General features: G+C 36.1%; 2 protein-coding genes and 1 non-coding gene across 4 annotated transcripts; 2 read left to right on the top strand and 1 right to left on the bottom strand.

Annotated features, from left to right (window-relative positions):
• The first annotated feature begins 21512 nt into the window (after window positions 1-21512).
• Window positions 21513-33734, top strand: LOC130974764 (uncharacterized). Its single transcript, XM_057899620.1, has 6 exons — window positions 21513-21568; window positions 30095-30294; window positions 31143-31332; window positions 32480-32605; window positions 32709-32836; window positions 33103-33734. The coding sequence occupies exons 1-6, from the start codon at window positions 21513-21515 to the stop codon at window positions 33732-33734; spliced, it is 1332 nt and encodes a 443-aa protein (XP_057755603.1).
• A 9882-nt stretch (window positions 33735-43616) lies between these two features.
• LOC130973976 (cullin-1-like) lies at window positions 43617-51846 on the bottom strand. 2 transcript variants are annotated; one of them, XR_009084346.1, is made up of 21 exons: window positions 51605-51846; window positions 51022-51203; window positions 50807-50906; window positions 48719-48904; window positions 48475-48522; window positions 48192-48395; window positions 48007-48084; window positions 47763-47852; window positions 47601-47681; window positions 47449-47511; window positions 46831-46866; window positions 46662-46748; window positions 46439-46588; window positions 46292-46347; window positions 45508-45628; window positions 45246-45407; window positions 44982-45125; window positions 44632-44850; window positions 44361-44528; window positions 44019-44278; window positions 43617-43907 (listed from the first exon to the last, which is right to left on the bottom strand). XR_009084346.1 is itself a non-coding variant. In XM_057898676.1 (20 exons), the coding sequence occupies exons 2-20, from the start codon at window positions 51159-51161 to the stop codon at window positions 44177-44179; spliced, it is 2235 nt and encodes a 744-aa protein (XP_057754659.1). In that variant the 5' UTR covers window positions 51162-51203; window positions 51605-51846; the 3' UTR covers window positions 43617-44176. The 2 variants fall into 2 exon arrangements, 1 of the variants encoding a protein (XP_057754659.1); XM_057898676.1 differs by having other exon boundaries at window positions 43617-44278.
• Window positions 51847-68919: 17073 nt separating this feature from the next.
• On the top strand, window positions 68920-69027 carry LOC130977410 (small nucleolar RNA R71). The gene has a single exon (XR_009085101.1). It is a non-coding gene; the product is annotated as a small nucleolar RNA R71 (small nucleolar RNA).
• The last annotated feature ends 3062 nt before the right edge of the window (window positions 69028-72089 follow it).

The raw sequence follows: 72089 nt of genomic DNA, 5'->3' as shown, positions 1-72089 counted from the left end.
TTCTCAGCAAGGTAAAAGGAGAACCTAAGGTTTCTGTCTCTAAGTTGTCGTAAAACAGAGAAAAAAACAAACACAGGATGCATGGCACAAATATACATACAACAAGTAAATAGTATAGACAATTAGGAAAAGGGCAATAAATAATTCAAAAGAAGTTTATATGCACAAACAAGATGATGCATGTCTGTTCCTAGCGCAGGCCATGAGCTCATGCTTCGGTTGTCTACCCGTAACCCGACGTTACTTGTGGTGAACCCCGAATATGATCTCTTTACCGTGTCAATTAGGCATAATTATCATCATGGACGAACCCATGTCAATTAGGATATCTTAGCATCACGGTAAGAGGCAGGCTATCAATTAGGCAAACATTCCCGCATTAGCAATCTCAGGCTATCAGTTACGCGAGCACTTTCGCATTAGCAATTTGGCACAATGCCCATTGAATATACAATTCTCAACTTTTGTTTCATTCATTGTTCCTCATTCTCTTTTCTTTTCTTTATGCCTCCACATCACCATTTACTTACACGCATTTCTGCATCACTGTTTTATTATACGTATCTCTCCATTACCATTTTATCATACGTACATCCGCATCACCTTTTAACTTTAAACTTTCCTAGGGACAACTTACATTGTTACATATTTTTGACTTGTTTAACCTGATACCTTCTTGGCGATCAGTTTTCTATTTAATAATTAATATAACAAACGAACTCAAATTTGCTCAAACTTTATGTCCACGCATTCGTATTAAACTCAAGTCTCTAAAAAACTAAAAATCATATTTTTCTGGGCAGTCTAATGCTAGATATTGGAGAAAAACTGATATTGTTGTTCTAGATTTTTGGAACAGCACTTTGCTATCTTGTTATGTGGTTTTTATGTTGTGAAAGCTTATACACAGACTATCTCTCTTAGTAAGGTCATTCTAGGGACTCTAATATTTAATTTGAATTAGGTTTTACTACATTTATATTAGAATTGAATTTTAATCTAAGTTTTAAAATTCTGCTACTACACTTATAAGGATTCAAAAAAACAGCAAACATCAGTGTTTTTCTAAAATCCATAATAATTTCAATTCTAATCTATTGCTTCTAAATTTTGATGAGATTACACTCAACTCCCCTAAATTTCAAAATCCACAAGTTTCAGGTTCATATCACTTTATTTGATTTTTTAATTGTCAATTAGAAATGGTGCTCTGTTTTCATAAAGCAGTTCAGAATTTTCAGCATGCAATTCAGATTCCAAGTGACTTAATTAAGTCTAAAATATAGATATGGACATGAAATTTGTACTCACTTAAAATAGACTGATAGATCTTTAAAATTCTTTTAGAAGTAACTCAAAATTCTATGTAAATCAAAAGTTATAACGTCTGGAAGTTGGTACTACAGAACCAGAAAACCAGAAAATTCTGCAGCAACCACTAAACTTCAAAAAATCATATCTTTCAAACCACTTGGGCAACTTCCCTGAAAGTTTTATGGAGCAATGTAACACCCTAATATTTAAATTCTTATGCTCAAGTCATAAGTCAATGATATTACGGTGGTACGACTCTCAAGTGGATTTTTTTATTACATAGTTTATAAGTATAATTGGAAGGAGTATTAATCGAGAAGGCTGAAAAGGAGTAAAAATAAAATTGTGAATTCGTAGCCCTCACATATCGACATAAAGAAGGTAAAGTGGGAATTGAGACGATATAAAGGTAATGCCATCGAGAAGAATAAGATAAAACAAAATATAGATAGTTAACATAAATAATTAGCCACTAGTCGCGACCCGCGAAGTTTAGGCCGGCTAGGGTACATCACAGGCATTTATCCATTTGTATTAATCTGCTAAACTTATCAGGTATTCAAAGCCCAAAGCATTTTTGTTTAAAGTAAAACCCTACTCGGACCATCCGGTTTGGTTCTAAGTCTAATACTAAGCTTGACATTCCCAATTTTATTGTAAAGGTGGTATTATAAAATCATGCACTATCCTTTAAACCTGATTATTGCAAGTACCTCAATCTTACTGTCACAATTGACTCGCATCCTGACTCCGTCCTTGTTGGCAATTTCTTGATACATGCCCTGGTAACCCGCACTTGTAACCCCAATCGGCACGGCCTATTTGGGTGATGACTTTCACATCTCTAACAACTAAAAACATCTAAAGTAGATGCTATCTATTTTTCCTTACCATTCCCTTGGGACTCCTCATTCGTTGCAAAGTTATTCCGTCCTTAAAAAAAGTGTTGTGTGTATCCTCTCTTCTTAAACTCTCGACCCCTTGGTGTGAATTCTTGGTTGTGCTCTCTATGACTTTGTTTCTCTGCAGCCACCTTTTTCACACACTTTTTAGCAACTCTGATCTTAAAACTCAATCACAACCTTTTAATAGTCCTTGATCCCTATACTCACATTACCTAATCATTCAAACCTATAACATCAATTTTCTAACAATAGTCATTATCCCATTCCTACACATTTGCTCGAATCCAAAATATATCAACGCTATTTATAAGTCTTCTCTCTTCTCAATCACCAAGATCCAATCGATTAAAGCCTAATTAAACCAATCATTTTCAACCATTCGCCTCTAAGTATGTCACTCAGCAATTCCAAAACCAACACATATCACTCATACCACTGTCAAAATTCCTATCTTGGTGTGCTTTCACCGGTTTGTTCTTGGGAATTCCTCCCCTGATTACTTCATTCATGTCCATGAGATACCATTCGGGTCTTGTCCACACTAGCCAAGCGATATCGAGGTGATCAAACTCAATATCTCAAGTTAAGTGCTTCAAATTACCAAAGGTACACTCATGGACTTCATGCTAGACGTATCAGTTAGATACCCTAACTAGCATAGGCACAGACTCAGAGTATGCATTGAAGCATAAGCAATTCCATCCCTCAGGCTCATGAGAACAAACTGCTCTGATACTATAATGTAACACGCTAATATTCAAATCCTTATGATCGAGTCATATGTCAATGATATTACGGTGGTATAACTCTCAGGAGGATTTTTTTATTACACAGTTTATAAGTATAATTGGAAGGAGTATTAATCGAGAAGCCTGAAAAGGAGTAAAAATAAAATCACGAATTCGTAGCGCTCACGTATCGACAAAAATAAGGTAAAGCAGGAACTGAGACGATATAAAGGTAATGGCATCGAGAAGAATAAGATAAAACAAAATATAGATAGTGTTTCGAGGGTTACCTGAAACCGAAGGTCGATCTCGGACGAGATCTTCGGGTGTGATCGGAGCTGTTGGGTCCGACTTGCTGGATCTTGAGGTGCTGCTGATCCTTGGTCACCGGAGGGCGGTGGTACCTGCATTAGCACAGATTTTAGGTAGGTTTTTGTGTAGAATCAGAATATCAGTTATACATGGGTGCTCCAGTGTATTTATAGTAGTGTGGAGTGACCTTCCTTGAGATAAGTTTAATTATCTTATCTTATCTTTTTGTGGGTGAGATCACTTATCTTTCAGCTAGCCGCCTTCAGGTGGGCTGTGTCATTCTGCTTTGGGTCTGTTTTGGGTCTCTGGTGATTTGGCCGAGCTTTTTTGAGAAGAGGTCGGTGAAGACCAACCTTGCAAGAGGTCGGTCGCTTTTGTCTTCGTCCAGTCCGGACTTTGTAGCTCGGACCAGTGTATGAACAGTGCCCCTACTTGAGTTTCGATCTTTCCCTTGAGGTCGTGTTTTTTAAACTTCAACTCCTTTGAGGAAGTCGTGCTCAAGCATCTTTGTCCAATCTGTTCCTGAGTTTTGTTTTTAAATACGAAGTGTTTTTTGCCTTCGCTCTTTTATTACTTCGTTTGTTCTTCGAGGGGGTTACCTCTTTGGGAATGTGCACGCGCTTTTAATGCCTATTGATTTGGATTTCATTTTGTTTTGCCATTTCTTTTCCTTCCTGTTTCATTTCGTCCTTCGATCTTGCCCCTAAGCTCGTTTCTTTCCTGAAGTTTGCTCTTGGATTGTTCGTGCATTTCTTTTGCTCTGCGAAAGAAGCTTCCTTTCCTTCATCCTCAAGATTGTTCCTTTTTTGGATTTTTGGAGCTTCTATTTTCTTTGGTGAAGATTGTTTGTGGCTTGATGCTTGCTTGTTTAGCTTCTTAGTCAAATTCCAAACAACTTTTTAGGTAGAGTTCTTGTGTGGAACCTTTTTAGTTTGTTTGGATGACTTTTTTAGCCTTGTTTTGGGATTATGCTTTTGCCTTTTTGAGTAGTATCTCTTTTATGAGTTGTACCCTTTTAGCTAAGCACTTTTGAGCCTAAGTTGTTTCTCAACCTTTTTGGCTCTTAGTTGTTCTCTTTTCGAGGTTGTCTTTGTCTCTTTGGGTCGCGCCTCTTCTTATCTCACGTCGACCTGTATGGCTTCGTTATCCAAGCTTTTAGTCATTTTTCAACAACTTTTTAGGTAATGTTCCGATGGGAAACCTTTTCTTTATAGTTTGTTTGGATGAATTTTTAGCTCCGTTTTGAGATTGTGCTCTTGCTTTTAAGTAAAATCCTTTTTAGGACTTTGTACCTTTTTAGCTAGGCGCTTCGACCCTTAGGCTTTTTGACATTTTGGACTCTTACCTATTCTATTTTTCGAGGTTGTATTTGTCTCTTTAGGTCGCCCCCTTTTGGTGTCGACCTGTATGCCTTTACTATCTTGGCTTTTAGTCGTATTCCAATCAACTTTTTAGGTAGTGTTCCAATAGGAAACCTTTTCTTTATAGTTTGTTTGGACGACTTTTTAGCCTTCTTCTGACTTGTGCTTTTGCTTTTTAAGTAATGTCTTTTTTCGAGACTTTGTACCTTTCAGCTAAGTACTTCTGCCTTGGCTTTTTAACCTTCCTTTGGTCTTTGCGAGATGTTTTTGTTCCTTTTTAGTGATCCTTTCATTGGTCCGACTTCTCTATCGGGCCTTCTTAAGTTACTTTTAGTAATCCCATTTTTAGTTAGACCTCATCAGGTCACTTTTTCTAGGTTACTTTTTATAACTTCTTGCATTAACTTGCTTCTATCACTTCACCTTGCCGACCTCTTTGTAATCAGGCGAAGAATTTTTGCGTCTTATAAGCGTAGATTAATGCGTCTTGGTAGGAAACTTTTTAAGGAATTGATAACTTTCATTCAAATAATAATGAGATAAAAACATAAATAAAAGTGTGTAAATATGAGTGCTTACCCTTCTAGGTCAGACACTTTTTTAGATCTCGGCCTGGCACCTCATTAAAAAACCTTTTTAGAAAAAAGAGTGCGCCTTGACCTAAGATCTTTACTATTTTCTAGCTATAGTACCTTCTTAGGTTATAAGCATACCATGACCTTGGTAGCTCTTGCCCTTCGAGGTCGGACACCTTATAATAGCTGTTCCGAGGGTTACCTGAAACTGTAGGTTGATCTCGGACGAGATCTTCTGTACTGATCGGAGATGACGGGTCCGACTTGTGCGTGGCAGCCGGAGCTGTCGTGTCCGACTTGTTGGACTGGCAATGCTACTGATTCTTTGTCACCGGAGGGTGGTGGTACATGCAAGGGACTCCGATGCTTAAGTTAGCAAGGGTATTAAGCAGGTTTTATGTAGAATCAGAGTATGAGTTATACCTGGGTGCTCCAGTGTATTTATAATGGTGTAGAGTGACCTTTCTGGGGATAAGATAGTTATCTTATCTTATCTTTGAGTGCAGTCATCTTATCTTTAAGGGAACTGCCCTTATCTTTCTAGGCTTGGGCTGCCTTTGGACTTGGGTCGTGTTCCTCTGTTTGGGCCATTTTTGGGCTCTCTTGGTGATTTGGCCGAACTCTTTGAGAAGAGGTCGGTAATGGGCCAACCTTCTAAGAGGTCGGTGATGAGCGGATAATTTATACGCTTTTTGGCATTATTTTTAGGTAGTTTTTAGTAGGATCTAGCTACTTTTAGGGATGTTTTCATTAGTTTTTATGCAAAACTCACATTTCTGGACTTTACTATGAGTTTGTGTATTTTCTGTGATTTCAGGTATTTTCTGGCTGAAATTGAGGGACCTGAGCAAAAATCTAATTTAGGCTGAAAAAGGCCTGCTGATGTTGTTGGATTCTAACCTCCCTGCATTCGAAATGGATATTCTGGAGCTGCAGAACTCCAAATGGCTCGTTCTCAACGGAGTTGGAAAGTAGACATCCAGAGCTTTCCAGCAATATATAATAGTCCATACTTTGTTTGAGCTTAGATGACGTAAACTGGCGTTCAACGCCAGTTATATGCTGCATTCTGGAGTAAAACGCCAGAAACACGTCACAAACCAGAGTTAAACGCCAAAAACACGTTACAAGTTGGCGTTTAACTCCAGAAGAAGCCTCTACACGTGTAAAGCTCAAGCTCAGCCCAAGCACACACCAAAGTGGGCCCCGAAAGTGGATTTTTGCATTTAGACTTATTTCTGTAAACCCTAGTAACTAGTCTAGTATAAATAGGACATTTTACTATTGTATTAGATATCTTTGGATTATTTTTGTTCACCTTATGATCCTTTGATCACGTTTATGGGGGCTGGCCATTCAGCCATGCCTGGACCATCACTTATGTATTTTCAACGGTGGAGTTTCTACACACCATAGATTAAGGGTGTGGAGCTCTGCTGTACCTCGAGTTTCAATGCAATTACTACTATTTTCTATTCAATTCAGCTTATTCTTGTTCTAAGATATTCGTTGCACTTCAACATGATGAATGTGATGATCCGAGACACTCATCATCATTCTCACCTATGAACACGTGATTGACAACCACTTCCGTTCTACCCCAGAACAAACGAATATCTCTTGGATTCCTTAATCAGAATCTTCGTGGTATAAGCTAGAACCCTTTAGCGGCCATTCTTGAGAATCCAGAAAGTCTAAACCTTGTCTGTGGTATTCCGAGTAGGATTCAAAGATTGAATGACTGTGACGAGCTTCAAACTCGCGATTGTTGGGCATAGTGACAGACGCAAAAGAATCAATAGATTCTATTCCGACATGATCGAGAACCGATAGATGATTAGCTATGCTGTGACAAGAGCATTTGGACCTTTTTCACTGAGAGGATGGGAAGTAGCCATTGACAACGGTGATGCCCTACATACAGCTTGCCATGGAAAGGAGTAAGAAGGATTGAAGGAAGGCAGTAGGAAAGCAGAGATCCAGAAGGAACACAACATCTTCATACACTTATTTGAAATTCCCACCAATGATTTACATAAGTATCTCTATCTTTATTTTATGCTTTATTTATTATTAATTTCGAAAACCTTTATAACCATTATAATCTTCCTAACTGAGATTTACAAAATGACCATAGATTGCTTCATACTAATAATCTCCGGGGATCGACCCTTACTCACGTAAGGTATTACTTGGACGACCCAGTGCACTTGCTGGTTAGTTGTGCGCAGTTGTGACAAAGTGTGATTCACGTTTGAGAGCGCTACTAAGTTTTTGGCGCCATTGTTGATGATGACAATTTCGTGCACCAAGTTTTTAGCGCCGTTGCCGGGGATTGTTCGAGTTTGGACAACTGACGGTTCATCTTATTGCTCAGATTAGGTAATTTTATTTTCAAAAAGTTTTCAAAAATCATTCAAAATTTTTTTTTCTCTTTTTCATTTTTCTAAAGATTATTTTCGAAAAAAAATACAAAAAATTATAAAATCATAAAAATAAAAAATATTTTGTGTTTCTTGTTTGAGTCTTGAGTCAATTTTTAAGTTTGGTATCAATTGCATGCTTTAAAAACTTTTGCATTTTTCGAAAATTCATGCATGGTGTTCTTCATGATCTTCAAGTTGTTCTTGGTAAGTCTTCTTGTTTGATCTTTATATTTTCTTGTTTTGTGTTTTTTGTTATTTTTCATATGCATTTTTGCATTCATAGTGTCTAAAGCGTTAAAAATTTCTAAGTTTGGTGTCTTGCATGTCTTTCTTTTCTTGAAAATCTTTCAAAAATAAGTCTTGATGTTCATCTTGATCTTCAAAGTGTTCTTGGTGTTAATCTTGACATTCATAGTGTTCTTGCATGCATCATGTGTTTTGATTTATAATTTTCATGTTGTGAGTCATATTTGTGTTTTTCTCTCTCCTCATTAAAAATCAAAAAATAAAAAATATCTTTTCCTTATTTTGCTCATAATTTTCAAAAATTTGAGTTGACTTAGTCAAAAATTTTTAAAACTTAGCTATTTCTTATAAGTCAAGTCAAATTTTCAATTTTAAAAAATCTTATCTTTTCAAAATCTTTTTTAAAAATCAAATCTTTTTTCAAAAATCAAAATATATGGTCTGATATGCTTAAGACCTTCTTTTCCTTCGAGGTTGACGAATTTTGTAGTGTTTCCTGGATGAGGCTTCTATTATTGCACCCTGGTTTGGTGCTGGCTAGTTTTGAAAGGGCATCTGCTCGGGCATTTTGTTCCCGAGGTATATGTCGGACCTCATATCCCCTAAATTGTTCGAGTTGTTCTCTGGTTTTGTCTAGGTATTTCTTCATAATGGGATCCTTAGCCTGGTAGCTTCCTTCTATTTGCGAGGTGACTACCTGTGAATCGCTGAAAATGGTAAGCTTCTGAGCTCCTACCTCCCTAGCCAGCTTCAAACGAGCCAGTAGGGACTCGTATTCAGCTTGGTTATTTGAGGCGGGGAACTCGAACTTTAATGATAGCTCGATTTGGGTTCCCTGATCACTCTCTAAAATGAGGCCTGCGCCACTCCCGGTTTTGTTCGATGAGCCATCAACATAAAGCCTCCACTCTGTGGGGGTGCCCGGGGTGTTAGTGTACTCTACGATGAAGTCGGCCAGGTACTAAGACTTGATAGCTGTCCGAGCTTCATATTTGAGGTCGAATTCGGATAACTCGACTGCCCATTGTAGGATTCTTCCAGCTAAGTCTATTTTCTGTAAGATACCTTTTATGGGTTGGTTGGTCCGTACTCTGATGGTGTGAGCTTGAAAGTGTTGTAGGAGTCGTCGGGAAGTAAGTATAAGGGCGTAGGCAAACTTTTCTATCTTTTGATAGTTCAGTTCAACCCCTTGCAAAGCCTTACTGATGAAGTAGATAGGTTGCCATTTTTGTCTTCTCTGACTAGTGCTGAGGCTATCACCCGACTTCCTACAGTGAGGTATAGGATTAGTTCTTCACCTTCCCTAGATCGGGTTAAGATGGGTGGTTGCCCCAAAAATATCTTGAAGTCTTGAAAAACTTGTTCACATTTTGGGATCCATGCAAATCTTCTTTCCTTTCCTTAGTGTTGCGTAGAAAGGGAGAGATCTCAAGGCCGATCCAGCTAGGAATCTAGACAGAGCCGCTAATATTCCATTGAGCTGCTGGACCTCTTTGACACAGCTCGGACATTTCATGCGAAGTATGGCCTGGCATTTATCTGGGTTTGCTTCGATTCCCCTTTGAGCGAGCATGAAGCTCAAGAATTTGCCAGCTTCTACCGCAAAAGTGCATTTTGTGAGGTTAAGTCTCATCCCATGCTTTCTTATGGTGTTAAACACTTCAGTGAGGTCGGATAACAACGTTTCTTCCCTTTGTGTCTTTACCAGCATGTCATCTACATAAACCTCCATCAGCTTCCCAATATGATTGGAGAAAACTTTGTTCATCAGTCTCTGGTATGTAGCCCCTGCGTTCTTGAGTCCGAAGGGTATGACTATGTAACAGTAGTTTGCTATTGGGGTTAAGAATGAGGTTTTCTCCTGGTCGGGTTGATACATTGGGATTTGATTGTATCCCGAGTAAGCGTCCATGAAGGAAAAGTACTTATACCCTGATGAACCGTCGACTAGTGTGTCTATATTTGGGAGTGGGTAGGGATCTTTTGGGCAAGTTTTGTTGAAGTCGGTGTAATCAGTGCACATTCGTCATTTCCCATTTGACTTCTTAACCAATACTACGTTGGCTAGCCATAATGGGTACTTTACCTCCCTTATGAACCCTGCTTCCAGCAAAGCCTGTACCTATTCCTCTACTGCTTGTGATCTCTTTGGGCCGAGCTTCCTGCGCTTTTGTTGTACTGGCCAAGATTTGGGATATACTGTTAGTTTATGGCACATTAGTCCGGGATTAATGCTTGGCATGTCCGCGGCCTTCCATACAAAGAGGTCGAAATTATCCTTTAGGAGCTTTTTTAGCAGCTCCTTTAGGTCTCTTTTTAAATTTGCCCCAATGTTTGTTGTTTTGTCTTGAGTGTCTCCTATTTGGACCTCTTCGGTCTCACCTTCCAGTTGAGCGCAAAGTTCCTCGCGAGCTCGGATTCTCCCGAGTTCTATAATATTGGTTTCCTTTCCTTTGGGGTCGCCTTTAAGGTTCAGACTTTCGTTGTAACAGCGTCGCGCGAGTTTTTGGTCCCCCTTTATGGTAGCAATCCCTTCTATAGTTGGGAACTTCATGCACAAGTATGGAGTGGAGACTACTACAGCGAGTTGATTTAACGTTGTCCAACCTATGAGGGAATTGTACGCGGAGCTCACGTCGACTACGATGTAGTCTATGCTCAATGTTCTTGACCGTTTTCCTTTTCCAAATGTTGTGTGCAGTGGGATGTACCCAAGTGGTTGGATTGGGGCATCTCCGTACCCGAATAAGCTATTAGGATATGCTTTGAGCTCTTTCTCTTGTAGGCCAAGCTTGTCGAAGGCGGATTTGAACATGATATCTGCGGAGCATGCTTGGTCTACCAACATTCGGTGGAGATTGGCGTTGGCGAGTATGATGGTAATGACCAAAGGGTCATCATGCCTCGGGATGATGCCTGTGGCGTCTTTTTGAGTGAAGGTAATAGTGGGGAGGCCAGGTGACCTGTCCCCTTCTCCAACATGATACACCTCTTTAAGGTGTCTTTTGCGGGATGACTTAGAGATCCCTCCTCCTGTGAATCCTCTATTTATCATATGAACATGTCTCTCAGGGGTGTGAGGAGGACGTTCAACTCGGCCGACCTCTTCATCCCTTCTTCTCTTTTTTGGTTCATCTGCTCTATTGGCTAAGAGCTGATCTAATCATTTTTTTTTGTGCCAATTTTTCTATGACATTCTTTAGGTCGTAGCACTCGTTGGTAGAATGCCCATAGATTCGGTGGTATTCGCAATACTCTGTCCGACTTCTTCATCTCTTATGTTTAACTGAGCGAGCCGGTGGGATCTTCTTAGTGTTGCATATCTCTCGATAGACATCCATAAGGGACACCCGGAGAGGGGTGTAGTTGTGGTACTTTCTAGGTTTCTCACTAGGCTGGTCTTCTTTTTTCCTGGATTCTTTATCCTTATCTTGAGGTGGGTAGGAGAATCCAGATTTTGAGGCTTCTCCTAATCTAGAGTTCTTCTCCATATTGATGTACTTTTCTACCCGCTCTTGTACCTCGTTCAAAGATGTTGGGTGTTTTTTGGATATGGAGTGGCTAAAGGGTCCTTCCCACAGACTATTGGTAAGTTCCATAATTGCTGCTTCTGTAGGGAGATTCTGTATGTCGAGGCATGCTTTATTGAATCTTTCCATATAGCTGCGGAGGCTCTCCCGATCTCCTTGTTTAATCCCTGCTTGGAGCATGCTTGGTTTTGTCCTTCTGGATGGAGAACCTAGCTTGGAACTTTTTGGCGAGGTCATCGAAGCTTGCAATCGACCTTGGTGGCAAGCTGTCGAACCACTTTATTGTTGTTTTAGTCAAGGTGGTCGGGAAAGCTTTACAACGGGTTGTATCCGAGGCATCCGTGAGGTACATCCGGCATCTGATGTTGCTGAGATTATGACGGGTCGGACGTAATATCGTAGGGAGTAATGTCAGGGGCTTTGAAGTTTTTTGGGACTTTAGCTTTCATGATTTCATTTGTGAATGGGTCTTGATCCTTGTGGGGGCTATCTTCACGACTGGACCAAGTAGTTTTAGTTTTGATATCGGCTTCGAGTTTAAGGAGCTTGTCTTCTAGCTCTCGATGCCATCTTGTTTCTCTTCGGAGGTCTCTCTTGGCCTCTCGATGCCGTTCAGCTTCATGTTCGAGCTGTTTAAGGCGATCCTGCTGTTCACGAATTGCATCTAAGATATCTGGGTTTGGGGTTTGCTTGTCTCCCTTAGGTTGAGGTGTGTCTTTTGATGCAGCATTCGTGTTCTTAAGCGGCGTTCTTTCTTCTAGACCAGAGTCATGATCATTGTTAGGGTTGTCTACTATGATGATGGGATGACTTCCAGATTTCCTGGCAATGGCGCCAATGTTTCGAGGGTTACCTGAAACTGAAGGTCGGTTTCGGACAAGATCTTCGGGTGTGATCGGAGCTGTTGGGTCCGACTTGCTGGATCTTGAGGTGCTGCTGATCCTTGGTCACCGGAGGGTGGTGGTACCTACAAGAGACTCCAATGTTTAAGTTAGCACGGGCTTTAGGCAGGTTTTTTGTGTAGAATCAGAGTATCAGTTATACATAGGTGCTCCAGTGTATTTATAGTAGTGTGGAGTGACCTTTCTTGAGATAAGTTTAGTTATCTTATCTTATCTTTTTGTGGGTGAGATCACTTATCTTTCGGCCAGCCGGCTTCAGGTGCACCGTGTCCTTCTACTTTGGGCCTGTTTTGGGCCTCTGGTGATTTGGCCGAGCTCTTTTGAGAAGAGGTCGGTGAAGACCAACCTTGCAAGAGGTCGGTCACTTTTGTCTTCGTCCAGTCCAGACTTTGTAGCTCGGACCGGTGTATGAACAGATAGGTAACATAAATAATTTGCCATTAGTCGCGACCCGAGAAGTTTATGCCGGCTAGTGTACAGTATGAAAGAAGTTGACAACAGAATCTCCTAATCTCTCCCAAAAGAAACATAAGAGCCTCTATAGGCAAAGTTCAAAAGAGTTTAATACATAATATAAGCTTTTCAAAGTAAAGATGGAGAGATTCTAAGCAAAATAATAAGTAAAGAATATAAAGATATTTGCCGTCTCTCAGATGAACCACTGCTCACTTCTGAGCACTTGGACCTGTATCTGAAAAACAAGAGATATATACAGAATGAGAACCTCCGACCCATGGGTTTCCAGTACGGTAAAAGTGCCAAATAAATACAATGCATTGTAATAAAAACTCATTAAGCATCCTAAACTTTCTTTCACCAAATATTCATCATATGTTCTCGCTAATCCATGAATAGGCAACTGTCATAAGGGAATGCTAAATCTAAGTCATGTTCCTCATGCTACCCAACTTTCTAACTCTCCAATGAATCAGAATCAGAATCATAAACAAAATCATCACCAGTTATTCAGTCTCAACAATTCTATATCAATACTTCATATCATCACCTGAAGCAAGTGAAATCACTTCAATGCGCACACCCAGGGAGCTCAAATTATCTCATTTAATAATCATCATTTTAAATTAATCATATCATTACTCTATCTCAACAAGAACAACCCTCAGCGTCAACCGACTCCTGCATGAGGGACCTTTCAGTTGTACAAACACAGGTAATACAGGCAAGTAATACACAATAAGGTACAAGTAGAACAAGTAGCACATAATCAAGTAACATAGCATATATGATGTAGCAGTCCAAAACAAATAGGAAAACCCTAACAATTCAAACATATGCAAATGATGTATGCCTACCTTATGGCTGATGATATCATCTGTCGGTTATATAGCCAACCCGACACGTCCTGGTAGCTAACCATGGACTGAAATACACATCACAGAGCAAGTATGTTTGAGCTACAACCCCTTTGCTACTACCCGCTCAACCCAGAGCCAGTAGAATAGCCACTACTGCGGCTACTACCCAGGCGGGTGTTTAAAAGCTTAACTTGGAGCGAGTGGAATCACCACTACTATCGCTACTACCCAGGTGTCACAATCTCTGATCTGGGACAAGTGGGATGAACCACAACCCTTGCTACTACCCAAGTATCACAAACTCTGATTTGGAGCAAGTGGGATGAACCACAACCCTTGCTACTGCCCAGGATCTCAAAACATACATTCATTCAGTTTAAAATCAATCATCATTGTTATCAAATCTCAAACATTAACCTGGAGCAAGCGGGACAAACCACCATCCTTGCTACTACACAGGTATCACAAACACACATTCATTCATAATCACCCTTCATTATTACCAATTCTCAGACAATGACCCAAAGCAAGCGGGATGATCCACGACCCTTGCTACTACACGAGCACAGTCTCTCTCTGTTGCGCCTTATTACCATTAGAGGAAATTCGTGCCCTATCACCATTAGAGGGTATCTGTGCCCTGTAGCCATTAGAGGGTATCTGTGCCCTGTCACCCTTACAACCAGAGAGAAAACACAAGCATATTAACATTTAACATTTTCCATCATTATTCATTTACCACACTCATTCATTAATCATATATGCAATCTCCGGCATACTCGCCACATGTTCAAGCTTCCTCAATCAATCATAATCATTTAATCATTAATCATATACATATATATACTTAGCCATAATTCAATGCTTATCATAGCCATCCGGCTCATAACATACACAGCACTTGCACCATCATCCTCAGTAACTCATACAATCATCATTACTCATCATTCATCCTTGATTCTCACTTTACTTCATCCACAAGTTACCACATGTCCTAGCTTCTTTTCATTACTAGGCATACTATAAAGATTTAGGACTTAGAGGATGAAAATGGAGGCTTAGAAGTCTGAAATTCGGCTTTAAAAATTCAAAAATCAACTTCTGCTAAAAACAGGGTCACGCGTGTGCGTCGCCCACGCGCACGCATGGAAAATGGAGAAAAGCGGGCGACGCTTAAGCGTCACCCATGTGCACCCGTGGGAAGTAGAGAGATAGGGTGAGGCGTGCGCGTCAACCACGCGTACGCGTGGATGCGTTTTGTGCTCCTCGCACAAAACCGGCACACTACCATCACAACTCTCTAGAATTTATACCACGAACCTCCATCAATATAGCGACATGTATGCGTCGACCAGGCACACATGTGAGAGATTAAAAATCGTGAGTGACGCGTGCGCGTCGGCCATGCGTGCGCGTCGGAGTACATTTTACCAAAAATTTTACTAAGTTTAAAAAGCTGCAGAATTTCATTTTCAATCCTCAAACTTCCGCCACACATAACTTCTTCTACGAAAATTCTTTTTCAACCATTTCTGAACCGTTGGAAAGGTCCTTGAGTGAACTTTCATAAAAATCCACTTTTGAAGAATTCCTAACTCCGAGGACCGAGTTACGGACCACCGAAGTTAGTCAAAAATCAGTTTTTACCGAAAAATAGAAATCACCAATTTTTCCAAATATCATATTTAAATTACCAAATTCCGATTGCTAAATTTTCTAACCATATTCGCTCCTATTTAATTTATTATTTAATTAATTACGGTTTGACCGGGTTTTACAACGAACCTTGACTTCTTCAAATTTGATAGAAAAACAGGTTGGTTCGAAAATCATTTTTAGATTGCTCCCAGTTTTTATTTTAAGTTGCTGTCTAGTCTATTTCAAAATGTCTGTAGTAAAGCTTCTTAATTTTCAATAACCAAATCCGACCCCGTAAGTTCCTAACTGATGTCAATCAACAATTCTCATTATTTATTACAATTTCTACATGAATTATGCCATAAATTCCCCCAAGAGCTTCAGATTCATAAACATCAAGAATTTATATGGTAAACATAACATGATCACACTTTTACAATATTAAGAGTCTGCACTACATTCAGCATTAATAATTCAACCACTTAACAGAATTTTCAGCAACATCAATCACGTTAACTCGTCATCATCAATCAAGGTTACATCTAGCAATTACCCATAACTAATTTACATTCCTAACCTTTACCCTTTTTTAAGGATTCATAAACCAAACTTTATTCCTTGCTACCTTAACTCAAGAAACCCTAACAAATGTAATTAGGAAATTTTTTCAGTTCACAAGGCTAGTGACCGAGCTGCATGTGGAGCAAGGAAAAGAGTCTCATTCTTGCGGTGAGATGAATTTGATTGGGTTGGTTCTCATTTGCAAAAATTGGAGCTCAACAGGGCTAAAATCTTTAAATTAGGAAGAACAACAAAGGGTAGAGTTACTAATTTCTTACCTAATCAGAAAAATACCAAGAGAATCAGAAAGAAAAAGAGTAGGGTTTTCTTCTTTAGCTTCAGATTGCAGCTCCTTTAATGGGCCTCTCCCTCCTTCTTGGTGATGATGTTCCTATTGTCGTCTTCCTTCTCTTTTGCCGTGAGCAATCACCACTCTTGTTTCCTTCCTTCTCTTCGTACAGTTTCCAGAGGGAATTAAAAGGTTTAGTTCTGCTATATATATCAATAGAAGATGGAGAAGGATAAGCTGGTGGTAAGGCCTTGTGGCTCCTTCTCCTTGCAACACCAATTCACAGCAGTCCTTGTGTGAAGCGGTGACCATGGTTTCTCCTAAAGTAGCATTCGGTGGTGAGAGGGGAAGAGAGAATAAACTTAACCAGAGTTTCCTTGGATTTTAATTTAATTAGAAGAAACTTGGTTCGGTTGGACCGAGTGAAGGAAGAGAAGAAAAAAACTGTAGCTTTGAAAGGGAGGAAGGAAATACCAAATAATTAGTTGGTAACGCTTTTAGGATAATTTCTCAACTAATTCATTATTTATGAGTTAGTGAGAGGAAGTTAATTTTAAAGGAAGTAAATTAACTATAACGGTAGTCATCTAATTACCAAGATTCATCACTCGGAAGCACTAAAAAAATATTTTAGCGCTACGTGTTTTAATTTTAACTCGTTATCTATGCTATATATATATAATCCTATGCATATTTTTACCCTTCGTAATTCTTCCTCAGCCTCAGAAATCACAGGCCTCGTGGGGGGTAGGGTGGTTACATTCTAGCCCCCTAAAAAAACTTTTGTCCTCAAAATTTCATTACCACAAGTGAGGGGATTGGTAGACTTTCGTCGTATGCATTCTTTAGCTACATGTCCGAGCTTTCTACAATTATAGCTAACCCTAGATTTCAACAAACAGGGTTTGCCTCCATGATTCTTTCCACACACAGTGCATATCAATTTTGGTTGGGTTAGTTACAGCTGTTTGCCTAAGTCCAGCTGCTAGGTTACTTTGAAGTTTCTTCCTTGATGAGCTAGGTTACGATTGAAATCCCTTGTTGGAAGGTTCCTGTGGTTAGTTTGTGCTGCCACCAGCTTCATGACACATTTCTTCGTCAGTTGGCTCTTGTTAACTAATTTCGTAAAATTATGTATTTCCATCGGGCCCACATGAGCTAACAATTCTTCTCTAAGTCCTCCTTCGAACTTGATGCACTTTCATTTCTCGAATGCAGATGGTGCTCCTTGACAAACATTTGAGAACTGACATAACTCTTTAAACTTGCGAGTATACTCAGTGACTGTCATGTTTCCCTCAACTGAAGCAACTCGAGTTCCTTAGCGGTACATAAACATTGAGAAAAATATTTCCTATAGAATTCAGTTGAAAATTCTTCCCAAGTGATGTTATTAGCTTCTCTTCCCAGTAGTTGAAGCACCTCCTGCTACCAATATTGTGCATTGTTCCTTAGCATATAGGCAGCAAACTCTACACGTTGTGCTCGTAGTGATCGTGCTATTTACTTAAATCAGTCCTTAGCTCGCGTCGCACTAGTGTTCCCATTGAACTGTGGCAGATTGATTTTTAAGAAAGTGGCTAAGGTCATTGGCCGATTATCATTACGTAGTTCACCTTCACCTTCGTTGCCATTTCCATTTCTATGTCTAGGCTCATGGTTATTTTCAGCTACTCGGTTAGTAGCAGCTACCGAGTCACGTATAGCAGCGGCTATAGCGTTTACAGATTTGAGAATAGCCGTCGTATCAAGGGAAGTTCCCTCACTTGTTCTCTCAAGTCGAGGGTGTCTTCGCAGCCATTTGAGTCCTATTAATAGCCAACAATCAATATTAAGGTGATCAGTCTTAATATATCAAAATTAAGTATTAATATTACTACAATAGATGTTCACAAACCTTCATGCAGAATATATTACAAAATATCCTAACTGCATGGTATAAAAAGATTCTGAGTATGCAAAGAAGCATAGACAGTCCATCCCAATGCTCAAAGGACAACCTGCTCTGATACCAACTTGTAACACCCCAACTTTTGACACGTCATGACCAATGTCAATCGTTTGGGTGTTACTTGTCATAAGGACCTACTTGACTCTAGACTCAGATTTTATAAGCTAATATGAATAAAAGCCTTTATCGGTTTAGCATGACTAAACTATTAATTGTGAAATATCATTTAATTGCTCGCAAGGTTAGTTCTTAAAGCTATGTCACATATAAACACATGGTAGCAGAGAATATCATATATACATATATGCAAATATATACAGGAGTTAAGTTTAGGAATACATGTCATCTATCCAAAAGTCGAGTACTACACCAAGTTATATATACAGATACAAAAGAGGAAGTCATTCCCAACACTTACACGGGTTTCTTAAATTGGAACTGAACTACTAAGAGGTTCTACCCCTCTAAAAGTACTACAAAAGCATGGAAAAAGTAATACTACTGATCATAAAATGAGTAAAAGGTCAGTTAGGTCAATCTTCAGAATGGTCTGTAGCTAGAGCGAACATGTACGACATGCAAGGATCGAAAGGTGTGCGATGTACCGAAACCCAAAACTCAATGAGCTCCTCTGCCAATCCCATCTGGAGAGGGGGAGAAAGAAAAAGAAGAAGGGTGAGAACCTAGAGTTCTCAGCAAGGTAAAAGGGGAACCTAAAGTCTCTGTCTCTAAGTTGTCGTGAAACAGAAAAAAAAACAAACACAGGATGCATGGCACAAACATACATACAACAAGTAAATAGTATAGACAATTAAGAAAAGGGCAATAAATAATTCACAAGTTTATATGCACAAACAAGATGATGCATGCTTGTTCCTAGCACAAGCCATGAACTCATGCGTCGGTTGTCTACCCGCAACCTGACGTTACTTAGGGCGAACCCTGAATATGGTCTCTTTACCGTGTCAATTAGGCACAATTATCATCATGGGCAAATCCATGTTAATTAGGATATCTTGGCATCACGGTAGGTAAGAGGTAGGCGATCAATTAGGCGAACATTCCCGCATTAGCAATCTCAGGCTATCAGTTAGGCGGGCACTTTCGCATTAGCGATTTCGCACAAGGCCTATTCAATATACAATTCTCAACTTTATTACCATTTCTACAAGAATTATACCCTAATTTCGCCCAAGAGCTTCAGATTCCTAAACATCAAGAATTTATACGATAAACATAACATGATCACACTTTCACAACATTAAGAGTCTACACTACATTCAGCAATAATAATTCAACCACTTAATAGAATTTTCAGCAACATCAATCTTGTTAACTCATCATCATCAATCAAGGTTACATCTAGCAATTACCCATAACAAATTTACATTCCAAACCCTTATCGTTTTTTTTTTAGGATTCACAAACCAAACTCTATTCCCTGGTACCTTAACTCAAGAAACCCTAACAAACGTGATTATGAAATTTTGTCAGTTCACAAGGCTAGTGATTGAGTTGCATGTGGTGCAAGGGAAAGAGTCTCATTCTTGTGGTGAGATGAATTTGATTGGGTTGGTCCTTATTTGCAAAAATTGGAGCTCAACAGGGGCTAAAATCTTTAAATTAGGAAGAACAACAGAGAGTAGAGTTACTAATTTCTTACCTATTCAGAAAAATACGAATGGAATCAAAAAGAAAAAGAGTGGCGTTTTCTTCTTTAGCTTCATATTGCAGGTCCTTTAATGGGCCTCTCCCTCCTTCTTGGTGATGATGTTCGTAGTTGATGATGTTCCTATTGCCGTCTTCCTTTCCCTCTGCCTTGAGGAATCTCCACTATTGACTTCTTCCTTCTCTTCGTACAGTTTCCAGAGGGAATTGAAAGGTTTAGCTCTGCTATATATATCAATAGAAGATGGAGAAGGATGAGCTGGTATGGCAAGGCTTCGTGGCTCCTTCTCCTTGCAACACCATTCACAATAGTCCTTGTGTGAAGCGGTGACCATGGTTTCTCCTGAAGTAGCGTTCGGTGGTGAGAGGGGAAAAGAGAATGAACTTAACCAGAGTTTCCTTGGGTTTTAATTTAATTATAAGAAACTTGGTTCAGATGGACCGGGTGAAGGAAGGGAAGAAAAAAAATTGTGGCTTTGAAAGGGAGGAAGGAAAAACCAGATAATTAGTTAGTAACACTTTTAGGATAATTTCTCAACTAATTCACTATTTATGAGTTAGTGAGAAGAAGTTAATTTTAAAGGAAGTAAATTAACTATAATGGTAATTATCTAACTACCAAGATTCATCACTCGGAAGCACTAAAAAAATGTTTTAGCGCTACGTGTTATATATATATATATATATATAATCCTATGCGTGTCAGCGAATGCCGTAAAGAATCAGAAATCACAGGCCTCGTGGGGTAGGGTGGTTACATATGCCACTGACAAAATGGTACCTGACTTTTGCTATTGACAAAATAGTCCCTAAAAGATTTTAAAATTTGGTAATCGTGTTTCCGAGCTCGCCGGAGCAAATCTTCGACAAGCATAATGCTGACATGGCCACCGTATTTTGGTGACTTGGCAAACCACCCTCAAACCCTAATCCCTTCCTCCCCAAAGCAGATTCTCCCTCCATCTCTCTCCCCATCGCAGCCCTCCCTCTTCCCTCTCCCTCCCCACCGTAGCCCCCTCCCCAACACACTCCTCCTTCCTCTTCCTTCCATGACGCACACTCCCCCCTCCCTCCCTCAACACCACCACAACTTTCACAAGTACCTAAAATCTGGTGCCTTAGCCCTCTCCATCACACTTTTCCTCCTTCCTTCCCGTTGCATACGTTGCAGGACACCGCTGCCGCTCAGCCTCAGGCCAACGCTGCCGCTTCCGCTGATGGTTTCCTATTCTTCGTTTCTAGGATCTACGGATCTCGCTGTCCAATTGAAAACGTTGCTTCATTTCTAATTTTCTTATTTCAGAGGTTGTTATATGTGCAGAAGAGTGGCGCAATTGAGGTGCTGAGGGGATATGGATATTTCAGACCTTGTTGTGTCTCCGATGGTGGTGGCGATGGTCCTTGATGGTGCTCTTGCTTTTGAGATTGTTGTTGCTATTGCTGCGAGTGGTGGAGGTTGCTATTGCTGTTGCTGTTGATGTTGAGGTTGTTGTTGCTGCGAGGGGGAGTATGCGCTGGGGAGGGAGAGAGAAAGAGGGAGTGTGTGTTGGGGTTGCGATGGGAGGGAGAGGAAAGGGGGATGCGATGGGAAGGGAAAGCGAAGGGGGGAGTGTGCATTGAGGGGCTGCAATGAGGAGGGAGAGGAAAGGGGGCTGCGATGAGAAGGGAGAGGGAGAGGGTTGCATTGGGTAGGGGGAGGACTGCGATGGGGAGGGAGATGGAGGAGGAGTCTGCGTTGGGGAGGGAGGGATTAGGGTGTGCGGAGTAGTTTGTCAGGTCATCGAAATACGATGGCCATGTCAGCATTGTGTTTGTCAGAGATTTGTTCCGACGAGTTCGGAGACATGTTTGTCAAATTTAAAATCTTTTAGGGATCATTTTATCAATAACAAAAGTCAGATAATATTTTGTCAATATCAGAATCTTTTAGATACCAATTTAATATTTACTTCTCTTTTAAATATTAATTTTGACCTTTCTTAAATAAATAGACACTACTTTTTAGCACCATAATATTCACTATACAATTATACATTTATTGCCTCACATTCAAACTCATAAGACATTGCTCACCCACCACGCAGCACTATGTCTCTGACGTTTACCTTATTTTCTTCTTGACTTTTATCATCTAATAACATTTAGTCTCATAAGTTTTGCTAATCTCCAGAAATTTTGTATGGATTAATTGTTAAAATAGTTTTTGAAAAATTAAGTATGCGTCAATTTGGTCATCAAAAAAAAATATTTTAAATTGTTGATTCATGAAAGATATAATATTGTGAACAAAAAAATAAAACAAAACAAAAATAAAAAAACGCTTAATTTATAATTATTTATAATATTGTCATTAATAATTATAAAGATCAATACTATTTCATTTTTGGTAACTCTCATCGACCTATTAATAATTTCTATTATTCATGTTTTTTTATTTTAAAATTTTTTTCACTTCTTTCCAACCAAATATTTTAAATGACAACGAAAAATCTAATCGATTCAATCAATCTAAATTGAGGAATACATAATTTTTTAGACTTATTTTAACTATTAATCCAAATTCATACTAGCACAAATCTAAAAAATTTTAACAGTAAAAACAAAAATAGATATAACATAATAATTTTTATAATAAAAATATTATATATACATAGAATTTAGTTATCAAATTATCCATTAACTATTATGTATTTATAGGAAGAGATCTAGATGAGAAGGACGGGAGACATTTTCCCTCCCCCACTAGAAGTTTGAAAACAAATTAATAAGTACATATAAATCAATTTGTTCTCATTATTATATTATCTTTTTCCCATTGAAATTTATATTAAAGAAACTACTTTACATTATTAAATTTAACATGAAATAATATTCATCTTATTATAAGTATTAAAACCAAAAATAAATAAATAAATTCAACATTAATAAATATTGATAACATATTTTTTAAAACTAACTAAGTAATTAATTATTAAGCTGAAACTTAATTTTCAAATTATTAGTTTTTTTTTTCAAATTTGATTAAGATACGATAGAATGTTATCTATATATCTATTAATTAATATTCTTTAAATTGATAATATACTAAAATTAAATTTAAAAATATATAAAATATAATATTTAATTATTTTAAAATAAAGAGAAGAAACTATTTCAATAATTTTTTATTATTTTAAATTAATATACTGTTAGTTTTTATATAGATCTAGTTTTTTTTGGGTACTTATATATATGATTTTAGTTTTAAAATATAAATATATCAATATTTAGCAAAATTTATTTTTGTTTCCATAACTAAAAATTTTTGGATTCCTCACTATGTATTTGTGTATAAATATATGTATTGTTTAACTCATTTTTAATGTGTATTTTATATTTCAATATATATTCTTCATAAATGGTTAATTTTTATGTACATATGACATGATTATTGTTATAATTATATTTTGTTATTGTAAAACATAATTAATCTTCAAAATATCTAATTCACAAATTAAAACACTAAAATAGTAATTTAAATAATAACATATAATTTAGAATTCTATTTTTTAGGTTTCATATTTTAAAATAATTGAGTAATCATTTTTTATAAATACAATCAAAATGTATTTCTTTATTTATATCACTAAACAATTATTTAAAAATTCACTTTTCATACAACTAAAAGCCAACTCTCACTGGTATTTATAATTGAAAAAGTTCTTTCAATCAAACGAAATTGACTGACATGATTGTAATGGTGTCCGGTACGATGTTATGCTGGAAGAAGACTAAAATTTATAGGACAAAAAAGTCTCTAGTGGCAACAAATGACGTCGTTTCTCAAATTTTAAATTTTTATTAAAAATCCTTCCGAAAGACAGATATTACCATAAATTGCCCTAACTCCTTCACAAAAATCTGAGTTTTCTTTCCTCCAAAACGTAACTAAAGCATCGTTGAGGAAGGTGGAGTAGGAGAAACAAAGATGATTTGCTGAAATAGTTCAGTTATCAAGCAAGGTAAGCAAATTTCTAACTTTTTTTATTTCTTCGCATTAGGTTCCATATAGTGTAGGATGTGATGAATGGAAATGCCATGAACCATGGTTGCTTTGAGTTTGAGTTTTGTTGAGAAAAGTTATTGTATCTTCAATTTAAAAGTTTTTAGAATTTTAAAACTTTTTATTTGATTTTGTTTTTGTGAAAAAATTTTAGATGGCTGAAAAATTTGTGATTCATATCTTCCACTTTGACCACCAGCTTTGAATTCTTTAATACGTATCTATCCATCTCTCTTATTTTGGGTAATAAAACTAAAATATTTATTTTTCTAATATATTATACACACACTCATAATTTTGTCTGTAATGATATTACAGAATTATAAGTGTTTTTAAATAAATTATATGTCTATATTTAATTATTATTCTAAAATAAAAAATTTTATTAATATCTAATATTCTTGTAATGAATGTTAAAAATTTTATCGAATACGAAAAAGAAAAAGATATATAATGTTATCAATAACATCAACTATTTTATACTAAATTAGTAATAATCTTGTAGTATGTTGTAAAATACTCACAGGACCAAAGGAACGCACAAAAAAAACCATAGAGACAAAATCCCAAGTGAACCTAATAAAACCAGGGCAAAAAACTCTTGTGGCCTAAGGAGTCATTTATAATCAAATGACAGACGTCTAAGGATGGGTGATGGAGTCAACTACCATAGTTCGAGGTTATCCAGCACCCTATCAGGGTTTTAGCAGGTTAGGTCACCAAGTGTTGTTCGACGATTGACCAAGTTGTTCCACCATCGTCGACCAATGGTAAATCAGTTGTCTATGTTGGCCGAGGCCAATTAGTAGTAGGTCGACATAGGCTAACCGTAGGGCAATAGGTCAGGTAGTTTGCCAGTGTGTTGATAGGTCGAAGTAGGTCAATAAGCGATAGGTCAAAGAGCAGCCAATCAATTGGGGGTAGGTAGTCAATCGGTAGGATATTAGTTGAATAAGTCAATGGGTGGTCATTGGTCCACATGCATGGTCGGTAGGTAGGCAAACGGTAATTAATTCAATATTAGAAGAATGGTGGCAGATCAATCAAAGTTTTTCTACAAGTCTGTTGGTAAAATTCTGTCGATAGGTGGTCATTCGCCGCTATTGTTATATTTTTCTACAAGACTATTGTTTTCATTTTATTTTCATATCCTTTTTCAAAATTCTTTTTAAAATATTTCTTTTTATATTAATATATAAACGAAAAATTATTTATTTTATTTGAAAATATAAAATAAGAAAAAATATATTGAGTGAGTGGTAGAAGGAGATAGAGAACCAAAAAAGAAAAAAGAAAGAATTCTTTAATTTTGGAGAAAAATATTTCATTTTAATTACAATGAGAAAATATTATTTGATATATTTTGGTTTTCAAATTAGTAATTATTAATAATTAATAATAATACATAGAGTAAATAACCATTTTCGATGACGAAAGATTTGAATGCTGATAAAACTCACTACGAAAAAACTAAATAAAGTTATACCCACGAAAGACGAGTTTCGTCTGACAAAAATACCCAATCATTACTTAGAGTTTATTCAGTTAAAATTTTTCTAAAATATCCAAATCACCATATTATCATCTTCCTCGCAACGCTTTTTCTCTTTGCCATCCTAAAGAGAAAAAAGATAAAACACAGACATGTAATTCCAGATGCAACTACACAGACATGTAATTCCAGATGCAACTTTTTAAGAATTTTCAAATTCAATCTTTTATTTTTAACAATACTTAGTAACAAATTTTTTTCAAGATTAATAACATCAAGGATATCAAGGATTTGGATAATCATTTTTCTTTTCTTAGAAAAAACAAAAATATGATTTTAGAGAGGGATAAATATAAGCAACTCCAATATTGCACTTAGAGAAATGGTAGGTACAGCCTCAACCACTAGCCACCGTTGCCCAGCCCTCACATTTGCATTCTTCCTCTCCCTTCTCTCCTTCACCTTCCTCTTCGTTGTTGCCACCTTCGCCCTCCACCACAGCTCCCACACCTCCATGGTAGAATTAAGATTAAAGTGAAAAAAGAAACATTAATTTTTTTTGTGACAAAATGACATTATAAAACACAACAATGATTCAAAAAAAGAAAAATAAAATTCAAAAATCTAAATAAGATACTAACAAAAAAACAACCATTAATTAAAAGGAAAAAAAATGAAATTATGAGAAACTAGAAAATCATATGATTGCAAGTTCTTTCCTGACTTGAAGAGAAGTAAGGTTAAGGAAGCAGTTATTAGGATTAAGAGGATTGTCAACATGTCCAAAAATAGTGAAGGTTTTGATGTAGTTTGCCTTCAGCAGTCTTATGTTCTGCATGTGTTTGGGTCGGGCTTTGAGGGATTCTCTTGTGATGGTGATAAAAGAAAAGAAGAAGGAGAAAAAAAGGACACTGTGCAAAGAAGGAGAGAGCATGGTGGAAGGTTTGGGTCTTTGGAAGAGACCAAAGGACATGAAGGGTGAATTGTTCATAGGTTGGAAGAAGAACTTTTTGATTTCTTAGCAAAGAGTTTGGTAAGAATAGTGAAAAAAGTTGAAGAGTTGGGAGGAAAGAGATAATAAAAGAGGTAATTTGGGTATTTTAAAATTTTTTTAACGGAGTAAACTCTAAATGTAATAATTGGGTATTTTTATCAAACAAAATCTATTTTTATGGATATAACTTTATTTTCATTTTTTGTGGTTAATTTTATCATCTTTTAAATCTTTTATTGTTGAAAATAATTATTTATTCTAATACATAGAAAGATATAGTGGGTGAAAGGAAGAAGAGAGATACGGAAGAGGAGATGGGGTAGGTGAGAATTTAATTTTGGAGGTAAGAATTTATTTTAGTTATAATGAATGTATTGTGATACATTTGATTGTAAAATTAGTGTTGAGTCAAGATTTGATTTGGTACTTTATGACGGCAAATATAATTAACTATTTTCTATTATAACTAACCATTATGATGAACAATGTAGGAATCAATCAAGGATAACTAAACAAAGAAGCTCAAATTACGCAATATAAATATATTAATGAGAATATCATTAAAGATGATATCAAGCCATATTTAAAAAGATTCTACACAATCAAGATAGCAAGTAGTGCTCTCCAAAATCATATCACATTCACAAGGAGCTGCTGCATTCGACGAATGAACAAAGAAGAAAAATTTTCCTCTTCAATGTCAATGGAATCAACTCATAAATGGTGCAACGACTAGTTGATGAATTAGGAATGATTTCAAAATTAAAGAAAGTAATCAAGTTCTATAAAAGAAGATTTCATCCAAGGAAGAGGCAACCATTTTCGTTCATATTGCAGGTCACACAAACAGCTTTTTATTTTCTTGTTAATTGAGTGTATTCTTATCCCTTTTTTTTTGTCTAGATTCAAGCTTACTTTGAAAGATACAAAAGACAAAGAGAATAATACATATAAAAATAATTTTAACAGTTGTTTTAGTGTTTAATTTTGAAAGTGTGCTAGGTTAGAATACACTTTGTTCTCCTTAACTAGGTTTAGTTAGTACCTAGGTGATTTACTAAACTTGGAATAACTTAGGTGGTTTACAAAAGTGTGACTCTCTTGAAATTGGTGTTTGTAATCAATATTGATTATAGTGAAAATTCTACCATTCTTGTGGTGAAAATTGAATGTAGGACATATTGTATTCAGTGGCCGAACTAGGATATATCGTGGTCTCACTCTTCTTTTTCTTTCGCTGTCATTTCAATTCTGCTCTGCTATGATGATACAAAATTAAAAATAATGTCTTAAAACCAAAATTCTGCATAACTTATTTATTCAAGTCCAAAAAGTAGTTCCTTAATTCAATCTCCTCTTCTCGATTCACTTGGGAACGTTCGATTAGTAATATATATTTTGATTTCAAATATATTTCAATTTCAACATTTAATTCTAATTTTAATTATAATTAAATAATGTCATGTATACTTTGGCTGGTAAATAAATAATTAGTCATTAGCAATAATATATAAGAGAGATAGAGTGAGTGAAGAAAAAAAAAGTTAAAACACAAAAAAAGAGAGAGGGAAGGAGAGAATTTCTAAGTTTTGGAGGGAAACAAATTTATTTCAATTGCAATGGGAGAGTGGTATGTGACACATTTTGGTTCTAAAATTAGTAATATATAATAAGTATATTTCAATCTCAATTTTAATATTTTAAATAATTAAAAAATGTCATGTTGTACACTTGGGTTGTCAAATTAATAATTAGACATTAGTAATAATCAAGGATATCAAAACGGGTCGAATCCGCCAAAAAGGATGAATCGGGCTAGAATTTGAAATCACCAAATAAAAAATCCATCAAACTGCAGATTTTGGCAGAACCAAGGCGGGGCAGGCTGTCCGGCCAAAAGTTATTTTATTTTATTTATTAAACAAAAGAGTAATTAGTGTTACAAAAATTAACAATTATATAATTTTTAAATATACATTTTTTTATTTTTTTTTAGTTATTAACTTTATTTTTTTATTTTACACTTTCATATATATGCTCAAATAATGTGACTTATTTTTAAAAATAAAAATAATTTTATTGACGGATATTATTTTGAGTAATTCTACTGAAGTTAAAATTTTAGAAAAAAATAGTGAAAAATTGTATTGTAATTTGACTGTTTTTTATTTGTATTTAATTTTTTAATTATTATTTTTTAGTAATTTTAATTAATTTATTAACTGTTTTAAAAAGAGTTAAGCAGGCTAACCCGTCAGTCCGTTAACCCGTTATAAAGTGAGACAGGCTAGCACTTTGAGCCTGCTTTGCTTGGCGCGGCGCGGCAGGACCTGACCCGTTTTTGGGGTGGGCCTTGGAGGGATGAGGTAGGCTACCCACTAGGGGTGGTAGACAGAGAAGCCTGTCCCGCCTAGTGAGGCGGTCCTAAAATTTTTTCCCACCCCGGCTAACGGTAATTTAGCGGGTTGACGGGTCAAGTCCGCCAAATCTCTCTTTCTATTTTTTACAAACCATTAAATATTAAATAATATATATAATTTCACAACTATTTCAATAAATTTATAATTTCTAAAGACATAAAAAAATTATAATTTCTAAATTCACAAACATTAAATTCTTTATAATTATAAATATGTAATAAATATAATCATAAACCAAGTCTTTTGAAACAAAATAATAAAATTAACGTTATCCAAAGTAAAACAAACATGGTCCAAAACATATAATTAAACATCTTCAACTTTATAATCAATCAAACATAAAACATAATCCAAAATATTACTTAGGATATCTTTAATAATCATCTATTTATCTTTATCTTCTTGTAGATCAATAACATCATTAGAACTAACTACTGAAAAATAACCTTTTTCTCTTGCAATATCTTTCTCATTTAAATCTTACTCTAAATACATGATAATACATGATAATGAACAAAATCATTTAAGTAGGTATGTTATAAATATTATTATACCATAATCAGCATATCCACATATCCAATTTTGAGAGCAAATCATAACTTTAACATTATCTGGTAATAAACGACTTCTATACTTGTTTAAAACATGAGAACCAATGCTAAATGCAGATTCTAAAGCCACAGACCTACAGTGGTAATAGGAATGCTCAACAAATCTTGTGCCATTAGTGATAGTATTGAAAAGTGATTATGGTTGTCTTTCCACTATTGCAAAACATCTATGATTACATCTATTAGAGTATAATTAGGATTAATTAGCATCAATTATAATTATTTAGCATATTTGTATATTTATTATAGGATATTATGCTTTTATTACTTTAATTCTTCTAGCATCTATATATAGTCTTGTATATTGTATCATTCTTTAACTTACTGAGTAATAGGCAACCCTTTCTTCAGATTACTCTCTTGTTTCTAACATAATATCAGAGTCATGGTATTCTTCTTGAAGATGGTAGGTTATTTTTCTTCCGGTGAAATTATCGTATTTTTCACACTTTTTCTCTATGCCATTTTTCCTTGTCTTTTGTCACTGTTATGATGCTTTTCACCTCATCGATTAGCCTATCCTCTCCATCATGTATCTTTTCGAGTCTAATGAATCAAACACCACTGACATTCGTTGTTTACCTATTCACATGGAGAAATCATGTATTTTTTGTCACCTTCCGACAGTTCGTCATTCTTTGATATTTTACCATCTCTTCGTAGTTTGCCATCTTTTCGGTAGTTTTCAGGTAGTTCACCATCTTTTTGACAGTTCGTTATGGTTTCGGAAGTTTTTCAGCAGTTTGCCACTCTTGTGGCAGCTTAGTCTGCGTTTTCCTTGCGGTAATTTTTTCTGCACTTTTCTTGTGACAGTTTCGTCTACACTTTTCTTGCAGCAGTTCTGTCTTCGCTTCCTTGTGAAAGTTCCGTTTATGTTTCCTTGAGGCAGTTCTGTCTACGCTTTCTTGTGGCAGTTCCGTCTGTGCTCCCTTTCAGCAGTTCCACATGCACTTTCTTCCGGCAATTCCGTCTATTCTTCTTTCCGATAGTTCCATTTGTGCTTTCTTCTGGCAGTTTGTGTAGTTTGTTTCCCTTTGTTTCCTTGTTTTAAATAAGTCATGGTATTAAGATCATAGGTTTTTTTCCATGGAAATTAGTTCATAGCCCATTTGTTTTTTTTTTCCCTTCCGGCAGTGTTTTAGCCCTTGATTTTCAATCCCTTCTTAATGCCTTGGTTCGTCACCACCATTATTATCGTCTTCGTCTCTTCATCACGAGTTCAACGAGTCTAAAATCATCGCCAGTAACCACCAGATGCGGCCTCATGCGCCGCCTGAAGCTCACTATTTGCTTTAGGTTCTTCCTCCCTCCAAACGCCTCCAACACCATTGGATCCACACCCAGGATCAACGGCCCCAAAACGTCCCACATGTTACGCAACGGCACGCCAGATAAACCCGTTTTCAACCCGTGTCCCACCCGGCCCAACCCGACCCGACTCCTAACTTTTGTGCCACATCCTCACCGTGTCAGCGTTCACATGTTTTCTTCCTTCAATCTGGTGTCGCCATGTGTCCTCTTCTGCTAACGTGGCTACTGACACGACTGCTAACGTGGTTGCTAACGTGGCAGATAGTGGGACCCTTTCTAAGGTTTTTTGTTGAGCTCTTTCTGATTCTGTCCTTTGTTATCTCAATTTTTGCCCTGATTTTGCAATTTTTTTCTCTCTTTCGTCTTTGTCTCTACTATTATGGAAAAATCGAATGTTTTTTACCCTACACACAAGAAGAAAAAATTTTGCTAAAACTATCATCGTTTTGGTCACCTATTCCCAGACTTTTCCTCTATTGAATGTCGAAAATACAAGCAAAAAGGACACATTGACACCAATTGCCCAATATTGTTTTGCCATTATTGCAAGCTCTCGGGACATCTGATACTACGTGTCCTACTCGCCTATCACGTCCTGATCAAATCAAGTATCATGACCCACCCAACTTCTCCAAGAATGTGCCTGCTTCTTCTGCTACTATTGCTGCTACTGAATCTACCAGCTCTGCATCTCTCAACCCGTCTCCTGTCTCTCTATCTGATATTGCGTCTCTCCTTAAGTATCTTCTCTTCTTTTCTGGTAATACTTCTATTGTTTTTTCTACTCCTTCAGGCAATTCTAAATATTATTTTGATTCCGGTTACTTTCATTACATATCTCCTTTGTGACATCTTTTCTTGTCTTTGTCTACCACTACAAATGTAACTTTAACACTACTGATAGTTCCCTCTTGTATATGACACATAAGGATTTTATTTCAGAGTCAAATCTTAATCTCCCGAATAGTTATTTTATTCCAAAATTAAACTTTAATCTTATTTCTATTGGCCAACTTGTTGATATCAGTTTTGATGTCAATTTTTCCATTTTAGGTTGTCGTGTGCAGGATCATCGGACGGGATAAATCATCGGGGCTGGATGTTTGGTCGAAAGGTTATTTGAGCTGGAGAATCTTCATATTCTTCCTACCTCAAATCTCTATGCAATTTCTTCTCCATCTACCATTCACTTGTGGCATCACCATCTTTCCTACAGCTCCTTAGGAAAATTGTGTTCTCTTGTATTTAAAGGTGTTTTAGGTCAGGTTAATAATGAGTCTTTCTTGTCAAACTTCAAAACAACCAACTTTATCTTTTCAAAATAATTCATCTCTTACCTGCTCTCCTTTTGATCTCATCCACTCTAATGTTTGGGGCTCCGCTCGCACCGCTTCTATAGAAGGGGCTCGATACTTTGTAGTTTTCATTGATGATTCTTCACGCTTTACTTGGGTTTATTTGATAACTAATCGCCATGTACTACCTTAGATTTATATTAACTTATCCATTATGATTAAAACTCAGTTTTTCAAGGTCATTAAAGTTTTTCGATGCGATAATGCTATGGGTTACCATGAATCCAAAATTTTAAATTTTCTTATTGAACATGGTACTTTGTCTAAGTTTTCTTGTTCTAGTACATCTCAACAAAATGGAGGAGCTCAATGCAAGCACTGTCACATTCTTGACTCTGTTTGTGCAATGCTTATTTCTTCTTCGTGTCCTGAGCATACTCAGGGTGAAGCTGTTCTCATTGCTATACATGTTATCATTAGACTTCCTTCTTCCATCCTTAGTAACATTACTCCCTTTGAGCATCTTTATCATACCTTTCTATATTACAATTCTCTTTGAGTCTTTAGTTGTGTTTGCTTTGCTCTTCTTCAGCCACATGAACATAGTAAACTTGAACCTCGGGCTCACAAGTGGTGTTTCCTTGGTTACGGTACTGAACACAAAGGTTATCGTTGTTGGAATCCTCTCTCTAGATGTATTTGTATATCTCGTCATGTTGTATTCTGGGAGCATCACATGTTTTTTAGGTTCTCCTTATTTGAGTCCATTCTTCCTACTCAGTCACTATTTTTTACTAATCCCAATGTTGATATTTTCCTAGTGATGATTTTACAAGTTCTATCTCAATTCAATCTCTCGAGCCTCCTACTCTTTCGCCTTCTCCATCTCCCGATGATTCTAGACCGGACGATGCTTCTGCTCTTGCTGTCATGCTTCCTCCCTCCAATCGTTCTTCTAGGGTACAAAATCTACCTCATCATCCTCTTGATTATTATTATTTTTCTACTATTTTTCATCACGATAAACTTAGGTCATTTCAAGAAATTTCCACAAATCCAAATTGGCACCAAGCAATGCAAAAAAAAAAATCCAGGCACTTAAAAAAGCACACACTTGGAACTTGGTTGATCCTTCTTCTGATCACGAAGTTGTTGATAGTAGATGAGTATACAAGATCAAGATTCACTCTGATGGTTTAATTGACTGTTATAAAGCACAATTGGTTGCTCAAGGATGTATGCAAGAGTATGGTATTGATTATGAAGAGACTTTTGCACGTGTTTCTCGTATCACATCTATTTGCGCTCTCCTTGCGATTAATGAGGTCAGAAAATGGTCTTTCAGTCAGATGGATGTGAAAAATGCATTTCTTAATGGAGATTTGAAAAATAAAGTCTATATGAAACCATCCTCGGATATCCTTGTCCTTTTAGCAAAGTCTGTCTCCGTCATAAGGCACTTTGTGGTCTTAAACAAGATACTCGTGAATGGTTTGACAAGTTCAGCACCACGATATGCAATCTCAGTTTCACTTACAACACTCATGAGAATGCTCTCTTTATTCGTAAAAGTGAATGTGGGATTGTTCCTTCTACTTTTGTATGTTGATGACGTGATCATTACTAGAGACGATATTGATGGTATCTCTGATCTTAAAGCATCCCTTCACCATGCTTTTGATATGAAAGATCTTAGTTCTCTCAGTTATTTTCTTGGCCTTGAAGTCATTTTCTCAGATGACGGCATCTATCTCTCTCAAGCTAAGTATGCTTCTGATTTTCTTGCTCGATTCGGTGTTACAAATAGTCGCACTGAGTCTACTCCTCTTGAGCCTAATGTTCGGTAATAATCCTAGTCTTTATCAACAATTAGTTGGAGGTCTTGTCTAATTGACTGTCACACGACTAGACATCGTCTATCCAGTTCATGTTCTTAGTCAGTTCTTGTCAGCTCCTCGTACTACTCACTATGCTCCAGTTCTTCGCTACATCAAAGGTACTCTGTTTTATGGTCTTCACTTTGTTCCCACTCATCTTTAACCCTTCAGGCGTACTCAGATGCTTATTGGGCTAATGATCCTACTGATCTTCGTTCTACTACTAGTTATTTTTTGTTTCTTGATGACTCTCTTATTTTCTGACGAGCCAAAAAACAAACGTTCACTACTCAATCAAGTACTAAAGCTGAATATCGTGCTCTCGCTGATACCACTACTGAGGTTGTCTCGATTCGTTAGCTTTTCAAAGACTTAGGTGCCCTTTAGTCGTCCCCAACTGATGTTTATTATGACAACCGCAGTGCTATTCAGATTGGTCATAATGATATTTTTTATGAACGCACCAAACACATTGAGATTGATTGTCATTTTGTTCGAAAATATCTCCTTATTGATGTTATTCGTTTCGTAACTATTGGGACTTTGGATCAAACTACTGATATCTTCACGAATGTTCATCATCCTACTCGTTTTTGGACTCTAGTGTCCAAACTCAAGATGGTATCTTTAACTCCCACTTGAGTTTGAGGAGGAATGTTAGAGTATAATTAGGATTAATTAATATCAATTATAATTATTTAGCATATCTGTATATTTATTATAGGATATTACACTTTTATCACTTTTATTCTTCTAACATTTAAATATAGTCTTGTATATTGTATCATTCTTTAACTTATTGAAGAATACACAACCCTTTCTTCAAATTACTCTCTTGTTTCTAACAGCATCATTGCAAAATAATGTCGCCTCACTCAAATAAAATCAAGTTGGTTCTTTTCACTTTTTACTTCAGCTTCTTAATTACGAAATATCAAATCCTTTGAAATACAAACAATATATAAATAAAAAATACATATAACCAACAAATAAAAATACATGTAACCAATTAGAGTAAATATAAGAAAAAATACTTACACCAACAATTTTAATAAGCTGATTTCCTATTGCAGAAGATGTCGCTTGAGAAATCATACTTGGAGTTTGAGAAGCACTTTCTACAATTGTAGAGGAATTGTGGGTATAAACCTCATAGAGCTTGTATAACTTACTCTTCACATGCTCCATCTTGTCTTTAGCACTAATAGGATCAATCTCATTATAGCAATGAGCTAAAGTGTTGTGTTTAAATTTAGGATCAAGAATTGCTCCAAATGTAAGAACACTATATTCATCTCAATATTTCTTAAACTTGATTATCATTTATTCTCCCATGGTCCTTATAAGCACTTCATCATTCTTTAGATTATTCATCAAAACAAGCTGAATTTGCCAAACTTGTAAAAAATACAAGTTGGATATTGGGTAAGAAGTTCCAGACATCAAGTTAGTAGTTTCGTAAAATGGTAACAAGAAATCACATATCTTTTCATTTCTTTTTCACTCATCTGATGAAGGACAAATATTCTTAAATCCAGCTTCTTTCACTTTATACATTTCAAAAGCTTTCTTATATGAGCATAGCAACGAACATGAAAGAATTTATTACCACATAACAATGAATGATGCACAAATACTTTTCAAGTGATCAATACAAGTATCAATAGAAGAAGCATTATCCAAAGTAATGAAAAAACTCTTTTAGTCAATTTTCACTCATTCAAAAGCATAAAAATTTTAGAAAACAACTCAAATCCCGTGTGAGGAGGAGGCATGTGATAAAAATTGAGAATTTTACTCTGTATTTTCTAATTCTCATCAACAAAATGTGCAGTCAAATTATAAACCCCTCATTGTTCATGGATGTCCAAAGATCAAAGTTAAGCAAATCCTATTTGGAATGGAAACTAATTTTTTTTAAGCTCGCACATTCTCTCTTGTGAACTTTCACTATGTCAACCTTAACTTTATTCCTAGGAGAAAATTTTAAAGTTGGACTTATATATTTCACCCAATTTCTAAACGTTCTATCATCAATCATATTGAATAGCTTGTCCCTAGCAACTACAAAAGAAACAAACATATCTCTAGAAACTCCTGAATCAATCTTAAGCGAACCCATTTTATTTTGCATTTTGGCTATAGTTTGACCAATATCTTCATGTTTAATTTGAGTATAGTTATCAAGATGTCGTTTTAGAGAAGATGTGTTTTATCGCTTACCACCAGCTTTAAACACCTTCTTGCATCGTTTACATTCAGAACATTCTACTCCATCCTTATCTGGACCAATTTTTTTGAAGAAGTTTCATACATCAGATGTTGCTAGTCTGGTCCTTTTCGAACTAGGTGCATCAACCTCAACCTGAGACTCAAAACCAACTCCAGCAGCAGCAACGTTACTCACAGTTTTAGAATTCATCTTTTCTGAAATAACTACAAATGTTAAAACAAGTATTATACAATCTGACTTAGTCGAACCATAATCAAGCAAAACAAAACACCGCAAACAAAAAAATTTGCATCAGATTTTAGATTTGTCAAAACAGTAAAATTCAATCAAAGCAAACAAACCAAACTTATCTAAATCTCTTATATGATACAAACCTAAACTTATGCTAATATTTAATTTAGTCATGCACATTATTTTGTAAATATAAGTGAGATAGAAAAGGATAAAAAATTTAAAATATTAAGAAGCTCAACCAACATTCCAAATTAACAACGGTGACGACCAAGACTGAAGAGGCGAGGAGCAGCAGCTTTGGCCAGACGGCAGACCCAGAGAGGACAGAGGAGCAGCGCTGATGGCCAAGAGCCTAAAACCGACGAGCAGTAGCAACGATGGCTAGACGAAGTAGCGGCAGTGGCAAATACCCAGGAGGACCGATCAAGGTGCAATGGCGAGTCAGCAAAACAACGATGTTAGGAGTAGCCTGTGACGAGGAGCGGTGGGACGGTGGTGCCAGGTGCGAGACTACGAACTCAGAGCCTGACGATGAAATGGCAGCGAGACAGCGTGACTCGTGAGCGTGAATGTGAGTGGACAGCAACGGGCCAACAGTGCCGGTGATAGCTATGACAACGGTGCCGAATAGGGATGCCAAATGCAGCAGGGTTGGGAGCGGCTGAAATCTAGGGCCTAGGGGCTGTGTGTGGATAGTGTGGTCACTAGTGGTATACTGCATTGGTGTGAGTGTGTTGTATTGTGTCCGAGTCTGAGAGAGTGAGCGGAATTAGGGTAGGGTTTCTTTTGGGTCGGGTTGTGCTTTTGTTTTTTTTTTAGGAATTTGAAAAAGAAAATGCCCCTGATAAAAAAATGTTAGGCTCACCGGAAAAACCCGCTCCACCTGCCGAAACCCACCAAAGTCCATGGTTTAGGCAATGCGGGTTAGATGAGCTTTTTAGGTATGGTGATTTTAAATTTTCAGTATGACCAACTTTTTTGGTAAGTTACACGGGTTGGGCTGGCGGATTTTAACATGTTTGCCACCTTTGTTGCCTACTTTATTATCCCTGATAATAATATATTAGAGAGATAGAGTAAGTGGAAAAAAAAGAAAGAGATAGAAGAAGAGAAAGAGTGAAAAAGAAAAAATTTTTAGTTTTAAAAAAAAATTCTTTTAATTATAATCAAAAAATGACATATGACATATTTTAATTGTAAAATTAATAATACATAAAAAAATAATTAAGCATGCATCATGATCCTTGAGAGCTACACCAATTCTCTACTTGAAGAGGAGGAAGAAATAAGGCAAATCATGTGGACTGTGGAACACTTCCACACAAACATTTTATATTTTTTCTTAAAAAAAATTATCAAACAAAAAGTGGACAAAATCATTGGTTGGCTTGTCCTATAGGTCCAAATACTAAGATGAAGAGGGGAGAGCTTTTCCTTTATCATCACTCATCACTCATCACTCATCAGTCCCACATATCTCATTTATGAGTGTTTTGGTTTGTTGATTTGGTGCTGCCAATTCGCAATCACTCCCTCTCAGTCCTAAATAATTGTTTATTTAAATAAACTAGTATGTTAAAAAGATAATATATTAGTTTTGTACTATTTTGTCTGAATATATAATTATTTGGGACCAAAAGATAATAATTAAAGAAAAAACTTGTAGATCATGCTCACTATTGTATGCAAAAAATATACTCTTTCTGTTTTTTAGATTAGTACCGACTTGTGACTTTTCATTTGGACTTGAGAATTTTTTTTTAAAAGATATTAGAATTATAAAGATTATAAAATTATCTTTGAAAAATAGGAGTCTTACTAAAAAGAAAAATAGTAATATTACATTAATTTGTTAAGTAAATACTTATTTGTAAAAGAATAAAATTTCAGAAATTAGACATTTATTCGAAATCGGAATGATTCCTTTAATTGGTGATACAACATTGTAGTCGATCAAGTAATTCAAGATGACAAAGAAGCACAACGAAAGGAGGTTATAAACTTATATATAATGTGTGCACTATTGTAGATCAGAGGTTTGATTTGATCTATAAAGTTCGAATACTTTGTAAAATTGTCGTGTTTATATGTCGAATATATTTTGAATATGATATTTGTTCAACATACATATATCTTCTGTGTCTAATTATGTTTTAATAAAAAAAATTAAACATATTTAAATATTATTATTTGTCAATGTATCTAATTTTATTTTTAATATATATTTTTAAAATAAATTTAAAAATAATATATGTTATTATTTATCAAAAAATATTTTAGAATTTTTATATCATTAAAAATAATTAAAAATTAATTTATATTATAAATTATTCAAAAAATAATTTATATTTTATAATATATTTTTATGTCTTATCAAAATTTAAAATTGGTCGGTTGATATAAGTTCCATGTCCATGTTAGTCTCTGTGCATTATAGGGTCTGATGCATGAATGATGAATGTAGTAAAAAGGTGCAACAATCAAATCCAATGAGCTCATGCTCATCAGTGGAAAGAATAAAAAATTAAAAATAAACAAAAGGTACAGCCTTTAGTGTTGTTGGAATATGACACATTGACTAACTGCCCCACTATCAGACAAGGATGTGGGGGTATAGCTCTGTGGGTCCATGCTGGGAAACCAAAATCTTGCTTCCAGACTTCTACAATTTAAAATTAACAAAGAAAAAAACTTAAATTAGAGGAATAATTAACTCATCCGAACTGTTAAACAAGTATCGGTTTAAATCTTATCTTATATTTACTTATTTGCAAACAAATATGTTGTACCTAACTTGTTTATCAAATGTGAAGGAAACTAATATATATGAAAACCAAATAATTAATTTGGAAGGAATTTCGTCCTCTCTTGGTTTGTAGGAGAGTTAATCCAAAATTTGTTTGAAACATTGGGATTTTTTAGTGCATTTTCATTAAACTACTTCTTTTAAAAATTTAAAATAATTCTTAAAAATACATAAATAATTATATCTTTTAACACGTATATATTAACATGCACAGTAATTACATTTAGCAATTTAGTTTGTCATTCTCTAAACGTGACGGGACAAATAACCAAGGAACCTTCGGAGTTTATTCTCGAAACCAAATTTTCCATTCTCAGCTACCATAGTGGATCATGCCCAACTTCCTTTCTCAATCTTACGAAACGTGGAATCTAACACCTAGATCTAATTTTTTAGCCCCTTAAGTTATAATTCACAATTGACTTGAATATGATGAATACACCTGAGGAACTTGACTATAATAGCAGGGAACTTATGTAGCTAATTAATGATAAATGCTTGTTCGACGTTGATATCATGGTACCAATAAACTCAACCCTATACCGTAACTTTAATAAATAATAACACCCACCCGCTCTAGTACTCAGTTTTTGGTAAATGAGGCCCAACTTTGATATTTAAATATATAAGCCATTTATTTTCACCTTTAAGTTTTTTTAGGCTTAGTTTGATAAAATTTTTATTTCTTAAAAATAATTTATAAAAATTAATTTTTAAAAAAATTTTTTAAAAGTGATAACATTTATGTTTGGTAAATCAAATTAAAAATAGCTTTTAATAAACACAAACAATAATTATATTTGGTAAAATAGTTTTTAAAATTTAAAAATACTATAATAGACATAAATGCAAGTATTAAATTTAAAAATTAGTTAACATACGAGATTATATTAGATTTTTAAATTTTAAAAAGTACAAGACAAATTTAAAAAACTCTATCTTAGGTACTTTTAAAAGTATTCCTATCTTTTAAAAGCTGCAAACACAAGTACATAGTCTTTTTGATTTACTAAACACAAAATGAGGAGCTTGAGTTTTTAAAAAACACAAACATCTCTTTTAAAAATTTTATCAAACCAAGCCTTAGTTGTGTAATTGATACTCACTTTTCGATGTTCAAAATGACAATACTAGTAGCCATAATAATGATTGCATAAAATGATAACCCACTACAGAATAACTGAGTGCTACACAAGTGTGTATGTGTTTTTCTTGGTCCTTTTTCAATTCTTAGATTTTCGAACGTGCAAATAGCATGATGTTATATTCGCCATTTTGAGCAATATGTGTGTCATTGAGTTTGAGAAAGGTGAGTTCTACAACTACTAGTGGAGGGGTCCCATTGACCAACCCTGAGTAAATTATTTGAACGTCGCATTAGGAAGCATTGAAACAATGATTGAATAATTTGCAGATTTTAGAGCATGTACAACCGTTGGGGGAGATGAAGTGCTTAAGCTATAGGAGGAATATCCAAGTTCATCAAGGAACTCGCTACTAGTGCTTTCTTGGGTCAGGTCAGTGTCAAGGGGAATAATGCAAACCGTTTATATTGCTTCATTCACTGGTAATTGACACCAATATTAGGTTTGGTGAATTTGTTCAAGTTCCATTTGTAGCACTTTCTAGTGTCTCCTCCCTTGGCATCAGTACTACAAGTGGGTCATTTTTATCTCTTTCCCACCACTATGCGTACTGTGTCCCCTCCAACTAAGATTTTTTTTTTTTGGTTTTTTACGGTATTTTTTTACCTGACAAATTAAGAATTAAGAATTAATTTACTACAAATCTAAACTTCATTTAAGGATCTACCATTAGCCAAAGAATTACTGCATATACAAAACATAATTTGAAGCCCCGAAACTTGCTTAAAGGGATGAATAAGCTAACTACTCGACAACCCAAGTTGATTAACTTCCCTAATATTTCTTTTTTTTTTTGGTATTAACTTCCATGCAACTTCAAATTATTTGGTGAAAATATGAAATCAAAGTTGGTTCTTTTCATCGGTTCAAGAGGAACTCCCTTGACGCACTTATATTTTTCTAGAACACATATCTCATGGGGCATTGATTTGTCCACAAATGGAGCCAACATTGAGACCATAGCGAGACACTAATGGAAATGGAGCCAACATTGAGAATCTATTATTAGACGCCAATGATATTCTTAAGGTTTTTTCGGGAGGTATATACCTCTAAATATCTGTGTTCATTTAGATGTGGTCTGTAAACTAATCTAGTATAAATTAAATGCCAATTTCTAAATTTTAGCATCTCTTTGGTTTCTATTTCCATTTTCAATTTTTCTGTTTTGAAAATTTTGTAAAGTAAAAAATAAAAAAATAAAAACAATAAATTTGAATATGTTAAATTTGACCAATTATACCCTGATTGATTATATAACCTATTTTTTCAGTCCTATTTAATACTCTTCTAATAATACTACTATCAATGCTAAATACAATTTGTAATTTTTTTAACTTAAATATTTTTCAATCATTTTCTTAATCTATATGCGCACATAAACTAAAAATTATTATGGGAGTAGTATTTAACATTGTCTAACAAGATTCCCACCTAAAATGTTAGAAGTTAAAACAATAATACTGTAGTAGGGATGGTGGTAGTGACAATAGATGTGGTAGTAGCAGCCATGGCGATTTGGCGAATAGCTAACAACCACAACCAACTATTGCCAATAGCGAACAGCCAACAGAAATTCATTATGTACCTTCCTGATCAACATAAAGCTAGAAAGGTGGAGGAAGCGGCGGCGTGGCAAAAGCAGATGCAGTGGGAGAAGGAGGGGGGAGGTGAAGGAGCCTGAGGTAGGGGGAGGAGAAGCATCAGGGAGGAATGAGAAGGAAAATGGTATGAGCAACAGAGGCGGTGTGTTGGTGAAAGGGAGGGTAGAAGTGGAATTTTAAAAATATTCAAAGACATAACTGTAACTAAAATCTGCATCTCATGTCTAATTTTCATATCTCAACATTTTGGAATACCACAAAATACATGTATTTTGTGTATTGAGTAAACTACCATTTCTACCTACGAAAGTTGAAAACGTTGACATATCTATTCATGGAAAAAGAAAATTACCATTTGTATCCATGAAATCCCCAAATTATCTTACCAATTCATAGAGATGGGTTATATTAGAGGGTAATTTGGAAATTTCAAATTTTTTTTTTTGGATTTGGATAGTTTTGTTAGCAAAAATTCATGTTTCATGGGTACAAATGGTAATTTCCTTTTTTATGAATAGATATATCAGTGTTTTCAACTTTCGTGAATAGAAATAATAATTTACTCGTGTATTTGTGTCTCAAAAATTATATGCTTCAACAAACAACCGACATGTGCTAATGTGCTATCATGTCTATATCTAGTGGACATGGACACCAAAACAAAAGAAGCCATAGTTCTTCAGAATCGGTAACAAATCATTATTTAAGGGGAATTCTATTTGAACCATCAATTAGTTCATCTAATATAGAATAAAATCTACATCATTACAAAAAAAGAAAATCACCTAAATCATATGGCAACAGTATGCTCCCAATATTTGGAAACATGGAAAATCAACCCATAAGTTTTATTAAAATAAAAATTGACCTTTCTCTTTTTATGCATTAACAAAAAAAAAAACATATTCAAGGAAAAATTAAGATACTAGCTTAAAACATTTTTAAAATTAGGAAATAAAGTCCAAAAAATCATTCTGTGCTATTAGTTCCCTACAAATGCATCACCAAGATAGAACTAAAGTTAATAAACACTTAACTATTGATGTTTTATGTCACTTTAACCATGAAGAACCAAACTATGAAACTAAAATTGTTGATCCTAAATCATGCATTGTTAATTTGAAATACACCAAATAAAAGCACTCTTATATCAATAAATAACAAGTTCAATGACATCTCATTAAAGATCTATTAAACCATACCCAAAAATCAAGCCTCCACAAGTATCACACTACTCACCCCAGTTATTTCATTTCTTAACGAGAGGAGCAACTGCCATCAGAACAAATCATAATTGAAACTTACATCATCCTCTTCATTTACATTTTACAAGCAATACTTTCATAGATCAACACGACACAACTGTAAATTGGCCAAATGTATAAATGTTTTGAGGGAGCAATATTACGCTTTGCACAGAAATGATAAACTCTATAACTCACCAACTCATTGATATCTTCGTATGAGAAACCTGATATTCCAAGATGTTAGTATTTATCTATTTATTACCTTGAAACAATGTCACTTCCCTCATGGATACACCTACCTTTCACCATCCATTCACAATTTTGAATCTCTCTCCCTTCTCTTTCATTTCTGCTATCATCTAAGGTTTCCTCATGCCACATGTAAAGTCTGAATTGACTCCTAAAGATAATCCACGTATACCCCCTCTCCCTTTTGCAAAATGATACAGGGCATTAACTTGGAAAATTTAAAATAATAACAAAAAAATGGCGGAATCCTTGATAATATAAAATAATCCTATTCACCTTAATTATTTCAATTATCATAAAAGTGCCAAAACAAAGATGAGTTGGTGCCGGACCAAACATTTAAAAAGCAGAAGCATTAAACATCCAAATAAACTTTTTTAACTAGTTTGATACTACACGACAAACATGTAAATGTCGATCTGAAATATGATATAAACAATCAAAGTGGAGACCCATAACCCACAGCTGTAGGTCTGGATTCCAACGACATATCCATTCATTTGATGGTTTCTAAACCGACAATCAAAATAGAATTTCATTGAAACTAGTGTTACATGATTCCTATTTCCTTCATGGGTTGGAGGAATAATTAACAGACAGGCATTGACAAAGTCATCAGATGGAACTGCAGAAGTCAAAACCGGAAATAGACATGAAACTACCATTAAGCTGGACGTACTTAAGGAATTTTACAACTTTTTCAACAGGAGCACACATCTACAGTAATAGTCCATACCTGGATATGGAGGCAAAATGTACAAGTACTCCAGCTCCTTTCTCCAACGAATAATCATACGGAGGAACCAATTTCTTGCATGTTGAAATACGATCTTCTCATTTCACTATTTGCGGCAACTGCAGTAACCACTTTGTTTGCACAATTGTCAAGCAACATTATGCTAAGTACCTGAACAAATTTGCATTATCTTTGTCTCTTTCCAAGTAGTCTCGAGATATCAAATCTTCAATCCGCTTTTTAATCGCCTTGACATCAGGCTGTGCAATTACACCATTTAATATTAAGAATTCAGGATTTTAATAGATAGCAGACTATGTTAGGAAAGGGTGAAAGGCTAACCTTAAACATGCGACCTAACTGCTCGACACATTCCATAACTAACTGTTGGTAGTTCAGAACTTTCCGACTCTTCATAATACGCACAATTGAGGCATCAATAGCATATCTTCTGTCCTTGTCAACATCCTCAATTACTTTTTTCTTCTCATCCACAGGAGGAAGAGGAATCTGCACATCAAATGATGTACAAGTCTCATTCAAAATAGATTGATAACTAAAGTAAAAGAAATACAGAAAAGATTAGAATAATACATTTTAAACAAAACTGTACCTTAATCCTCCTCATTTTGTCCGTAAATTTTGCATTGAATTCAAAATAATCAGTAGAAGATATTGTCTTTGTGCTTGGTTCCTTGTTAAGAATCTTGTACTTTGCACATGACAAGGAATGCAGCAGTCTAATAACATCATCATCCGATAAGTTTAACTGAGTCATTATCTCAGAATAACTCAGTCTATCCGAGGAATTAAATAGAAGCAATGCTGAAGCCTATTGAAAACAAAAGACCACAATACGTAAGTAGATAGACATCCATATGAGAATATGAGATAAAAATGAAAAAATGAAAAAATGAAAGATGAAGTATAAAGGGCAAGGAAGCATGAGGTGAGAAATATAACCTGGTATGTTGTCACAATTAGTTCCATAGTTTTTGGTTCGAATTTTCCACTTATATTGCAGGTACCCAAGGAGTAAATCCATGTAAGCTTTCTGTGCTTAGTTTTTGTTTGATAAAATTCCTTGAAAACTTCAACACACCTAACCTAGAGTAAATGTTGAGAAAAATGTTAATTATAAAGCACAATGAACGAAATCTGGGTAATCAGTATCAAGGGCTAAGCAATAAGCTCTAAGATGCTAATATTGATAAGATCTACACATACCATTTCTGCTGGAAGATTGAGGTCAAAGGACTTGTAACTTGGCCAGAAGCCAGTAGTTAGAACTGTAACTGTCAAGTCAATTCCAGGATCCACATTTGGATTATTGCTTAGATACTCCTCAAAGCTTGTTTGGTTCTCCTTTGCCAGTGTCAAATCTGTAACCTGGTAGAAGTAACATGAAATAAGAGGTCGTTTCATCATTTTATCCATATAGATGAAGGTAGTATATCAGTTCCATTTACAAAGACTAAAAAGGGCTGACCATTCCTTCCATCTTCGACGTAAACTGACCACCACATTGTTGCTTCAATTTTGTCAAAATACTCCTCTCATGGTCATCATTGGCACTCTTGTCAAAAAGAAGTCTTCTAGCAAGCTTCTTCCTGAAAACAATCAGGGAAGAGCATGTATCAATGTTCTCTTTCAAAATAGCTTGACATTATCAGAGGTAATTTTGATTCACAAATAGCAACAGAAAACTACTAGACACGCATCATGAAGAATCTGCTGTTCAGGGTGGACTACAGTTCTATTGCTGATCACATCACAAAGATTTAACAGTTTTTTGTAGTTAGAACATCAAATAATAATAATAATAACAAATAATAAACACCGTCAGTCATGTATTGTAATCGAAGCCCAAAGGGCAAAACCTGAGATCTGTCTGGTGACCCACTATTAACTTAGGAAACAGGGGAGACATTTCCATTATCAATTTTTTGTCCTCAAAAACTTCAAAATTGTCCAGTAAGATAAGCTGGGGGGAAAAGGGGGCATGTGGCTATGAAGGTAATATAGAACTAAAGTCAAAGACAAATTTCCATAAACTTATGATTTACTTTCTCTCTCTTTCCATTTTCTTTATACCCATCATTATCTTAGTTTCCTTTGAAGTATATCTTGTCCCTTTTTAAGTTTTTCCGAAATTGAAGTGACATGCACGGAGGGGGAAAAATAGTTCAAGGATGACACTGAATTGCCTTCTTCAGACAAATATAAGGGAACAACACCCAAATGATCATCATTTGTAACCAATGCTCTTTTACCTATAGAATTCAGCAAACAAATCTTTGTCACTGATATAAGCCAGCAGCTTTACAACCTGCAAAAAAACCAAAAACTCCAATTTTAAAACCATGAACATCAACTGTACAAAAGTATGTGGTAGAGTTGCTGTTGCTGAAAAGAAAAACCTTTTCAAGAGTTTCCTCGATTGCTTCATCACTTAGTTTTTCACTTCCTCCTTTCTTCAGGATGTTATCACAAAAAGTGGCAAGTAGTTCTGCACTTGAGCTTCCAGCAACACCCTTGTTGCAGAAGTTCTCAAAAGCCTCCTTAAGAGCCTATATGAACAAACCTTTTAGACAGTGCATCAATTTTACTTAACCATTTGGATAGTCGTTCCATGATCATAACCTTGTGGAAAAGAGTGTGATTCTGGAAACAGTCATTCACATAGGCCAGGTACTTGTCATGCAGCTCAATCACCTTCCGAACAAAAACCTGAAGAAAGAGGGGTCTTCAGAATTCACAAATGAAAATAATGCAGTTGAAGTGTTGAACTCTAAAATTTTTTGGAAATTACCTGCTCCTGTAAACCAATAATATCCTTCTTCTCTGCCTGCAGACATTTTTTTTTAGAAGGTAAGAAATGGCAATGGCAAAATGTTAATTGCTCCAAACGTATGGCAACATTCACGACGTCATCAGTAAAAAGATTTCATGCAAAAAGAGACAAATAAAACAACACATTTTGCCAGGAAAGCAACCACAAATAATGTCCATGTTAACATGAATCTAAAACAAATGATAGTGATATAGTCAGTTTGTCACAAACGAATAGCAAAATGTGAAAGGAAAAGGTCATCGACTGCTACTGAACAATTTCTTTAACATTAGTAATTTAGTCTGGCTCAAAACATGCTATATGTCAAGTCACTTTTCAGAGTCTTATGATACAAGTCATCATATTTCCTATTAGAAAGATCAATTTAGATATCTTTCCTTTTTGTACATTCCCCTTATTGCCATGGTTAACTATTCAAAACTCATTAAAATTGTAGACCCATACATTTCTCTGAATGAATAATTTCTCAGAACCTTGATGAATATATTGAAGACAGCTCATTTTTTGTATGCCATGAGATAATAAGCCTAAAAGCCAAAAATAAGAAAATCCAATGAAAAACTAAGGCAAAAATACCTTTTTGTTACTAGCAGCATCTTCAGCCAGCTTCACCAATGCCATACCTTCAGCAGTAACATGCTGTGTCGTGCAATGACAAAAAGCATCTTATAAGCAACCATAAAAAATACATTTAAGGGAGGAAAATCAAAATATAGGTATGCTGCAACCTGCTTAAATATACTGGAAACAGGATCTAAGCCTCGAGGTATTTTAGAAAAGAGCCTGAACATCCTCGACAAATCTTCAACCTGAGCAATTTAAAACATCAGAATACTGTACTGACAAGTTAAAAAACTTGTAAGCATCAGTAGGAAGAATTTAGATAGTACCTTGTCATCCCTGAGTAATGCATGACAACCAGAATGCTCTTTTTCAAGGAGTTGATTTGCATACACAGATAACAGCTCATGTTGAACTTTCTGAAGAGGAAAAAAAGAAACAAAATTCAGAAACTAGAAAAAGAGGAACCATATGAATTCACAATAATTATGAATTTCTTGAAGTTCCAGGCAGAGCTCCATTCAACACAGAAAAAAAAACAAATAGCTGAAATAAATTACAAAGTCAACAAACCTCCAACAGCTTTGGCTCACTACTGGAGTGCAAGTAATGAGCAACCCTATCTTTCTCTCGTTTTAAGCATTCCTCAGCCTGAAATGAATTATACAACATCAAATAGATTACTTCAATAGAAACCACACACCAACATAATGAAACTAAAATTCTAACGTACAGTAATCAGCACAAAGAAATAGTACCTTAAGCATATAATCAGGACAAGAATCTTCTAGGATCCAATTTGAAGCCTTTCGAGAATAATAAGCAGAAGTGTCTTTCAGCATGGCTGCTTCAAAATCATTCTCATAGTGATCCATTTGACCCATTCCAATTTCAACAAATATATCTAATACATTTTTTAATAGAGCTCGATCAATCTGCTCTCCTTCTCGTTCTTGATCAATCTTTCATAGAAAAAGAGAGGTTAGTTTATTTAAATTTTTTAAATTGAAAATCTTTTATGCCAAGGAAGAAAAAACATACAAGAGAAATTACTGCATCTCTCACTTTCCCATTTAGTTCCTTGTAAACCTGGAAATAATAAAAACAAACCCCGAAATTTTCATATGATGAAGCAGCATTAAAATGAATGATGATAACAGGAACATGATCCAGTTAGCACTGGCACTAAAAAATTAGACTGGATTATGAAATTAAAAGGAATAGCTAATGAAAGAATTTGACAGTGTCATCTTTGGTTCAGTTGCCTTATAATTTATAAGATTACCAAATCACGGAAGCAAGTCAGCCCAACTTCATTAAGCGGTGGAAGTGATCTCCGAGCAATAAAGTAACGGTCCAAATAGTGAAAGAAACGAGAAAGCCACCTAACCATAATTTTATGGTTTGCCCACCTCTTCACAAGTTCTCTCAACATAAATTCATCATGCTTCTCTCTCAAAGAAGGCAACACCTGAACCAAAAAAGTGATGTCTATTCAAATAAAATAAAATAAAAAATGATAACGGAAGAAACCTCTAAATTCATTGAAAAACAGTTTCCAATATCTAATGGTAAAATGTACTGGAAATTTAATGAGAGACATTTCAAACTTGCCTCCCAAAAAACCCATATAAACCAACAGAGAAATATTGCTTACATAATTAATGATTTTGAAAAATAATATTAAGCGGTAACTGAAATTTACTTAATAAGAAGTTCAAATTTCTCTATAATGCCAATCAATGTAAAAATGCATAGTTAGTGTGTATATATATATATTAGAACTTGAACATTGGGTGAATTTTTCGCACAACCATCAAGTCACTAATGATTCCATTTGGATCAGGCCCAGTGAGTGAGAGAGTTGAAGGTGAAAGGATATGATAGGGAACGAGTATCCCTGTTTGTTACTTTAAAAGTTATGGATAAGAAAGAAATGTGAGGGAACAATTCAACCTTAATTCAGGCTTGCACTCTCCCATAAAGTGGGAATAATGAGGAAAATTAGGCAATTAGCCTTCCTGAAATGTGAGGGAACCATTCAACCTTAATTCAAGCTTGCACTCCCCACAAAGTGAGAATAATGAGGAAAATTAGTCTTGCTGATATTTTGAAAACTCTTTATGTAACTATTATCCCATTAAAAATCTATTCTAAGAACTTAAGAAGGGATATTTTACAATCATAGTGCTATACCTTCCCCCTTTGTTTTTTCCATGATCAATAATTGAATCACAGAAAACAACTTCAGTCCATTCCATTTCCCTTATTCTCCCGTTCTCTCTAAAACATCCATGGTGTAACAGTACAATTTCTTTTAAAATAAGTTAATAGGCAAAACTGTCTTTATCCTACTGAATAATTGAATATACTGCATGATGCTCTCAATCAACTCTGAGAGTCTAATCCCCCACGTCAACTAAACTATGCGTGCCCACCACCATTTCTTGAGCAAGATATCTTGGAAGATATCTCCTATTCTTTAATTACTTCCAACGTCTGATTAAGTTAGGTGCTTGGTGTTGCGTTTACTCCCTAACTGCTGTGCTGCATCCTTTCATTTCCTAGAGAGGTTGTATCCATAGGGGTGTTATGCTACACAAGGTTTTGGTATGGATAGTGGTATGTAATACACAGTATGTTACCTCGTTAAAACTTAAAATTATGGTACAATAGGGGTATACTTCTTTGGTACAATGTAATGTTAATTGTGCTAATTACAATAAGGTATAACAAAGTCAAACTTAAAAATAAATTTTCTCTTTCTTCAATGCTTTTATTCAGTGATGGTGATAATCTATATTTATTCCCCCTATTATAACATCAAAAACCCACTGAGTAATGAGCCCATCCATTTTCCTTCTCCCTCTTTCTTTCCGCCAAACAACACTAACCTTTCCCTTGCCCAAATAAGTAGAGTATCTATGCTGATGATCTGATTCGCTCCTTTGCTCAAACCTATGATTTACCATTCACATTAGGGATTAAATGTTCCAAATCATGATTTTAGTTATGGGTGGCCCCCCAAGAGTTAGAACAAGGGCAGGGGGGTGATTCAGGAATATTAAGCTTAGGTAACACCTGTTAACACACCTTTTCAAAAATGGAAAAATCTCCTTAGAACTACCTTATGTTTTAACACCAATACAATTGATGATAAATGGTACATGTCCTAATTTTCCTGGAGTGATGAACATGATTCAAAGAACAATTACATTATCCAAAAGTATGGAACATTAGATATGATTCGACTCAAGTATTTCCAGCTAATGGGAGGTAATAATAAACAAGTAATCAGTAACGTACCAGAAAAATATTACAAATTTGTCCCAACAATTAATCTTATCACCTCCAGAAAAATAGCATTACTCACCGTCGACAGGATGTATTCTTCAAATGCTTCCTTGTACTTGTCATATAGTTGCTGGGAATAATCATGAGGAGGCTTCTGAGTGCACATATTATATATGGTCCTACAATACGATTTAAGGAAAAGCAGTTCACAGAACCAAGAACAATTTAATCAAACACATAAACCAAGTACAGGACTGAACATTTAAACCGCCAAAACATCTTCAAGATGGATACGTGTAAAGCATCATGTAGTCCTCAGAGCTGAACTGAGGCTCAGGCAACCCTTCCAGAATATTCTTCAGCTTCATTATGCCCTTCTGCATAAAGTCCCATCCTTGCTCTAGGTCAATAGTCTTGCGCTCACTCATAGACATGCTTTTAAATTAAAATCCCCAGCTTAGAAAAGAAACCAAAATCTGCATCCAAATGTTGGAAACATAAATGGATATAAATGAATAAACGAAGAAAACAAGTTCCAAATCTCAACCAACCAATTTCAGCTCCCATCACTTTATAATCACAGTAAATCTAGGTCAATTTCAAAACCCTAAACCCCCACCTCGTTCCAGAAATCTAGGTCAATTTCAAAACCATTCCCGAATTTCCCCTAATTCAGCTGAAGAAACCATGAAAGTGAAAAAAAACTCGGCATCCTACATCCCAATTTCGAAATTCGCCGGGGCCAAATCAATCCCTCATCTAAGAAACGACGTCGTACCACAAAAGACCCTCAAAATAACAAGAAGATTGTAAAACATAGGAAAGCAGAGACAAATCAATTATGAATTAATTAAAAGACCAAGAAAAGAGCGAGTACCTTGAAGAGATGAGAAACCGTGCGCGTGGCTCGACGAAACGCAAACCCTAGAAATGGTAGGTGAAGAAGAAGATGAAGAGGATTTAAGGAAAATCCAGAAGAACGAGCAAGCCAAGCTCAATTCCAACAGAGCAATGACGGAAACAGGAAGGGGGGAAAGAAAGAAAGAAAGAAAGAAAGAAACGAAAAAAGAAAATAGAAAAAGGAAAAATTACAAGGGAAAAATGGAAATGATGCACCGAAACTTTTCCAAATTAAAAAAAAATGAAATATTTATGTTTTCCAAATTAAAAATTTCCAACAAAAAAAAAAATAAACGAATCCTCGTTTGCTTAGGATTTAGGAAGGCGCATAGCGATATTACTCAAACCTTTACAGATAATTATTATGTCAGAGTTTTCTGTTAAAAATTAATAAATAATCAAATCAGTTTCAATTTATTTAAAAATAATAAAAAAATTTTATAACTTTTATAATTCTCGAATTAATTGTTTACCCTACATAAGTGCCCTCTATAACTATTTAAAGAAAGAATCGATACAAAAAATAATTTATCTAAAAAATATTAGAAAATAAATAGCCATCAAAATTTTTTATTTAGAGTAATATTCGTAATGCCCATAAGAGTGATAACATTGTCAAATTTGTGGTTACCTGTCTCTAATCTCTATCCGATTAAAATGGATAATATGGTATTATTTTGGGAAAAAGATAAATAGGTCCTGACTTTTTAAGTTTTTGACAAATACATCCTTGCCAAAATTTAAATACAAAAAAGTCTCTGACTTTAACAAACGGAGGACAATTTAGTCCTTCCGTCTATTTGCCTCTCTCACATCAAACGGAACTGACTGACGTAGCTGAAACTGTGTCCAGGTGTCCATTACGGTGCCACGCTGGAAGAGAAATAAAGATCGAAGGACAAATAGGTCCTTACTGATGAAAACGACGTCGTTTTCATAAGGTAGCCCATTCTTAATAAAAACCCTTTAGCAACACAGAAATTACTATATATTGCCCTAACCCCTTCATCAAACCAGAGCTTTCTTCCCTCTGAAACGAAACTGAAGTGTCATCGAAGAAGGTGGAGTAGGAGAGACTTAGTTCGTATGCTGAAAAAGTTCAATCATCAATCAAGGTAAGCAAGTCCACAACGTTCATGATCATATTCGCATTAGGGTTCCATTTAGTGTATGGTGTGATGCATGCAAATGCATTCTGCTATGGTTGCTTTCTATTTCAATCTATTTGAAAAAAGTTATTGTGTCTTCATTTGAAAGTTTCTTAGGGTTCTATGCATTGTGGGTTGATTTTGTTTTTATTTGAAAATTACAGATGACTGATAGATATGTAATTCCTGTTTTTCACCATGGAGAAAAGTTTGTGAGGAATGGTGATAGGGGACTTGTTTATGTGAATGAAAAAGTAGAAAATTTTTCAGAGATGGACATAGATTTTATCAACTTTGGTGATTTGGTGAAGTTGTATGAGGGTTTAGGATATCCTGGCTACAAGGCAATATATTGGTTTGATAGTATAGCCAGTGATATAGAATTTGGGTTTCATCATTTAACAGAGGATAATGGGATTCGTGAATTGTGTGACGGTTTGATTAGGAATGAAGAAAAAGATGAGTTCCATGTTTACTTTGATCATGTTGTCAATGAACCTGAGTATGTAGAAGAAGCAGGAGGCGGGAATGCAGGAACTGGGAATGTTGAGTGCATAGAACTAGATGACATCTGTGATAATCTGATGACATCCTCCTCTGATGACGACTACGAGAGCACGAAGGATGAACCTTACAAGCCTCTACCTCCAGGGTATAATGATGACAGTGATGATGAGAATAGCAGTGGAGAAGAGAAACGTACCAAAAAGAAGAGAAGTATGACTTACAAGGAAAAAAAAGTGGTTGTACTAAAGAAAAAAATGAAAGAGAAGAAGAAGAAGGATCCACTAAAGAGGCAGGATGCACCAAGGAAGAATAGATCGAATATTGGTGGAAAAAGACCCAATGTACAACCAGGTGTTGGGCCCAGTGTAGACTAACGAGCTGGGCCTTCTTTAAAAACTGGTGGGCCTAGTAATGGGCCTGACCAACACTCAAGCTGCACTAATTCAGAGTATGATTATGAATACCATTCAGAGGATTTGCTTACCCCTGTTTCCTCTGATGAAGAAGCTGAGAAGCAACACTGGCCCGAGTTCAATGATGAGTATGGATTTGGAGAAGGCCACTTTGAAGTAGGAACCAAGTTTTGGTGTTTATTCTTCGATATTTTGTGTATTATGCTACACTTTTTATTTTTTTTTTGTTCATTTTGAGATGATATTCTGCTACTTTCAGGGTCTTCTTGAAGCAATGAAAGAGGTGATGCCCGAGGCACCACATCGTAATTGTGTGATGCATATGTGGAAAAACTTCATCAACCGATTTAAGAATTTGCAAGTCAGAATGTGGTTTGGGAGTGTGCAAGTTGTTCAACCCCTTCTGAGTTTGTAGAGACTATGGAAAAGCTTAAGAAGATTAATGAAGAGGCATGGGAGTATCTTACAAGATTTGATCCTCGGGTGTAGGTGAAGGCTTACCTTAACCATGGCCCCAAGGTTGATTCTTTGACAAATAATATGTGTGAATCCTGGAATGCCAAAATAGAAAAGTATAGAGCGAAGCCCATTCTTACAATGTGTGAAGAGTTACGCTGTTATATCATGAGGAGAATGACGAAGCATATCACTCTACTATCAGCATATCCTGGAAAGCTTGATCCTATACAGCAAAAAAGACTTGGCCGATTGATTAAGCCCAGCAACAGATGGAATGCAGAATGGACAGATGACAACAAGAGGAAGCGGTTTGAAGTGAGTCGCAAGACATCAAGAGTTGATGTTGATTTGATGAAGCATATCACTCTACTATCAGCATATCCTGGAAAGCTTACTCCTATACAGCAAAAAAGACTTGGCCGATTGATTAAGCCCAGCAACAGATGAAATGCAGAATGGACAGATGACAACAAGAGGAAGCGGTTTGAAGTGAGTCGCAAGACATCAAAAGTTGATGTTGATTTGATGAAGCATACTTGTTCATGCAATATGTGGCAACTAACAGGTTGACTTACTTACTCTTTGATTAAAAACTTGTTTTGCTGAGTAATGTATTCTAGATTGCTTATGTGATTGTGGAATTATAGGAATGCCTTGTGTTCATGCGATTGCTGCTATTAGGAAGAAGCATGACAAGCCAGAAGATTATGTGCACAAATGGCTTTGCATGGAGTCCATCCATCTGACTTATGCACACTCAATCCAACCAGTTCCCAGTGAAGAATATTGGTATAGAACAGGTTATATCAAGCCAAATCCTCCACCCATCAAGAGGCCGATTGGTAGGCCAAAGGTGCATAAAAGAAAGAAGGATCCAATAGAGGATTTGATCCAAGGGGAAGTGCAGCGAGAAGGGTCACAACTACAAGACGTGCAAGGGAGCACCATATAATCCTAATTGGAAGCCTAAAACCAGGAAACCAAAGCACCAGAACTCAAGTAGTCAAGCACTAGTGGAACTTCCATTATCCCAATCTGCTCCAGAGCCTGAGGTAACAACGCACGTGAGGATTTAGTTGTCCTCATTACGAATGATAAAGGATTTATGTGTCTTCAATACAAAATTTAAAGTATTTATGTCATTTAATAGCAACACAAGGCAGGCTATAAAGGAGCTATAAGCCGAATCCAAAATGAAAGCGGTTCTTGCTCTGTTTTCATTCTGATTGTTTACCAGAAGGGAGAAGAACTAGGCTGTGACCAGAAGACACCTCTCATTTCGAATTGTATTTCTCTTTGACCGAGTTAAGTAAATTCCATTTGTGTGGCACGAGAGATGCGACTGCCCCAGGATTGGAGCCTTGACCCGCCCAACTCACGACAGTTGGTACATTAGTGAAAGCCCTTCTCAATCGAAAATGAAAACTGTCAAGATTAGGCTACTGAATGATTCTTTATATCACCTTACGTAATTTCTTGATGGATTTTGTGCGTGTAGGAAGGCCGACCACTACATAAGCTAAAAGACTACGACAACTACAACGGAAGCGGCTCGCTTCTATTCTCGTTGGGATTGGATATATCTGGGGAATCTATAGATCATAGTAGTTCGCCAACCTCTCTAACTAACATACGATACAATTATAAAAGTTAAAGGATTTATGTATCTTCATTATAAATGTTAAAGGATTTATGTGTCTTCATTATAAATGTTGTAGGCTAGACAGAATACACAACATGCAGCTCCAGCTAAACAAGCACAGGACACTCCAATACATACAGCATCATTCAGCCAAGCACCAATCAAGACAACAAAATATACTCATTCCAAAACACCAGCTAAATTTAGGCCAAAGCAACCAATCAAAAGGCCACCTACACCAACTACGACTCAGACTAAAGTTGATCCACTAACTTCAACATGTGTGACAATAACATTGAGTAGAGGAGTATCAAAGGAGACACTAGCAGCAACAAGTTGTGCCACAACAGGACTATTCAAGTTTATACCAAATCCAGGCTTCAAGAACCAGAAAAAGTGACTGCTTGTTCCTGACTTATTTTGAAAACAAAAATTAGTTTTTTGCTGTAATAGTTAGTTGTAATACATATTGGCAAACTTTCTTTTAGCCAATTTAGTTGCTTATGAATTAGTATTTTAGAATGACAATATTGTGGACTTAGACTCATGATCATTCAACCTAAACCATATTGGCTTGTTTCTGGCTTAGATTCATCTCTTGAAAATAAACTTTAATTTACACGCATTCTATATCTATTTCAAGCCAACAAGATATGGATAATTCAAATCTTCTTTCTTTCATTTATATTAACTAAAATAGTTAACAGATATAATTCATTACAATCCATATTTTTTTTCATATTTTTCATACCATAAATAAACAAAAACCAACAACTACAACAATCAAGCCTAGAACTATGATCCAGAAGTTATTGCTTTTCTTGTTCTCTAGGTAAATTATCCTTTGCTCTAGATCAGCCATTCTATTCTCCAATTCTATCTTCCCAAAATGTTCTTCAACATTTAAGCTCTGATTGTCGCCCAATTCTTTTGTTGGCTCCATGCACCCAATTCTTCCAATATGGTCATCAACCCACACAAAGAATTTACAATATGGTTGTTTCACCTAAATCAATTCAGATAGTATGAAAATATGTTGGTAAAAAAAATTCTCAACTTCATTCATATACATGAAAAATTGTGAGCTTACCTTGAAGAATGGGCATCCGAAAAATAGTCTGTTTGGGTTGGTATTTGTCTTCGACATGTAAAATATCGCATACATCCCGCAGAAGCATTTTGGAGCGATGCAATCTTTCTCATCCCCAGCTTGAACTAAACATGGAGCTGCATTTACAATCGAACCTTTCTGTCGTCTGCCACCACCTCCGCGTTGTCTCTTGATTGATGAGCTTCCATCACTGGCCATCAATTTAAGCAACACCACCATGAACAAATATGAACAACTACTGCGTATGTTACTTCAGAAAACTCAGTTTAAATCTCATTAGGGTTACCTTATGAAAACGACGTCGTTTTTATCAGTAAGGACCTATTTGTCCTTCAAACTTTATTCCCCTTCCAGCGTGGCACCGTAACGAACACCTAGACATCATTTCAACCACGTCAGCCAATTCCGTTTGATGTGTGAGAGGCAAATAGACGGAAGGACTAAATTGTCCTCTGTTTGTTAAAGTTAAGGACTTTTTTGTATTTAAATTTTGTTAGTGATGTATTTATCAAAAATTTAAAAAGTCAAGGACCTATTTGTCTTTTTTCCATATAATTTTATATATTTAGGCTGATTTATTTATGTTATAAATATTAGTATAGTTATATAAATTTTAAAATTTAACTTTGTTTGGTAATTATAAGAGCAACATAATTGAATAAATACTTAAGAAATGTGTTAGAGTTCACTTTTCTATTATCTTCAAATAAAAATGTGATAGATTCTATTATATATTATTATAGAACGGAATAAAATTGAATAGAATAAAATTTGGTCTCTATTTTATTTATTGTCACCTCCAATATCTAATGTATTTTTTCACCTAACTAACTAATTAATTGGATTGGTGACACTAACAAAATATTCTTAAAAAGAGTCATTTGTTACCATGCTCTATTATTGAAAATAACACAAATATCATTGAATTTTATAATTTTATACAAACTTTATTAAACTGACGGATTAAGTGCAAATTCTTTCGAGATTTACAAAAAGAACATACAGTTTTATTAGAGTTAAGATTTAAAGTGATCTTTAAAATTACACTCGAATTTTAAAGTAATTCTTGAACTTAATAGTTACCTAATTTCATTCTTGAAATTGTACGTCGGGATCCACAGTCATCCTTTTAGTAATTTTCATTTGCCTGGCTCCACCGAAAATCTGATCTGGATTTCTCTGTGACACGCTGGCAAAGAGAAAACAACATAGTATTGTTGTGGCACGTAAATGGAAGAAAACGATGTCGGTTCACTCTCAAAACCTCACTCCCTCAATATTAAACTAATGTATGACCTCCCCCTCTCAAAACACAACACAAACAGAGCTCTTCTCTTCTCCCCTACACTCATCAATGGCGTTTGTTCAATTGCTATAGTCGCAGCAATTTTCATCGAAAACCCTGGCTCTAGAGGATCGATTTCATCATCTTCATCGGACAAAGAGTTCTGAAGGCTGGTTTCTATGAAACAGGAAAGGAAAAAAGGAAAAAATATATGATAATAAGATAGCTCTATTTTTTGATATTGTTGTTAATTTGATATTTTCAGTAGTTGAATAGATTGTCTTCGAGTGTAATGTGTGAATATGCATGCTTGTGTTTTGTGCTATTTGCTAGGGTTTGCTCATAACTAGGTTTTTTAGTGGTTAGTCCAATAAAATTATAGATTGAGTAGCAGTTATTTGTTAGCATGAAAGCTTGTTTTTTATGGTTTTGGGTTTACTACATCTATAATTGAGAATAGGATTTTATGTTTTAGTTATGGAGTTTTTAATTTGGTAATGTGATTGAAGATAATGAGTCTGATAATTCAATTTTTTTTTTAAAATTGCAGATGGATGATCCTTTTATTACCATCATATTTCACTATGGAGGGTCATTTATCACAGAGCATGATGGAAGTATAACTTACAATAGTGGAGAGATTTTTGAGTTGCCGGGAGTTGATATAGACATACTGTAAGTCTTTTTCATCCGAGACTACCACAAGAACATTGGGTACGACAAGGTAACTCAATCTTGGTGGCTAGTGCCTAATAGGCCATTGCAAACTGGTCTAAAAGCTATCATAGATGATAAGGAGCTCATGGAGATGTGTCACCTTACTCAGAAGAACAAGGGAGTTATCCATGTGTACTATGAACATGGAGTCTCCGAACCTTTGTATAATGAGAAAGCAGAACCAATATCATCTAAAGGCAAAGAGTTGATGGTGATACAAAACTTTATTCCCACTCCAAACCCCACCATCAATGTCACAACTGAACCAAGTCCTACCATAACACATCTATTCCAACTTCTGAACTACGTGACACCACTATTCCTACCCAAACAATAGTCTCCACAACAAAGCCTACTGATAACTTGTCTCTAGGACCAAAACAAAAGATCCCACCTACTTTAATTTTTGTTGGTAAACCAAACTTACCAGAAAAAATACACCCCCAACCCATAGCAAATCTTGGATCTAAGCTCAATCCACCACCAAAAACAATGGCTCAACCCAGTAAAACTAAGTCCAACATTTCACCAAAAAGAATGGCCCAACCCACTGTAATTCCTAATCATGGTCCAAATTAAAAGAAACCAAGAAGTATGATGTACTAAAGAGAGGCTCTAAGAATAAAAAAGCTGCAGCACCATATGTGGTTGGTTTGTGTATGCTTCTAATAATACTAAGAACAATTGTTGGCAGATCAAGACGTTTGTGGACCTGTGTAAGAGAGACTAAAAATAGACTGGCTAATAGGAAGTGGCTAGCCTGCAAATTGATGAAGAATCTAAGAAAATACCCTAATCTAAGATACTTTGAGGCTGCACAATATTTTAAGACAAAGTGTGATTTGGATCTGAACAAGTCTTCACTGACTAGAGCTTTAAGAGATGCTAGAGCTATTATGTATGGTGATGCTGCTGCCCAATATAGGATGGTGAGGGATTATGGGCTGACGCTGCTAAAGAGTAATTCAGGCTCTACTGTGACAGTTGGTATTATACTTCATCCCAACCCTGATGATGATCCAATCTTTGAGAAGATGTACATTTGTTTGGATGCGTATAAAAGAGGATTTTTGGCTGGTTACAGACCTCTTATAGGCTTGGATGAAGCTTTTCTGAAGATCCAACATGGTGGTCAAATCCTATCTGCTATTGGCCAAGATGCAAACAACCACATATATATATATGATTGCCTATGCAATTGTCCCTGTTGAAAACACTGATAACTGGAGGTATTTCTTGGAATTACTTCATCAAGACTTGGAGGATTACAAGTAAAACAAGCTGTATTTATATCAGATATACAAAAGGTATGTAATTAAGTTAATTTTATTGTGTATAGCTAGTACTTGGCTCATTGATTGTCTTGATTAATTGTTATATAACTGGTGTGTAATTAGTCTACTATGCAAAACTTGGAAGAAAGCAGCAATTGACTTGTAACATTTTTGCTGTGTAATTTTAAGTTATTTTGAACCATCAAAGTATCTGTGTAAGTGTAAATCACCCATTATTTGGCTGCTATAATTAGTTTATTATTTGGCTGCTGTTGTTTTTATTACTGTTATTTGACCAATAAGTGTTAATTGCTCATTTTCATAGTTGTTGGACTTTTGCATATATATTGGACTGCTATTTATACATGTTTTACAATGTGTTGATGGTATGGACGAAGACTAATTCAATAAGTTTAAATGGTTGAAAAGGGACCAATTAGATGTCACTTATGAAAGTTTAAGGACCAATTAGATGTCACTTATAAAAGTTTAGGGGCCTTTTAGATTTCACTTACGCAATTTTAAAGACTATTCTGGTGCCTAATAACAAATCTTACACCTACTGTGTATGTTAAATCAAGGCCTCATCCATGCAGTTAAGGAAGTTTTTCCAGATGTCTATCACAAATTCTGTGTTTGGCATTTATGGAAGAACTTCAATAAGCAATGGAAGGATCTCTAGCTTAGGGAGCTACTGTGGGATTGTGCAAGGTGTACTAGCCAGTATGGATTCCTTGAAATTATCAAAAAAATTGAGAGGGTTAATAAGAATGCTTGGAATTATTTGAACAAGTGGCCTAGAGACTCTTGGAGTCGGGCTTTCTTCAGTAATGCCCCTAAAATAGACAACATTTGCAATAATGCTTGTAAACTCTTCAACTCTAGGATCAAAGAAGCTAAAGCTAAGCCTATTATCACATTATTAGAAGAAGTCAGGATGTATGCAATGAGGTCTATAGCTAGGAACAAAATCAAGCTTAATTCGAATATTGGAATTCTACCTCCAATACAGCGCAGCATATTAGAAAAGATAAGGAAGGAATCAAAAAATTGGGTCCCTATATGGTCTGGTGACATAAACTATGAGAAATTTGAAGTTCATGGCTGGCCAACCAACATGGTTGTGGACTTGAAAAAGAGGCTATGCACATGAGGCTTCTGGCAATTGAGTGGTAATATTTTTGATATGTTTGTTATCTTATTATTGTTATCCATGAGTGGGAATTGAGATTATAGTTGGCTTATTATTGTTATCTTTGTTGTTGTGTTAATTCTATTTAGGGATGCCATGCGTGCATGTTTGTGCTACATTGGCAAGCGCTGGTAAAAGAATTTTGTCACAAGTGGTTGACTATGAAGTATATAATGACATATATGCCTTCCATATCAATCCAATTCCAGGTCAAGCATTATGAAAAAAATCACCAGATAACAGACCATAAGCACCAAAGTTTAGAAAGAAGCCAGGGACACTTAAAAATAAAAAAAAAAGAAGAAAGGATGTAGATGAGAAGCCAAGTGGGAGTAAGAAACAAGGGACCAAACTGAAAAGAATTTATAAAAAAGGTCACTATCATTATTGTGGTGAAGCAGGAATACCAAGAAAAATTGTGAAAAGAGGGCTGCTGATGAAGAGGAGGTTGTTCTTGCAGAGGCTATTGCTGCTAATGGTGGTGAAGGTCAGCTCAACAATTTTGCTCCAGTTGAACCGGTAAACAATGGTGAAGCCACCCCTGTCCTACAACTTCAAACTGAAATCCAGCTTGAACTCAGTCAACCACCCTTGTCAGAAACTGATGACTCTTAACAGATTCACAATATTAAATGACATTGATTTTATTAAATAAATATTCTTATCAATTTTACTAACTACTTTACATGTTTTCGCTGATAAGTTTCACCCACTGTTGTTAGCCCACCAAAAGTCCCTCTCAAAAGAAAGTTGTCCAAAGCTAGAAAATCCACTACATAAAAGCTGCAATTCATCAGCAAGCACTCCATCTGCTCCCACCTCAACTAGTTAGCACTTAACCAGCAAGGAATCCTGGTGCACGAAATTGTGATCATACTTTTCACAACTCCACACAACTAACCGGCAAGTGCACTGGGTCGTCCAAGTAATACCTTACGTGAGTAAGGGTCGATCCCACGGAGATTGTTGGCTTGAAGCAAGCTATGGTCATCTTTTAAATCTCAGTCAGGCGGATTCAAATGGTTATGAGATTTTGATAATTTAACAGATAAATAAAACATAAAATAAAATAGAGATACTTATGTAATTCATTGGTGGGAATTTCAGATAAGCGTTTGGAGATACTTTGTTGCTTCTGAACCTCTGCTTCCCTATTGCTTCCATCCAATCATGCGCACTCCCTTCCATGAAAAGTTGTAAGTTGGTGGATCACCGTTGTCAATGGCTACCATCCGTCCTTTCAGTGAAAATGGTACTGAAAGTGGTCCGGCTACGGTTCTCACCGCAGGGTTAATCATCTATCGGTTCTCACTTGTGTCGGAATAAGATCCATTGATCTTTTTGCGCACTGTCACTGCGCCCAACAGTCATGAGTTTGAAGCTCGTCACAGTTATCCCTTTGCAGATCCCACTCAGAATACCACAGACAAGGTTTAGACTTTCCGGATCTTAGGAATGCTGCCAATTGTTTCTAGCCTATACCACGAAGGTTCTAATCTCACTTATTTGAATGCTATGTTGTCAAGAGATGCTAGTCAAATGCATGGATCAGAGTACCAAGAGAATATACTCCAGCTAGCGTCCAATGACTATATTGAACATCATGTAGACCGCTTGTGGTTGTCAGGCACGCGGATCTTGGCTAAGCAAGTACTGAAGATAGTGGGTGATTGTCACGGGTCACCCATTCAGTATGACTTAACTGAATTAAGTACAAGAGTATATCTTGGAGAAGAAGTAGGCGTGAATTGAAGGAAAAACAATAGTACTTGCATTAAGTCATGAGGAACAGCAGAGCTCCTCAACTTAATCTATGAGGTGTAGAAACTCCACCGTTGAAAATAAATAAGAACAAAAGGTCTAGGCATGGCCGAATGGCCAGCCTCCCAAATGGCATAAGAATTCGAAAACAGGGGAAGAAGACCTTATCAAAGGATCGAAAAGTGGTCCAAAGATGCAATACAATAGTCAAAAAGTGCTATTTATACTAAACTAGTAACCTAGGTTTACAAAAAATGAGTAGCAGTGCGGAAATCCACTTCTGGGGCCCACTTGGTGTGTGTTTGGGCTGAGCTTTGAAGCTTTCACGTGCATTGGCCATCCTTGGAGTTAAACGCCAGCTTTGGTACTAGTTTGGGCGTTTAACTCCAGCTTTGGTGCAAGTTCTGGCGTTTTACTCCAGAAAAGGGTCTCTGGTGGGCGTTTGAACGCCAGTTTGGGCCATCAAATCTCGGGCAAAGTATAAACTATTATACATTTCTGGAAAGCCCAAGATGTCTACTTTCCAACGCAATTAAGATCGTGCCAATTGGGCTTCTATAGCTCCAGAAAATCCACTTCAAGTACAAGGAGGTTAGAATCCAACAACATCTGCAGTCCTTTCTCAGCCTCTGAATCAGATTTTTGCTCAGGTCCATCAATTTCAGCCAGAAAATACCTGAAATTACAAAAAAATACACAAACTCATAGTAAAGTCTAGAAATGTGAATTTTGCATAAAAACTAATAAAAATATACTAAAAAGTAACTAAAACATACTAAAAACTACCTAAAAACAATGCCAAAAAGCGTATAAATTATCCGTTCATCACAACACCAAAATTAAATTGTTTCTTGTCCCCAAGCAACTAAAAATAAAATAGGATTAAAAAAAGAGAATATACAATAAATCCCAAAATATCAATAAAGCTTAGTTCTAATTAGATGAGCGGGACTTGTAGCTTTTTGCTTCTGAACAGTTTTGGCATCTCACTTTATCCTTTGAAATTCAGAATGACTGGCATCTATAGGAACTCAGAATTAAGATAGTGTTATTGATTCTCCTAGTTCAGTTTGTTGATTTTTGAAAACAGCTACTTATGAGTCTTGGCAATGACCCTAAGCATCTTGTTTTCCAGTATTACCACCGGATACATAAATGCCACAGACACATAACTGTGTGAACCTTTTCAGATTGTGACTTAGCTTTGCTAGAGTCCCCAGTTAGAGGTGTCCAGAGTTCTTAAGCACACTCTTTTGCTTTGGATCACGACTTTAACTACTCAGTCTCAAGCTTTTCACTTGGACCTTCATGACACAAGCACATGGTTAGGGACAACTTGATTTAGCCGCTTAGGCCAGGATATTATTCCTTTAGACCCTCCTATCCACTGATGCTCAAAGCCTTAGATGCTTTTTACCCTTGCCTTTTAGTTTAAAGGGTTACTGGCTTTTTGCTCTTGCCTTTTGGTTTAAAGAGCTATTGGCTTTTTCTGCTTGCTTTTTCTTTTTCTTTCTTTTTTTTATTTTTCGCCATTTTTCTCTCTTTATTCTTCGCAAGCTTTTTCTTTTTCACTGCTTTTTCTTGCATCAAGAATTAATTTTATGATTTTTTAGATTATCAATAACATTTTTCTTTTTTCATTATTCTTTCAAGAGCCAAAAAATTTAACATTCATAAACTTCACTATAAAAAATATGCACTGTTCAAGCATTCATTCAGAAAACAAAAAGTATTTCCACCACATCAAAATAATTAAACTAATTTCAAGATAGAATTAGAAATTCATGTACTTCTTGTTCTTTTGCAATTAGAAACATTTTTCATTTAAGAAAGGTGAAGGATTTATGGGACATTCATAACTTCAAGGCATATACACTAGACATTAATGATCATGTAATAAAGATACAAACATAGACAAAACATAAAGCATAAGGAATGAAAAACAGAAAAACAAATAACAAGGAAATTAAAGAACGGGTCCACCTTAGTGATGGCGGCTAGTTCTTCCTCTTGAAGATCCTATCGAGTGCTTAAGCTCCTCAATGTCTCTTCCTTGCCTTTGTTGCTCCTCCTTCATGGCTCTTTGGTCCTCTCTAATTTCATGGAGGATAATGGAGTACTCTTGGTGATCCATCCTTAGTTGCTCCATATTGGAACTCAAATCCCCTAAAGAGGTGGTGAGTTGCTCCCAATAGTTGTATGGAGAAAAATGCATCCTTGAGGCATCTTAGGGAATTCTTGATGAGGGACTTCCTCATGTGCTTGTTGAGGTCCATGAGTGGGCTCTCTTGTTTGCTCCATCCTCTTTTTAGTGATGGGCTTGTCCTCTTCAATGAGGATGTCTTCCTCTATGACAATTCCGGCTAAATTGCATAGGTGACAGATGAGATGAGGGAAGGCTAACCTTGCCAAAGTAGAGGGCTTGTCGGCCCTTTTTTTTATAGTTCTGGAGGTATGATCTCATGAACTTTCACTTCCTCTCCAATCATGATGCTATGGATCATGATAGCCCGATCCACAGTTACCTCGGATCGATTGCTAGTAGGAATGATAGAGCATTGGATGAACTCTAACCATCTTCTAGCCATGGGTTTGAGGTCAAGCCTTCTCAGTTGAACTGACTTGCCTTTGGAGTCTCTCTTCTATTGGGCTCCTTCCACACAGATGTCCATGAGGACTTGGTCCAACCTTTGATCAAAGTTGACCCTTCTTGTAAAAGGATGAAGATCTCCTTGCATCATTGGCAAGTTGAATGCCAACCTTACATTTTCCGGACTGAAATCTAAGTATTTCCCCCGAACCATTATGAGCCAATTCTTTGGGTTCAGGTTCATACTTTGATCATGGTTCTTAGTGATCCATGCATTAGCATAGAACTCTTGAACTATTATGATTCTGACTTGTTGGATAGGGTTGGTGAGAGCTTCCCAACCTCTTCTCTGAATCTCTTGTCGGATCTTTGGATATTCGCCCTTTTTGAGCTTGAAGGGGACCTTGGGGATCACCTTTTTCTTGGCCACAACTTCATAGAAGTGGTCTTGATGGACCTTTGAGATGAACCTCTCCATCTCCCATGACTCGGAGGTGGAAGCTAATGTTTTTCCTTTCCTCTTTCTAGAGGTTTCTCCGGCCTTAGGTGCAATTAATGGTTATTGAAAACAAAAAGCAAAGCTTTTTCCAACACCAAACTTAAAAGGTTTGTTCGTCCTCGAGCAAAAGAAGAAAGAAAGGAGTAGGAGAAGAAGAAATAGAGGAGATGGAGGTGTGTGGTTAATTCAGCAAAGGGGGTTAAGGTGTGTGTGATGTGTGAAGTTGAAGGTGGTAAGGAGGGGTATTTATAGGGTAAGGGAGAGAGGGTATCCGTGTGGAAGGGGTTGGGTTTGGGATGGAATTGGTTTGAATTTGAGTGGGTGGGGGTAGGTGGGTTGTATTATGGGAAATAGTGGATGGATGTGAGTGGTGAAGAGGTTATGTGGAAGAGGGTAGGATTTAATAGGTGAATAGTATTTGGGGAAGGGTGTTATGGGAAGGTGTGAAGAGGAGTGAGAATAAGTTGGGGTAGGTAGGGATCCTGTGGGGTTCACAGATCCTGAGGTGTCAAGGATTTCTCATCCCTGCACCTTTCTGGCATTTAAACGCCCTCTGTGTGGCATTTTTGGTGTTGAACGCCAGGCTGCTGCCCATTTCTGGCGTTAAACGCCAGTTTGGCTACCAGTTCTGGCGTTTTAACGCCCAGAATACTGCCAAACTGTGCGTTAAACGCCCATTCTGCTACCCTTACTGGCGTTTAACGCCAGCCAGACACCAGACACCCTTTTCTGGCGTTAAATGCCAGTTTGTGTGTCATTTCTGGCGTTTAACGCCCAGAATGGTGCCAGACTGGGCATTAAACGCCCACTTTGCTAGCCTTATTGGCGTTTGAACGCCAGTAAGCTCGTCCTCCAGGGTGTGCTGTTTTTTATGCTGTTTTTTATTCCTGCTTTAATTATGTAGTTGTTTTTGTGACTTCACATGATCATCAACCTAAAGAAGACATAGACTAACACTAGAAAATAAAAATGAGAAAGTGATTAATATAGATAAATAAGATTGGGTTGCCTCCCAATAAGCGCTTCTTTAATGTCAATAGCTTGACAGCAAGCTCTTACAGAGCTTCACAGATGCTCAGAGCATGGTTGTGGCCTCCCAACACCAAACTTAAAAGTTAAGTGTGGAGGCTCTGTCTGACTCTGGATTGAGAGAAGCTTTTCATGCTTCTTCTCCATGTTTACAGAAGAAGATCCTTGAGTCTTGAACACAAGGTAGTCCTCATTCAATTGAAGGACTAACTCTCCTTTGTCCACATCAATCACAACCCTTGTTGTGGCTAGGAATGATCTTCCAAGGATGATGGATTCATCCTCATCCTTCCCAGTGTCTAGGATTATGAAGTCAGCAGGGACGTAAAGGCCTTCAACCTTCACTAAGACATCCTCTACAAGTCTATAAGCCTGTTTCATTGATTTGTCTGCCATCTCTAGTGAGATTCTTGCAGCTTGTACCTCAAAGATCCCTAGTTTTTCCATTACAGAGAGTGGCATGAGGTTGATACCAGACCCCAGGTTACACAGAGCCTTTTCAAAGGTCATGGTGCCTATGGTGCAAGGTATTAAGAACTTTTCGGGATCCAATTTCTTTTGAGGCAATGTCTGCTGAATCCATGTATTCAGTTCATTGATGAGCAATTGAGGTTCATCCTCCCAAGTCTCATTACCAAATAACTTAGCATTCAGCTTCATGATTGTTCCTAGATACTGAGCAACTTGCTCTTCAACAGTGTCTTCATCCTCTTCAGAGGAAGAATATTCACTAGAGCTCATGAATGGCAATAGTAAGTTCAGTGGAATATCTATGGTCTTTGTATGAGCCTCAGATTCCTTTGGTTTCTTAATAGGGAACTCCTTATTGGTCAGTAGACGTCCCTTGAGGTCTTCCTCACTGAGAATTACTGCCTTTTCACTCTCTCCAGGTTCGGCCATTTTGATTATAGTTATGGCCTTGCACTCTCTTTTGGGATTGTCTTCTGTATTGCTTGGAAGAGTACTAGGAGGAGTTTCAGTAACTCTTTTACTCAGCTGACCCACTTGTGCCTCCAAATTTCTGATGGAGGACCTTATTTCATTCATGAAACTGAGAGTGACTTTAGATAGATCAGAGACAATGTTTACTAAGCCAGAGAGGCTCTGCTCAGAATTCTCTGTCTATTGCCGATAAGATGATGAAAAAAGTTTGCTATTGTCAAACTTATTTCTTCCACCATTATTGTTGTTGAAGCCTTGTTGAGGCTTCTGTTGATCCTTTCATGAGAAATTTGGATGATTCCTCCATGAAGGATTATAGGTATTTCTATAGGATTCTCCCATGTAATTCACCTCTTCCATTGCAGGATTCTCAGGGTCATAAGCTTCTCCTTCAGAAGAGACTTCCTTAGCACTGCCGGATACAGCTTGCAATCTAGTCAGATTCTGAGAAATCATATTGACTTGCTGAGTCAATTTTTTGTTCTAAGCCAATATGACATTCAGAGTATCAATCTCAAGAACTTTTTTCTTCTAAGTCATCCCATTATTCACAGGATTTCTTTCAGAAGTATACATAAACTGGTTATTTGCAACCATTTCAATGAGTTTCTAGGCTTCTGTAGAGGTTTTCAGATGAAAAGATCCACCAGCAGAATGGTCCAATGACATCTTAGATAATTCAGACAGACCATCATAGAATATGCATATGATGCTCCATTCTGGAAGCACGTCAGAAGGACACCATTTGGTTAATTGCTTGTATCTTTCCCAAGCTTCATAGAGGGATTCACCTTTCTTTTGTTTGAAGGTTTGGACTTCCACTCTAAGCTTGCTCATCTTTTGAGGTGGAAAGAATTTGGTCAAGAAAGCATTGACCAACTTGTCCCAAGAGTTCAGGCTTTCTCTAGGTTGTGAGTCCAACCATATCCAAGCTTTGTCTCTTATAGCAAAGGGGAAAAGCATAAGTCTGTAGACCTCGGAATCAACCTTATTGGTCTTAATAGTATCACAAATTTGCAAGAATTCAGCTAAGAACTGATGAGGATCTTCCGATGGAAGTCCATGAAACTTGCAATTTTGCTACATTAGAGAAACTAATTGAGGCTTAAGCTCAAAGTTGTTTGCTCCAATTGTAGGAATTGAGATGCTTCTTCCATAGAAATTGGAAGTTGGTGCAGTATAGTCACCAAGCATCTTCCTTGCATCTCTAGCATTATTATTGGGTTCGGCTGTCATGTCTGCTTCTTTTTCGAAATTCTCTGTAAGGTCCTCTCCGGAGTGTTGCGCTTTAGCTTCTCTTAGCTTATTCTTTAGAGTCCTTTCAGGTTCAGGATCAGCTTCAACAAGAATATTTTTATCCCTGTTTTTGCTCATATAAAAAAGAAGAGAACAAAAGGGAGTAGTGGAATTCTCTATATCACAGTATAGAGATTCTTTGAGGTGTCAGAGGAAAAGGAGTGGAAGAATGAGAAGAGAGAGGAGGTGAGTTCGAAAAATTTTTTTTGGATAAGTGAAGGAGGAATGTTAGCAATTAAATAAAATAAATAGAAAGAGATGAGAGAGAAAGAGTTTTCAAAAATTTAAAAGAAATAACATAAAATTAGAATTTAAAACAATTAGTTAATTAAAAAGATTTTTAAAAAAGGGGTTAGTGATTTTCGAAAATGAGAAGTGAAAAAGATTTGAAAATAAATTTTGAAAAAAGATAAGAAGTTAGAAAAAAGATTTTGAAATCAAAATTTTAAGAATATATGATTGAAAAAGATTTGATTGAAAAACGATATGATTGAAAAGATATGATTAAAAAGAAAATTAAAAAGGGAATTAAAAAGATTTGATTTTTAAAATTGATGACTTAACTAACAAGAAACTAAAAGATATGATTCTAGAATTCAAAGATTGAACCTTTCTTAACAAGAAAGTAACAAACTTGAAATTTTTGAATCAAAACATTAACTGTTAGCAAGGATTTTTGAAAATGTGGAAAGATAAGATTTCTAAAATTATGAATTAAAACATGAAAATTTGAAAAAAATTTGAATTTGAAACGAAATTATGTCCCCTGTGTCATCCTGGCGTTAAACGCCCAGGATGCTATCTATTCTGGCGTTTAACGCCCAGAATGCTACCTCTTTGGGCGTTTAACGCCCAGCCATATACCCTGGCTGGCGTTTAACGCCAGAATTCCTTCCTTACTGGGCATTTTTCTAAACGTCCAGCTTTTTTTCTGTGATTCCTCTGCTGTATGTTCTGAATCTTCATCTCTCTATATTATTACTTGAAAAGAGATATTTTTTATTTTTGAATTTTTAATGAAGAGAGAGAAAAATAACAAAATAAAATAAAATATAAAAATGCAAGATTAAAACAAGTAATACATGCAAGGACACTATGAATGTCAAGATGAATACCAAGAACACTTTGAAGTTCATGATGAACATCAAGGACATATTTTTGAAAATTTTTAAGAAAAGAAAGATATGCAAGACACCAAACTTAGAAATTTTTAATGTTTAGATACTATGGATTTGAAAATGCATATGAAAAACAGGAAAAGACACAAAACAGGAGAATTTAAAGATCAGAACAAGGAAAATCATCAAGAACAACTTGAAGATCAATGAAGAACACACTGCATGAATTTTTTTCGAAAACTTGAGAAAATTTGAAAACATGCAATTGACACTAAACTTAGAATTTGACACTAGACTCAAACAAGAAACACAAATTTTTTTTGTTTTTTTATGGTTTTATTAATTTTTTTTGTATTTATTATTTTTTTCAAAAATAAAAATAAAAGAAAGCTTAAACATAAAATAAAATTACCCAATCTAAGCAACAAGATGAACCGTCAGTTGTCCAAACTTGAACAATCCCCGACAACAGCGCCAAAAACTTGGTGCACGAAATTGTGATCACACTTTTCACAACTCCACACAACTAACCAGCAAGTACACTGGGTCGTACAAGTAATACCTTACGTGAGTAAGGGTCGATTCCACAGAGATTGTCTGCTTGAAGCAAACTATGGTCATCTTGTAAATCTCAGTCAGGCGGATTCAAATGGTTATAAGATTTTGATAATTAACAGATAAATAAAACATAAAATAAAATAGAGATACTTATGTAATTCATTGGTGGGAATTTCAGATAAGCATTTGGAGATGCTTTGTTGCTTCTGAACCTCTACTTCCCTATTGCTTCCATCCAATCATGCGCACTCCCTTCCATGGCAAGCTGTAAGTTGGTGGATCACCGTTGTCAATGGCTACCATCCGTCCTCTCAGTGAAAATGGTCCGGCTACGGTTCTCACCACAGGGCTAATCATCTGTCAGTTCTCACTTGTGTCGGAATAAGATCCATTGATCCTTTTGCGCACTGTCACTGCGCCCAACAGTCGCGAGTTTGAAGCTTGTCACAGTCATCCCCTCGCAGATCCTACTTGGAATAGCACAGACAAGGTTTAGACTTTATGGATCTCAGGAATGCTGCCAATTATTTCTAGCCTATACCACGAAGGTTCTAATAACACTGATTTAAATGCTCTGTTGTCAGGAGATGCTAGTCAAACACATGGATCAGAGACCCAAGAGAATATACTCCAGTTGGCGTCCAATGACTACGTTGAACATCATGTAGACCGCTTGTGGTTTTCAGGCACGCGGATCTTGGCTAAGCGAGTACTGAAGATAGTGGGTGATTGTCACGAGTCACCCCTTCAGTCTGACTTAACTGAATTAAGTACAAGAGTATATCTTGGAGAAGAAGTAGGCATGAATTGAAGGAAAAACAATAGTAATTGCATTAATTTATGAGGAACAGCAGAGCTCCTCACCTTAATCTATGAGGTGTAGAAACTCCACCGTTGAAAATACATAAGAACAAAAGGTCT

This window comes from Arachis stenosperma, chromosome 4 (assembly GCF_014773155.1).
Source record: "Arachis stenosperma cultivar V10309 chromosome 4, arast.V10309.gnm1.PFL2, whole genome shotgun sequence".
Classification (NCBI taxonomy): Eukaryota; Viridiplantae; Streptophyta; class Magnoliopsida; order Fabales; family Fabaceae; genus Arachis; species Arachis stenosperma.
The sequence above is the reverse complement of the archived record's forward strand: the minus strand, read 5'-3'. Positions and strand labels throughout refer to the sequence as shown.

Bases quoted from the DNA above. Each gene is read 5' to 3' on its own strand.
- LOC130974764 (XM_057899620.1), top strand. From the start codon at position 21,513: ATGGCCATGTCAGCATTGTGTTTGTCAGAGATTTGTTCCGACGAGTTC. The intron at 31,333-32,479 runs GTATCTTCTCTT...GCTCTTCTTCAG, and splicing joins GATATTGCGTCTCTCCTTAA to CCACATGAACATAGTAAACT. The intron at 32,606-32,708 runs GTATTCTGGGAG...ATATTTTCCTAG, and splicing joins TTTGTATATCTCGTCATGTT to TGATGATTTTACAAGTTCTA.
- LOC130973976 (XM_057898676.1), bottom strand. From the start codon at position 51,161: ATGTCTATGAGTGAGCGCAAGACTATTGACCTAGAGCAAGGATGGGAC. The intron at 50,907-51,021 runs GTATCCATCTTG...ATCGTATTGTAG, and splicing joins GACTACATGATGCTTTACAC to GACCATATATAATATGTGCA. The intron at 45,629-46,291 runs GTAAAAGAGCAT...GATTGTTTTCAG, and splicing joins TTGTTTGCTGAATTCTATAG to GAAGAAGCTTGCTAGAAGAC.